This window comes from Acanthochromis polyacanthus, chromosome 6, assembly GCF_021347895.1.
Source record: "Acanthochromis polyacanthus isolate Apoly-LR-REF ecotype Palm Island chromosome 6, KAUST_Apoly_ChrSc, whole genome shotgun sequence".
Taxonomy (NCBI): Eukaryota; Metazoa; Chordata; class Actinopteri; family Pomacentridae; genus Acanthochromis; species Acanthochromis polyacanthus.
In genome coordinates, this window is record NC_067118.1 from 11,332,234 (window position 1) to 11,393,181 (window position 60,948).

The following is a 60,948-nucleotide window of genomic DNA, read 5'->3' on the forward strand; positions in this document are numbered from 1 at the left end:
TCAAGTTTTCACATATTGCAAATACTGGCAGATGATCACTCACATCTATCATAAAGATGCCACTTGTTATTTCACTGTGAATATTTGTGCATATATTGTCAATGGTTGTTGCACTATGGGAAGTGATCCTTGTTGGTTTCGTTATCATAGGACATAGGCCTGCACTTTTCATTATATTCTTAAAGTCAGTTGTAGCAGTAGTACTTCCAAGGTCTATATTGAAATCACCACAGATGATTACAGTTTTGTTTTTTACCATCTCAAACGTTTCTATTAACTTGTCAGTAAACAAGTCCGCACCAGGTCCCGGTGGCCTATATATACAACTAATCAACATGTTTTTACCTATATCATTAATTATTTCTATGGTTAACATTTCCATCAAGGTGTCAATTACAGTTTTACTTTCAATAACTTTACACTTCAACTTTTTATCTACATATTATGCAAGATATGTCTATTTGTTGATCCAAGACCTGGCGGTCAGGTCCTGTTCTCTTGAACCCTGTTCTGGTTACTTATTTTTTTTGGTCCATGAATCACTTTAAAGTAATTCTGTTGATCTTCATCTGCCACCTGACATTTGGACTTCCAATTCTTTACTTCTCCTACAGCACTCTCCAAATCCTTAAGAGAAGTTGAAGCCCTGCCTGTCTTCCACTTACACACATCATCTCCAAATCAAAATGTCTAAAATGTAAAAATATAGAATTACAGTTACGTCGTTTACCAATAATAGCAATAGGTGGTAGCCAGTGTCTCAATTAACCTCACTGACACCATTTTAACAAAAGTGCATTATCCAACAGTCTCGCACGAAAAAGAAAACATGAAAAATATACTTTAGACATCAAAAAACCCGTTTTGAGAACTAAAATGTTCTCACCTCTTACTCCATGTGCTCCTTGTCTTCACTGGGAGAGTAGAATGAATTCCTCCTCAAAAATATTTGGTCACATGACCAATTTTGTACATGTTTTCTAGAAACAAGGAATGTCTCAACTCATCCACTGGTTCATTTTACCTCACTGTCCCTTGTAATGAGATAATGTCATCAATAAACAAAATACGAAAGCTGAATTTCTTTGATTATGCATTTTACAAAATTGAAAAGTATGGAACCAACATTTTTCCAAATGTCAACTGTTACGGCGGGTACAGAGGCTCAAGGGCAGGAAATGAGAATGCAGACAAATGAACAGTTTTATAATGCTTTTATTTACAACACAAGAAAAAGACAAAAAAAACTGCAACAATTTACCGGAACGAGAAAAACTGGAAACGAATGTACAACCTAACAGGAACAGATCTAGATACCCTCTAGAGGGTAGGCGGACGAATTACAAGAACTGATAAAATAAAGCAAAGTTAACCTACGTATGGTAACACCGAGGCAGGAGAACAACCAAACAGGAATGACCAAAACAGATAACAAAATTCTAGACTTATAGCAATCCTGTACCAGAAACCTTAAGACTAAAGATTACCTCAAAACTGAGAATGACAGCAAACGAACCAGAAGAAATACAATATTTAACCAGATGTCTATACAGAATAGTGCGTGAAAAGCCAATGAGCTTAGAAAGTATCAGCAAACAAACTAGTTAACAATAGCAAGTCTGGTAGTACTAGGGCTTGAGAACTTCATTGACAGTGCTGGGGAGAGTGTCTTATTTGGGGGACCAGATTCCGACCAGTCTTGGGGAGGATGAGTTGTTCCCAGATGTTACGGTAGCCAGTGGTGGTGTGTTTGGCATCCGTGGAGGAAAGACCGGAGGGTTGCCGTCCAAGATGTTGAGAACGGCATCCTAAGTGGTGTGGCTGGTGTCACAGTAGCATGGCTGGCAGCAGGTGTGTTCTTTCAGGAGCACAGGGAATCCTTGGAGAACCGGAGAAACAGCAGAAGCCGAAAGGTAGGCGGTGGAAACAGCAGATCTGAGTGACACAAGCAGGCGGGAGTCAGTTCTAAACAGAGAAAACAGAATTACTGCAAGAACTAGAAGTTGACTCAGACTGAATAGTTCGCAGAACGAACTGGAGGTTGTTTCACAGTCCAGCGTCGAATCAGGGCCGTAGCCAGGATTTTGGAATAGGTGAGGTCCATGATGTGCTCGCAAAGCGCGCGCCGAAAATTTTTCAATGTTTTTTTTAAATATTTATTTTTATATTTTTTTTAGGCTACAAGTCACACAAGATGTTTGTTGTTTAAATATCTTTTAATGACGTGAAATCAGCATTTTCCAAACAAAAATGTATATTTTTTCAAAAAAAACAAATCAACTTTTTCCATCAAAGGCTAGCTGAATCCTCCTGTGACCAGAGGCATCCCACCATAGAAGGATATTCTCCCGGTTCACCTCCACTTTCTGATGCACATGCATCATCGCCAGGGCTGTCAGTCTGTCGTTGGACATGGTAGATCTAAGCCATGTCTTTAGTCTTCGCATGGCTGAGAATGACCTCTCACAGGCACAAGTCGTCACTGGCAAGGTTAAAAATATCTTCAACATATATTGTATGTTGTCTGATGAGCCAGGCGCTCATCAAAAACAAAAAAAGTGCCGGACGCGCTCTCCGCTGTGGATAAAAGTAATTAAACTCTTTGATCAGATGGTCTGACAGGCCGAACTAGTGCCGAATTATCTAAAAAAATATATTGTGGTCACCTTGGTGTAGATGGGCGGGGATGTGGTCTACAAAGTACTAATAATAAAAACACTAGTTTTTGAACGGGGTTTGGCCCGCTGCCAAGCGCGTCACAGGGCGCATTTGCGGGTACTTACCGTATGTGCATCAGCTGATCAAACAGCTTTTCACCGCAACACGCACACAGGCACAAACAGAACACAAAGCCCATGGATCTTTACCACAATTTACAATTTACAAGCACGTTTCACAGAGAGGTTTCAAGTTTTTATGAGTTTATGTTTTATTCAGTTGGGCATATTTGGCGAAAAAAAAAAAAAAACTCCGAAAAAATAGGTGAGGTCCGGACCTCGCTGACCTCATACCTGGCTACGGCCATGCGTCGAATGCAGAGTGGAATCTGGTTTTGGGGAGAAGCCGGAGTAGATGATTAGATGACTTTGACCTGCACACGATCTGCTGATTACCAATCAGCCACACCTGCTGCCAAGCCTCTTTGCCAACGCACACCTAGGAGAGAGAGAGAGACCAGGGCCAGAGGAGGGGAGAGCACTGCCGCCAATCACAGCCTCTGACTGTGGCTGTGACAGTCCATAAGTATTACCAGTACTGGAAAACGAAATAGAGACTATACAAACTGTAGATATTTTACTACTTGCAATTTTAATATGCTTTCATATTTGTCTCCTATCGGCTGAGTGTAAACACTGCCTGCAGTTCAACTGAAAAGTTCCTGAATTTTTGTCAATTATGGCTTCACGGTTGAAACTGAAAAGTGCAAAATTTTAGTTTTGCACAGAATCTGGATAGAGCAAATGACTTGTTTCTGGCCACTTTTTATTGAGACATTTAGAGGAAAGTAATTTTGATCAGTATTACAATTTTAAGCTTATACTTGTTTCAATTCCCTGACTAATGGTGGGTCACGAATGAGTAGTTCAAACCTACCGACTGGTTCTTGGGGTTCAGAGGGTTAATGTGCATTTCTCCATGCTTGATGAGCCCTCGACACATAAGCCCTCGGATTTTCCTCTGGCCCCAACAGCTCAATTAAAATATGATCAGGATGTATATTTGTTGAATTGTTCAATTATGTCTGACATACATGTATTCTGCCAAGGCTTGTATTCCAGATTCTTCCCTCTAACAACCACTGGACACATTATCTGATGCATATCCTTTCTTGAGCGTAATTCATATCCCACGGTGTCGGACTTTTGAGACTTTTTCCTTCCTTAAATTTTTCTCTGCTGTCTGCAGCTCCGGTGGAGTAGTGGTTAGCACTTTCACCTTGCAGCAAGAAGATCCCCGGTTCAAATCCCGGCCTGGGCCTGGGATCTTTCTGCATGGAGTTTGCATGTTCTCCCTGTGCATGTGTGGGTTTTCTCTGGGCACTCTGGCTTCCTCCCACAGTCCAAAAATATGCTGAGGTTAATTGATGACTCTAAATTGCCCGTAGGTGTGAGTGTGATTGTTTGTCTGTATATGTAGCTCTGTGACAGACTGGCGACCTGTCCAGAGTGTCCCCTGCCTTTGCCCGAATTATCTGAGATAGGCTCCAGCACCCCCCCCCGTGACCCTAATGAGGATGAAGCGGTGTATAGAGAATGGATGGATGTCTGCAGCTCCTGCAATTGGTTATCCAGTGCTTTCTGGCTTTCTAGACTGGTAGATCTATCCATGTCCACAAGAAATCTATCTAACAGTCCTCTCAACTTCTCTTAAAGCCCCATGTCTCTCACTTTCTAAATCTCCATCACTGTCTCCATCTTCGCTCTCATCAGTATCATCCTTTCCTAGACCAATTTTTCTCACTGACCTGTCTCCTCTTTTCTCTGCTTTAGCCAAAATCTGTCTAACTACTGGATCATATCCACCAACAGCCTCATCTGATTCACTCCAACTATCATCTCCCATGTCCATCCTTTGAAACCAGTGTCCACCCCAACTTTCCAGATGGGTCCTTTTCTTTTTACTTTTGGAGCTTGGGCACAATCTTTATAGTTGTTTAGCCTTTCCCATCTACATTATTCGCTCATCTTCATCTTTGACGTTATAGTTACCCTCCTGTGAAATCATTGGAGCTGTCGATAAAAATCAGTAAACTTCACCTCCTTCTCATAAGGTGGGGGCTTTTTCATTGAGGCCGTATGTGAGAAAGGTACATTAATCTTCTCCATTAGCTTCTCTGTTTCCTTTACATTCTTTACTATCTTCTCTGCACTCTGTTCCCTCTTTCTTTTGCAGCTTTTGACAACTTTTGCCCCTCAATTTCAAACAACTGCAGAATTCCAAGCTCCATCTGTCTCTTCTCCATACGCCTCTGTCCTTTCTTTCCTATCTTTTGACCTGCCTTATGCATCAACACCAGCACCTGCATTGTTTTAATCACATCTGGGTTAAGTGTCCCCTCCACTGGCCAAGGTTGTTCAATGTCAGGCCAATGCTTGTTCCATTTGTCTGACATCTTTGCAATACCTTCAACATGAGGATTATTCGTTTGCACTACATCAACAGGAGTAATTACTCTTGGAACTTTAGAGTCCATCGTTGACATTGTAATATCTATCCTTTTTCCTTGCATTGTAAATCACATCAAATTAAGTAAAAGGCTATTATAAAGCTCCATATTATCACAACCAATCCAGAAAAGCTAAATAAATTTACCAACCTCAAGGGAGATCACAGGCTTATCAAAATAAAGCACCGTCACATGGTCTATCCCCAGATGCTCAGATTACACCCGTTTATCTAAAAAAAAATGTCCAATTGTCTCAATGTTTAATCCCAAATTAGCCAGGATCACCAACATTCACAGCTCTCAACAGCATCTAAATCAAATGAACCTCTCCAAAAATGATTAATAATACTCAACTAACCAATTAAATGCTTTAGGTGGCCAGTCTTTTGCCAAGCCTTCCCTGTATACATATACAGGGAAGCTGTTTATATAAACAAGCGTACCTCAATCACCTCAGACTGCTCTGTCATAGCAGCATGAGATAAAAAGGAACACTATGGTCCTCTATGTGAATACTGACCGTGAATAAGTGTACACACATATATGTAAATACGGGTGTCTATCAAAAGAGTTTGTGGATAAAACTGTACTAGCCTTGATGAAGCAGGACACAGGAGCCATATGTGCTGTCATCCACCAGCCCCAAATTCATGAAGCACAGTCAGATATCTCATCTGCCTTTCAGACACCTTCCATCTTCTAAGTCTCCTCCTCAATTCTCATAGATCATAGTTAAACAGAGGAAAAGGAGAAAACAAAACAAATGTTTTATGATTACCATAAACAATACAATAAACTATTCATTGAATTTGCACATATTATTTGCCAACATTTAGGTCTCTTAAATCTTAAACAGCAGATGTCTTCCATCATGAGTTTCTCTTTAAGAGCAACTACTAACAGGCTCAAACAGATTCCTTACTTCTCATGCATTCTAAATTAATCATATTTCATTTATTCACAAACTGTATTGTCAGTTTTAGGGATCAAAAGAGTAAAAATGTTAATCTATTTTATTCGAATAACATTTCAAATCTTCTACTTTACAAGGAGAAAAGAAGGGAGGGGGGTTCCTCTCATAGAAGAGGAGCAAACTTATGGGCATCAAAATGGAACACTTCCCTGTCTCCACCTCTGAAGTTGAGCAAGGACTTCCAGTCTACCCTGACCATCAGAGAGCGAACATCTAGAGCCTCAGCTCCCCAAGAGTCAGATCAACCCAGTGTAAAAAACACACTCAAAGATCGCACGCAAATGTCAGCGCAATATCCTCCCAATTAACAGTTAAAATAGCAGAATTTGTCCTCTGACAGTTAAACCTACAGTATCTTCCCCTTTTTTCAAATAAGGCTATATGCTTCTCTAAACAGACAAATTCTCATCGAATGCAGTCACACACACAGAAATAGAAAGACACAGAGAGAGAAACTGCCCACTAATCAATCAGCCAATCAATTTGTGTGTAAAATCAGAAATTGTTTTCTCGTTCTAACAGACTTTATCAGGAGATTTTCTTTTTCTCTTACAGTTTATTTTCATGAGTGTTTACCCATGGTTGTGTAAACAGAATGTCCTCACTGGTCTCTCCACTCCTTCTCAGACTCAGTTCAAGTTCATATACTTTATCAAATTCACAAACGTCCTCTATGAGGCTCATTCAACACTGGAGAAACCAAAAAATGTCTCCGCTAAGTTACTAAATCTCCTATAACCAATCACAACCTATATATGATTATTTACAATTTTTTTACGAATGTTTAAGCACAATTCCTTTTAAAAAAGGGCTCGGAATTTCAAAACACGACACACAATTAACACAACAACACACACAATATGCAGAACACCTCAGATCCTGTGCAAAATGAAACACTCTTGTAAAAACAGTACACACATTTATAAAAACCATATTATATTACCATATGAAACATACATATTTCATAAGGCTTCATTCTGTTTGAACCAGTTACACACTGCTGTGTTTAACTTAAAACACTTTTAGCAATTTGCCGCTCAGTGACTAGATTACTGTAATTGAAGTACACAGAGAAACTGGAAATATACAACATGGCAAATTCACCAAACACAACACAAGATCAATGCTGCAGACTACTGAAAATATCATTTATTTCTTTTTATATAACCAAAATCAGTCAACATAGACAATCACAACAAAACATATCCCAACACTATAAGCCCACAAAATAGACAAATAAAAATACTGTACTACCAGTACAGGTTAAAAGTACTGCAAAGTAAAAGAAGAAAACAAAAAGAAATCTGAACAAAATAAATTAAATACTACACCTCTCTTTACCTAGCTGGATCTGGATAGAGAATTTCATCAACATCGCAGGCAATATCCTCATCAGCAAGACAACATGGGAAGAACCGTCTTGAATGATGGATCCATCCTTGCACAGCTGCAGTGTTGATTTGGTCACAAGCCTCTTCCATGGCCTGAATGAGGGGCAGCTGAGCCTGGGGCCAGAGATCATAAACCTTACACCGCCATGGTGAGAAAAATTCAGTGGGGTTTAGAAATGGAGAACATGATGGAAGGTACAGTACTATAAACTGTGGATGGTGTTGAAACCAGTTCTGAACCAGAGCAGAGCAGTGGAATGACACATTGTCCCAGATGACAATCTGTTGCATCTTGTACATTTAGTTAATTACTGTGAGGAGGCTGTACAATCGCAGTGTTTCCTCTACATTCATTCTTGAATCCCAGCCGCCGCTCCTTTTAAAAAAAAAAAATTTTTAATCGTCACAAATACACCACCATCACATGTCTCCATGTCCTGCACTGTGTCGGGTACTCACGAGTACTAAGGTGAACTACAGATGCTCAGGTGGTGGGGGGCGGGGCGGCTTGGGCAGGGAGCGCGCCCGGGCACTCAGGCACACTCCCTGAGAGCCTGCTGCCGCTGCTGCAAAAAATCGTAGAGGAAACACTGAATTGGTCCAAAAATGTGAGAATGTGATCTGTGTTGTAAGGGTCCATATTGGCATGGTTTTATAGTGCTCAAACCTGATTGGTGTGTCTACAATAAAGCAATCACATGTTTGCACACCTGATGTGTGTATTTAATTAACTGGTTCATGGGTGGGGTGATTTGTTGTCAGTCAGTGCTTTGGCATTGCAAGGAAGTGGCATCATGATATACTTCTGTGTCTGATGTATACAAGTGTGTTTAGTGTTTCACAAATCACTGTGTGTATTGTTCTGCAAAAAGTGCGAGGCTGACTTTGTGTTTATAGAGGTGAAAATCTGGTCCAATGTTTGCAGTGCTGAATCTCCGGTCCAGTGTTTTGCTCCTTGAGTGTAAGGTGTTGATAATTATGTAATTCTTTTCTTTTAAGTGTTCATGCAGTCATAAAAAACTGTAATACAAATACAGGAAATAATTTGAATAGGAAGACTTCCAGTCAGTTGAAAAGCCAATAAACTGACTTGAGGTTCACTCTCTGAATACCTCAGCTTCTGCCCATGTATAGGAGTAACATTAGTGGTCATGGTGATGTTGCTGGTACTTGGTGTGTGTGTGTGTGTGTGTGTGTGTGTGTGTGTGTGTGTGTGTGTGTGTGTGTGTGTGTGTGTGTGATGGGTTGGGGGGTTACCTCTCTGTCAGAACTCTTCTGTCACACTCGGTAATGATCAAAGCCCTCCCTGGGACCCCCCACTGCACACACTCACATAGCCAGTCAACTGGACAGAAATTGCTCAGCCATGCAGGCCACGCTCCACACGGCTCATACAGGATCTCGCACACAAACACACACTTACATGCACGCTGCTCTTCTCCCGTTCTTCCTTATTTTCTGTTTCTTTCTTTTGTCACCTATCTTTACATCTACACCTTCAGCTTCCACTTAAAAACTTCTCTGTTTAATGTATCGCCTCTTGCTGCCTCCCCTCTCTTCTCCTGAGTGTAACGGCGAGGCTCATCTCGCTGTTCCACTGCATCTTTTTCTTTGTGATTCTCGTGCTGGCTCACAGTGTTCTTCTTTAAATTCATCCCCACTCTGCTCACTTTGTTGTTAGAGTCACTGTTTGAGACTTTTAGTTCAGCCTGTTTGCGTTCCTGTTCATTGACTTTCATTGTTTCGCTCCCTCTAACTTTACTTTCTGGATCATTTTATTTAATGCTTGTGAACTCCTTTTTCACATCTTGTAGATTATTCTTAATGCTGCTCTTCTACTGCTTCTTTCCTCCCTGCAGAATGGCTCCTATTTTATTTATTTCTTCTTTAACATGTCAAGTTTTAAAGGCGTGCTCTACGAATTCAGTTCAAATGCTGCTACATTAAAATTAGCAATTACATGTAAATAATTACATAAAAGAAGTGCAATCAAGAAGTTCCGCCTACAAAAAGCAAAAACATTAATTTAAATTTGGTTGCCATCTCCTAGGAAGTGGCTTTGTTGTGCAGTGAAACACAGCTCCCAGGGTTCCTGCCACATCGGGAAAACTAACATGGAATCCCGCTCTGACCATGTAGAGCTGGAAATTTGCAATTTCACTATGGCCCTCAAATTTATGCAGAGAGCAAACATCAAACTTTGTGACAATAATCACTGTTAATAAGAGGTGGAGCTATAACTCCAACTTGGAGACCAAATAACAGTTTTCAGTGGATGGGTCTACTGTTTCCAAGGCTGAAGAACATGTATTAGGTCAACAGCATGACGAAGGGCATACATATTTTGTTCAACATTCACTAGAGACTGTTGAGTTCTACTGTAATATCCTATGAAGTCTGAAGGAGAGCATTCGGCACAAATGATCATGTTGCCTCCTTCAAAATAATCTTTCTGTGCAGTGATACACAGCTCCCAGTGCTCCTAGGACCACATTTGGACTCTAGTTCTTTAAGTGTGTGAAGCACCTTCCTCCACGGTGTCGAAATGATGACCCTTTAACTTGAATTTCATTTAAGGGAAGTGGACGAAGTCGCAGACAGCAAAAAAACACACAAAAACAACAACAACCTGATTTAAATTTGGTTGCTATCCACTTCAAGTAGCCTTTGTTCTCCTGCCACCACAACTAGAACGTTCTTTGAGAATCTTGTTCTGTAAGTGCGCTTTAAGAAGGAGTCGCAGGGAATTCAGATTGGCAACAATGACATTTACTTACAATTAATTTGTTACAGGAAGTGAAATCAAGAAGTTCTGAGGCTGTACTTGTCAACAGCAAAAACTGATTTAAATTTGACACTGCCTCCTTAAAATTAGTCTTCCTGTCTGGTGATACACCGCTTCTAGTGCTCTTGCAACATCTTGATGATTAAGAAAGTGCATCAAGAATACTGGACTTCCTCCATTGTGTCAAAACCCATAAATTTGAATCAACTTGAAAAGACTGGAGTCAGATCTGGCAAGTAGGGCAATTACTTTCAATTCAAGTCCCAAATTTGTATCTATGAAACGCAAATACCATATCGGATTTACATTTGGTTGCTACCTCCTTTAAAGCAATCTTGTTGTGCAGCGATACAGTGCTCCCAATGCTCCTGCAACATCTGGAATAGTTTCTGTGCATCAAGCACACAAACTGGACCTCCTCTATTGTGTCAAAACCCTTCAATTTGAATTTCATTTGGAGGAAGACAAAGACCGGAGTCAGATCTGGAAACTTACTTTCAATTCTTTGCATGTAGGACGGAAGTCAATCAAGAAGTCCCAAGATTGCCTCTATTAAAACCTGATTTAAATTTGATAGTTATCTCCTGAAAAGTAGTCTTCTTCTGCAGCCGTACACTGCTTCTAGTGCTCCTGCAACATCTGGAACAGTCTCTGTGAATTCCCTTTCTGTTAGTGTGTCAAGAACACTCGACTTTCAACACTGTGTCTAAACAACCCTTTAGCTCAAATTTAATTTTAGGAAAGAGGAAGAAGTCAGATTTGACAAGTAAACCAGTAAGGAGCAATAAAGGTGTTGGTGCCAGTGCATTTTTAATGCATATTGGTAAGATGACATGTGACCCAATTCAGGTCATTTGTGCTGAATGCTCTCCTTCAGACTCCTCAGGACGTTGCAGTAGAACTCAACAGTCTCCAATGATTGTCAAACCACAAGTATGCCATTCACATGCTGCTGACCTTGAACATGACCGGCTCTTCCACAAAAGTCTGCGGTTTGGTCTTTGGGTTGGAGTAATAGATCCACCTCTCGTTACCAGTGATGACTGTCAACATGGGGGATGGGTCAGTTTGAAAACAGAACTTGATGTTTCCGCACAAGTGTGAGGTTCACAGTGAAATTGCAAATTTGCATCTGAATGTGGTCAGAAGAAGACTTCCCGAAGAGCATTCCTAACATAGCAGGAGCACTAGGAGCTGTGTAACGCTGCACAAGAAGAGTTCCTCGAAGAAGATAGCAACCAAAAGGTACAATTTTTGCTTATTCATGGGCACAGTCTTGTAACTTCTTGATCATACATTGTATATTGTATTATGTAACACCTATGTGGTTTTATACGTGGCACATATCTACTAATTAAAGCAATAGAAACCTGCAGTTCAGGTTAGGCAACTCAACATATTTCCTGTGATATCGGTCAAAGAATAATATATTTGCATAAGAGCTTGCAGCCATTTTTTTAAGACAGTGAGTTGCATTTCTTCCTTTTTACTTCATATTTGTTTCTTTCTCTTAGTCTTAGTCTGTGTACTTATAATTTTGCTCTTTAATGCATTTTTTAAATTCTGGTTTTTAATTATTTGTTATCATTATTTTTCATGTATCGTTTTAAGACTGCTCTTAACTGTTATTAGTAATTGTAGCTCTTTTTTTTACTTGTATTCTGTTTGAGTATTATGCTATCCGTAAGTGCACTGCATTACTTTGCTGCTTCGTCTGACAAATGTGTGGTTGCAACTACACACCTCTAATTTCCCACAGGATTAAAAAAACATCTGTATAATCTAATCTAATAACTATATGTTCCTCCTTTTTCTTTAATCCTTCCACCCTTGTTACTTTTAGCTGCCCTTTTTCTCAATGATAGCTTTTATGTGGTTTGCCTTTTCTGTGTTTTTTAGCTTTTGGTGACTTGGCTCTATTTCATTCCGTCAAGAAGATACAAACTCAACCAACAACTAAACTGTTGTCCCTGTGATTACTGCCGTTAATTCAACCCCACCTTCACCTCATCGTGAACTAGTGATTCATGTTATGTCTCTTTCACTTTTAGAGGAGATCAGGCATTCTCCTCCTCATCCCACCTCCTCATCCCTCCTCCTCTGGGCCTGGGGACAGACCACAGAGCCAAGAGACAGGAAATAGAGCAGAGAGACGCGACAGCCCAGCACGAGACCAGAACCAAACCCACACTCTGGCACACACACATCTGCATTGATATAACAAAACCACCAGGAAGCCCCATTTGTTTTCTAACTTGTCGCCCCCAGAGATGCTTCTCTGTATTACTCACAACTGATTATTCCCCACAAGCCTGACATGCTGGGATATAGCCTCAAATAAGCCAAAAACGCTTTGAATCCCACGTCAGGAAGTAGTTTGACCTCTAACTTTACACCCCCTGTTCGCTGCGGAGCCACTGCGCATCGTTAATCTTTTCTATTTTCCAGTATCGCTTTTGAAATTCTACAAGCTCGTTGGAGTTAAATTTAGAATTACTCACTCGGCTTGAAGTGAGCTTAAACAAAGCATCTCAAACTGAAATATGCTTCGATGTATAGCATTAAATTTCATTGGTTCCTCAGTGTATTAATCAAACACCAGTAGGCGGCCGGTAATCTATTACAGGCACCATAATTTTGATATGCAGTATAACAGTGAGCATTAAAATTTATGACTTGCATGTATATTAGTTTAGTTTGAAGACTGCAAGTTAGAAGATGTAAAAAATCTCAGTGTGGAGATAGAAATAAATAACCCCTACCAGAACTTTGCAGCCGACTCCTTACCTCTGCTGTAGGCTACATCTCCAATAATGTGTTTTAATTACTCTGCCAAGGAGGCGGAGCCTAGGAGTTCTGTGATGACTGCCATTGGTTTGTCTGTCTGTCTGTCAGTTAGTGTGTTAGCAACATCATTCAAAAACAGACTAATGAATTTGGATGAATTTTTTAGGGAAGGTCAGAAATAACAGAAGGGCCAACTGATTAGATTTTGGCAGTGATGCACACCATATAGTCTTGATCCAGAGATTTCTAAAGATTCCTGTATCATTGCGAGATAGCGACATGGCATCACTGAAACTATGGCAACAAATGAACACTACATCAGCTGCCTGCCGACGATCACATGATTGCAATCCTACTACAAATCCACTGCTGCAGACTTATCAGGACTTATCCGTCTAAAATCATACAAGGAACAAGTGATTACATTGTGCGGGTCTTTCTGAGTCCCATCAATTCCCGCCACCCGCTACGTATGTAGGTCATGTGATTCGGTATCCGTACATAACGTACACATGCGTAACACATGCCTGTGCTCAGCACAAGGTAATTTTGTTTGTGGGAACATCTATACTAAATGGCCACATTCTATATGAAGAAATCATTGCACTATTCATGAAGAAATCATGGCACTATTCTATAGTGCCATGATTTCTGCCACATTTTTTTCAAGATTTCAGGCATCACAAATGATACAATTACTGAGCAGCCTTGGTGGAGTGCACTCTCTGAGAGCAGTACTTGTTTATAAATGCACAATTTCTGCTGCATTTACACCCAGTGTCCATACTACTCAGGTGTTTTAGAGCCCCTAAAATGGATAATTTGGAAATGCTGCTGACTCTGTTTTGTTTGAAAACTCCAGGTTGCATTTTAGTCTCAATGGGCAGAAATGGAGACTTTAGAAAATGGCAATGAAGACACCCATATTTTTTCTGATTGGGTTTTAAAGACATCGGGATTGACTACCAGTGGTTAATTTAACACGGGCAATGTTGTTTACCTTGCTGTCTATGCTAGCAGATGTTGCGTAGTTAAGGGAGTCCTTGGTCTTTATTTGCTTTTTGTGTTTTCTACAACTATGCAAGCAAACAAATACTTCATGTTTAAACCGGTACCAAAATGCCTCTTGTATATTTCAGGCTTTCAGGTGTGTTAGTATGCGTAGATATTAATGCTGAAATAGTGTTAAGAAGCTTATCTACAGATGAGACTTAAAATGGCATTACACACCATCTCAAAGTTGTATATCAGTCTTTTTCAATGAAGATAACACAGAATTAATCAGAAATGAGACTGTCCTCCTTGAAAAACAACCACATAGGTCGTCTGTACATGCCCTTATTATTAGTGTTACGTTTTGAAGTTAAGCGACCTCTAGCGGTTGAGTAAATATCGACACTCCGGTGTCTCAGCTGAAACGACACCATGAACAAACTTTGACCTAACACTAACCCTAACCATAACCATAACCATAACCCTAAACCCGTCTTGAGAAAGTGAGGGAAAAGCCATTTCGCGAGGGAAAAGCCGTTTCGCGAATTAAATCCCGTAATGCCTTCCTGTCTCCCGTAGGGGTGCTAACCTAAATAAGCTCTCATGGGTCATATTCAGGGGCACGGTACATACGACCTGTGTGGTCGTATGAGTTTGAGCGCTTGTTGTCAGAAATACAATCTAGACATTGTTAATGTGGTAAAGATTATTTTAGCTTGAGACGGCTGATTTTTAAAGGGATATCTAGATAGGGGTACAGAGGCTAATTTCCAGCAACCATCACTGTGTTGTAATGCTACATTGTGTTAGCTAATCATGTTGAAAGGCTAATTGATGATTAGAAAACTCTTGTGCAATTACGTGGGCACATGAACAAAAGTGTGAGTTTTCATGGAAAGCATGAAATTGTCTGGGTGACCTCAAACTTTTGACTGGTAGTGTGCAAAAATATTTTGAGTTGCAAAATTCTTGATTTTTGCAGCTAACAGGTGAAGAATTGGAACTTCTTGATTGCACCCCCTATATTATCACCTTCCTAAAAATAATGGCCTAAATCCTTTTTTTTTTTTTGACAAAAATGGCCGAAGTACTTTTTGGAGAAAAATGCTTTTACTGCCTATGTCAGGGGTGTCCAAACTTCTTGCAAAGACGGCCATATTTGGTGAGATGAAAATGTGTGGGGCAGACTATTCAGCTTGACATTCTTTGAACCATTAACATTAAATGCAAATGACGTGATAAAAAGGACACGTCAGACGACGCTCTGATGAATACAGCAGATGCCATCGAAACATGTCAGCAAGGTAAAACATCTTTTTTTACTGAATTGTCGGTTCAAAAGTAACGCTATCTTGGGAAAACCGTCTGTTGCCTGCTGGATGAGGTATGTCAGTTAGGGCCAAGAAATAATTTCAGACAGCCTGGTATGACAGACAGTCTGCCACTTGATGCTCTGGATGTCTGACAACACAATCCTGTCCCACAAAATGTCCATCAACTTCACCGAGTACTTCAGGAAGAGTGGAACAACTGTAAGTAAGACAGCACTGGCAGCAACATAAACTCTATGCATTGCAGATATGACATATAAGTTGACTATTTCTAAGTTACTGACTCTCAATCTGTCCGTTGTCATCTCCAAAATGTGCATATTTGCTTTGTATATATAGATTCTGGATTTGTTGCTTCAACAAAAATAAAAACCATGCAACAGCTATATGGCAACTGCAGGAGCTTCAGACTAGCTGTTGGTAACATCCTCAAGTATAAAAATCTGACTCCCCTAATATTTGGTTTTATGGTTTTGGTGTTTATATGACGAATATCACTGAAAATCAATTTTATTTTACTGGAGTGCAGATTTATGATTGTGTTGTACTGAATTGATTCAGTTTTTCACCGTTGGTTATCTCCGATGTTGGAATTTGGTTTATTATTCTGCCTTGAGACTCTGCCAACCCACCTGAAAGAACCTCATTAGTATTGGTTTCAGCTGAGACTTCTTGTCTGATGTCTGACGGTCTAAACGCTGTTTTCGGAGGCTTCTCCACGCTGACGAATTTTTGGAGGGAGAGACAGTGCTGTGTAGGTGATAACAGGATAAGCCTGGATTTTGACTCAACAAAAATACCTTCTTCTAAATGCATACAACTTATTTCTGTCTTGCTTGTTAATCGGGACAAAATGGAAACTGAGGACACAAATCTGTCAAAAGATGCTTCACAGGTGACACCCCTTAAAAAAATGTAGACCTGGATCACTAACCTCAGTCAGTGCACAGATTACACTATAGCTGGCTGGGGCTGACGGTGCACTGCATCCAGAACAAAGCAGACAGACAGAGAGGATAAAAGAGGAAGACAGAAACCCAGAGAGGATGATTAAAAAAAAAAAAGCCTGCTAGTCATCGGCTCTGTGGAGCTGAAATCCCCTCTCTCAGCTCTCTGGCTGGTGAACAAGCAGTGAGCCACAATGGCGAGCAGATTCCCCTGGATTTAGAGCACAAAGGGTGGGCAGTCGTCCACCCAATAACCCTCCAAAAACCCCCACCACCCGGCCGCATGCATCCCTTCTCTCGTCTCCACACACCCCGTCCACGCGGCCTTCAGTTCGATTTGTCTGCTGAATTGGTAGCCGGTGAATATATGTGTTAATGTATGTGTGCACCTAACAAATCCTGCAGATTTTAGCCCCAACTGTCACCATCCTGCCAAAAAGAATGTCATAGTTGTGGTAATTGGACTTTTGCTGCAGGTGTACAGACACACATCTTCGGTTTGGGTGTGAGGACAATTACAGTGCAGGAATCCCAATTCTCATGTTAACAATGAATCCTAACCCTAAATTGTGCTCAAATGAAATAACCTGAGTGTCTCTGTCAAGGATAGTGATGTACACACTCCTCAAGGTTTCCATTAGCTCCAAATGTGTGTTTCTAAAGTTTTAAACTGTGGCTTCAAGTTGTCCCGGAGCTCATTAAAAGTTACCTGCCCTCATCACACATGGACCCAGCAGAGGAGAGCCCGTGACCCATTTCTCGTCCCCACCTTTAGATTAAGAAATTCCTGGCTTTGGGTTTATTGCAGCCAGGTGTTTAGTGCTCTTGAGTTTGGCATAATCATGAGCTTGGTCTCAGACAATTAAACAATGAGACGATTAAGCTCAATTAATGACTAATGTCTAATGTCTCGGGCTGCCTGAAAGGTATGAAGACGGCAGCAGGTGGCCGAGTGAAGCTCGGCAATGGAGCGTCCACTTAGCCAAAATACAACTACCAACTGTGTGTGTGGGTCTAAATTTCCATGAGAGTGTGTCAGAACCAGAGTCTAATCACCAGGATTGGTGCCACTTGTGTTTGCCATGTCAGTGATAGTAATTGCAGCAGGATTTGGCTCCAGTGCTAATAGAAGTGTGATGATCAACCAGGCAGCCACTGGGACTGATCACCTCTTCAGAAATGGACATCAGAAGCCTTTTAATAAGACTCAGCAGTGTGGAGAATGAAGAAAAGAAAAAAAAAACAAGTATTTGTGGTTTTCATGTTATGTTTTTCTTCTGTAAAGGAAAGAGGTGCAGGAGTACAAAGGGTTTCCAAGGAGACAAAGACATGGATCCAGTATAAAGACAGAAGAGCTTTGATGAATGCAAAAGTGCCTTTATTCCTGTATAAATAACGACACTGAGTTAGAATCCACATTATTCTAACAGTGCTGCTCAACAGCCACTTAACCGGCTAAACCCCAAAACCCAGCGGCAGGTTTGAGAGACATGTTATCTTTAGAAAATGACAAAATAACACCATTTTTCAGAGTTCAAAATTGTAAAAACAGACAAAATTGTTAGATTTTCTACTCTCTGGTGTCCTCTAGCTTATCATGTGTAACATCAGAAAACTTAACTGAGCTTAAAATAAGGATATTTCAACAAAATAACTTCATTCTACACGCCTCATTTAGAAATTAGCAAAACATAAACTGTTTGCTCTGGTGAGATTGTGTAAAAATAAAAAAAAATACATTTCTTGGTGCAACTGAGCAGCCATGATAGACTCCACTGTGACAAACAGAAAAATTCAGAAAACTTAAGGTTTAACTGAAGGCAGTGTTTACACAGAGCAGATGGAAGAAAAGCAAGGAAACTAATTTTACAAATGTATGTAGAATCATCACGTTTATTTCCAGTATTGATGACACCTGTGGACACTTGGAAAAATGTTGTGAAATAAATAAACACAGAATTTCAAATTCATTTTTTTCCTCTTCTTTACGATTCATAACACAACAACTGCGTTTTGCTCCACAGATGCCAGATTCTGCTCAAGGTTTTTTCCTGTTAAAAGGGAGTTTTTCTTGCCACTGTCACCTTAGGGCTTGCTCTGGGGGCTCAGGCATATGGATTCTGTAAAGCGTCTTGAGACAATTTGAATTGTAATTGGCGCTATATAAATAAAATTGAATTGAACTGAATTGAATAGAAGACACTCCTGAGTTCTCTTTGCTTCTCGTCTTGGTTGTGTTGTTTCCGTAGAGGTGCAGGACTTTACATTTCAGTGAAAAATGAGCCTAAAGTGAGTGAAAATGTGACAGGAAAAAAAAGCCCACAAACTGCCAAAATAAGCCTCTTTGGCTGCACAGGATTAGAGGAAAACAACTGAAGTAGTGTTGTGTGGATCAGTCAGAGACACCTTGATCCATCCCCCAGATGGATTAGAATCACATACTTCACCTTTAATTTAAGTGGACTCCAATAATCTGTTTGTATGTGCTCTCAGTTTGCTGTTTTATGCAGCATTGCAGTTGCACAGATCATCCAGGACATCCAACCCGCAGGTATTTCAGTCTGAGTCGCACTTGTGGACTGACAGACACACTGGATATGGATGGACATCATGTTCCGAGTGACGTCTGAGGACATCTGAAACACCTGCAAGTACATTTTCCTGCCGTACACTTTTATCTTGATATGTTATAGACATGACACAGAACAAGTCCAAGAATAGTTGCACTGCTCAGTCTTTCCTGTGAGATTCTAAATATAAATATATCATTTTCATGCAGTGGCAAACATCCAATCAGTCCTCAACCCACAGGTTACCTCAGAAATGTCACACAATTTGTTACTACCGTAGTATTATCCATCAGAAAGTCGGAGGGTAAGCTGTTTATAGACATTTTTTACTGTCAATCTCAAGTTTCTTTCTTTTACAGCTGTTCTCTTCAAGGCTGTCTAAGCAGGAACGAGGCGCCCTGGCAGCTCATCCTCGACGGCGACAAGAGGATCAGCGGCTCAGCTGACCCAAAAAAGGTTAAAAATCTGATTTTCTGCTCTCTTGTAAATGTAACCAGTGACTCATATCAGACTGTCTTCAAAGCTGGCTCCCACTTCCAAACAGTTTCTGGGCAAATGACCAATGCCATCAAAGAAAAAAACCTTGATTCCCATGGCATGTTTATTGATCATAACACTGCTTTTGATATGTGCTGCTAGAAGGGGAGTGCTCCTCTGAATATCAATGAAGTCCCACTGACAGGCAGATAGAGTGAAAATATCATCAAGGGCCTATTCATATTTCATGTTTTTCTATTGCAGCCTATTCTATTCTGTTGTGTTCAATTCTGCCTGGCACTATTCATTTTCTGCTGTGTTTTTTCCCCTCTTTCTCTCTCACTCGCCTATTTCAATCTTTTCTCACTTCTCCTCCTCTCTGCACTCACCTCCTCTTATTCTCCCTGTTCTTTTTCAAAAGATCAAACACCTAAAGCAATGATCAAAAGACACATCCTTTCTCTCTTTCTCCTTCTCTGCGTGTTATTCTGGTCTTCCACTAATGATCATTTGCAACAGTAGGTGTGAAAGTAATATAAGCAAGCATACAGCCACGCCACCTCCTTTCTTTTTTTCTTCAGTTCATGACTCCACTTGTGTTCAATTGAGGCATTGAGAGGAAACAATAAACTGGGCTAGTCATATTTCTTTATAATACGTCTTCTAATGAGACGAACTGACTCTCTTATAGGGGCAGTTTGCAAGGTTACGACTCAAGAAAAAGCACAAGTAAGTACTCTGTTATGGGCATTTTTCTTTGCAGATGCTCAGAAATTAAAATTCTCATCTGTCCCAGATCGGCTGCTGCGTGTTTGATTACAGTTGTGAAATCTCAGCTATGCTTCATTGCTTTTGGCTGCATCATCTTCACATCCACATTCTCAATACAGCACAGCTCTTTGAACATTATGGCCGTCGTGTGGCCATTTTTTCTACAGTTGCCAGAGCTTGTGTTCCAACTAATAAGTTGTGTTCAAGCTCATATACTGGACGTTTATAGACTCGAACTAAAAATGTTTGAAAATTAGAAAATAACCAAAAAAATGTAATCAAATGCATTCAATAAATGTTATCTGCAAATATTCTTTTTCAATGCACAGAAAATGCACATCTTCACCATTTTTAGTTGGCCAAATCAAGTTACATTCACAAAAACAGTGCTGGGTAAAGCTACTGCTGTTGTTTTTCAATACATTTTAATGTCACAGGGAGGAATTTGTATTTGTATTGCAAGAAGAAGAAATTGCTATTAGGAGAAATTACTCGAAATGTTCAATCTACAATTCTAAATTGCATGAAGGTCTTTGTTGATAACAGCAACTTTGTTTTTAGCTGGTCGCACAAGTTGCACTTGAAATGTTTGTATTGCACATTTTTGAAATCGAAGTCATGGTGATATTGCCAGGAATGGAGGGCTTATTTTGATGGACAGAACCATCAGTCTTGACTCAACACAATTACTTTTGACCCAAAGCAAAATGGAGTTAAGTTAGTATTGGTAATCATGAAAAAATGTTTGAAAATAAGCATATATTAAAGAGGCAATTTATTGTAATCAAGTTATCCTTGGCAAGAATCTAATTGTTTTTAAAAGGTAATCTTAATGATTATGTGTAACTAAACATGCTTTAAACTGTAAATATTTGATGCCTCAAGTTGCTTGGCTTAACTTGTAAACCTACAACATGTTACTGTAATGGCAACTATGTTAGGTATCCTGGCTGATCAGCTCCAACCTTTGGTCTAGTTGGAGAAATATTCTTTTAGTGCCACTGTGAGGTTTTATTGTTGAGTTTTATGTCTCTACAACTTTGCCTACTCCAACTTCCATCGATTCTCTTCCATTTTTCTGAGGTCAGGTCATGTTGGCAGCAGGCTGAACAGGACATTCCACAACCCTCATTCCTAGTAGGGTTTTCCAGTTCATCTTAGGCGAACCCGAAGAGTTCCCAGGCCAGATGAGATACAGCACCCTCCATAATTATTGGCACCCCTGGTTAAGATAGATTGAAAGCTTTAACATAAATTCAGTTTTTATTGCAGAAGCATACTCTCACACTGAAAATGTCAGGCCGGCCACTGGCGGCTCCGCCTAGTGCCTCCTTCCCTCCCCTTTTCTCCTTGTCTCTAGGGGCCTTTTCCAAACCGCCCCCTACACACTATCCCTACACACTACCCCTCCGTTTGCATGTTCCCGCGGAGGGTCCTCCATATTAATGGCCGTCCCAAACCGCGTAGTGCGGAGGGAGAGTGGACTGTTCAGCCCTTAAATAGCGAGTCTGCATCGATGCTCACTCAACACAACACAATTTTTTCAGGAAGTGCAACGTCGAAATGGAGGAGGAAACAACATATTGATGTGAGTTCCACATGCGTCCATTATTTCTCCCACGCCTTTTTCACACTGACAGAACATCACAAAAACAGTGGTGAAAAAAGATAAAACAAAAGAAACAAATCTTCTTCTCTGCTGACGTTTGATTTAATTGTGCACCCCCTGACACCTTAAAATTTGAACACAACTGACAGAATTCATTTATTCATTCGTTTGTTGGATTTGAAATGCCAGATAATAGGATTGGAAAACATGTGGGATGACTTCGAATTATTTGAAGCAGAATGTAGCCCCTACATCATTGCCTGCTGAAGGACAACAGACTGTCGGGTGAGTCTGAAATCTCTCTTCAGGCAGGCTTCTGGATTGCTGTACAGCTGCAGGAGAGGCACAGCTGGATTAAGCTGTACATACAGCATGGTGCCTTCCTGGGAAGAGAAAAGACTATTGTTTTGTCTGGATATAGAAATATCAGTTTGATCAGTAACTCCATCTTCTCACATTTTGTCATCATCACGTAAATGACCTACAGTAAACCATTTCGTTACGTGAGCACAGGTTGTCATGATCAGTTGCAATCGTGGTAGACAGTTTATGCATCATGATAATTAGCTGACATGATGATAATTTGGTGATGCAGCCTATGTGCATATTTCATGTGATATTTCAGGTTTTGTGTAACTGACGGGAGTCGTATTTTACAGTGAAATGTATTCCCTCACGGAGTTTTGTAGCATCACATTATGTCACTTTTACGAAATACACAGATAACACTGCAATGCAACATTTACCTCTTGCTGATGCAGCAGTGCTAACAAACGAAGACCCTTTCGTCTTCTGGAAGCAGCAGCGATCCTTGTTAGTTGCAACCTGTGCCACAGCGCTACAGCCAGGCACAGTAGGCGTCTTTGTGGTACCATGGCGATGACGTCTTCCGTTTTCCGGTGAGGCGACAGGGCGTCCCATTCCTGACGATCGTATTTATACCCTCCCCCTTCAATTGAAGTGCCCTCCACAGCTGCGAGTGTGACTTCTTTTGGAGTGACACTCGGTAGTGGAGGGGGAGTGTGTAGGGGGCAGTTTGGAAAAGGCCCTAGGTGTTGCTCTGTGTGGCGGCAGCCCTCAGCTGTAGCTGGTTGTAATCAGCTGATTGGATTATTGACGCAGGTGATCCCAGCCAATCAGCGCCACTTCCTCTACCTACAAGAGCAGACGCCACACGCTCTCCTACGCTGGATCGTGACACAACCTGTAAACACTCTTGCACCTATAGTTTGAGTTTTCGCCTTCGCATGCCTCTAGTAACTCTGGTTTCTCTCTGCCACAGTTTTTGTTGTCTGTGCCTGCCGTCTGCCGACTGGGATTTCCTCAACCAACGATCCAAATTCCTCCAAGAACCACTGGAATACCACCTACCGTCTCCACCGGTCCATCCAGCACCCACAAGCCACCTCTTCCCCTCCCAGCGTCCCTCCCCTGGAGAGTCACCAGCTGGAGCCCGGTCTGAGCGTCTCTAAGTGTTAAGGACTTGCTATTGCGTTGTTTTGTTTTGTGAGAATTAGTGTAGTTAAGCTTCTGATGAGTTTAGTTCCAAGCCAGTTGGCTTCATTTTTTTGTTAGCTCGCCTTTGCCTTAGTCAATTAAGCGTCTGATGATTTTTAGTTCCAAGCCTGTTGGCTTCGCCTTTTGTTAACTTGCCTTTGCCTTAGTTGATTCGAGTATTTAATATTTTAGTTCATCTCTGCCTTTTTCCTTCATGGTTTTTTGTTCATGAATCCTCCTGCGTCTAGGAGCAGTAGAGCCTAGTCTTCTCAGTTGTTTGTTTGAGTTAGCTTTCCATCCACTAGCTGCTATTGTTAATACAAAGTTCTGGCAAATAAACCTTTTAAACTTAGTCCCTGGCGTTCTCGTTCATTCCCTGCATCCTGAGCTCCGGCCCTGAACCCTGACAGAAAATTGTTGAAAAATGCATTATAGGAGAAGATCAGGTGTCGTTTTGTTGGCAAAAGGGGGTTGTACAAAGTATTAACATCATGGGTGCTAATAATTGTGGCACACATGATTTGATGTAAAATAATTATTTCTTAATGTGTGATTTTTACCCCACTGAATAACTGCACTTGAATTAAAGGTTGGATTTTCCTCTTTTCATTGTGGTCCTATATTATTTAGAAAAAAAATGAATTTATTCGAAGCTAAAGAACATATTTTAACCAGGGGTGCCAATAATTAGGGAGGGTGCTGTATATAATTGCTCTATCAAGTTCTGGGTCCACCCCGGGGTCTCCTTCTGGTTGGACATGCCAGTAAACCACCCAAGTCACTTACCCCGGAGGCATCCTGATCAGATGTCCAAACAACCTCAGCTGGCTCCTTTCAAGGATCAGCAACTCTACTCCAAGCTCCCTCCAGATGTCTGAGCTCGCCTACCATGTCCCTATGGTGACTGAGCCCAGCCACCACAGGGATACGAAAGTCTCTTTCTTTTGGTCAACTCATGACCAAAAATAAGAGTTGGAATGTAGATCGACTGGTAAATCAAGATCTTTGTCTTCTGGTTCATCAAACTCTTCATTTTGACGGTTCACTGCAGTGCCGACATTACTGTCAATGCCTCACCAATCCACCTGTCCAGCTCATTTTCCATTGTTCTATCAATCATGAAAAACATCCCAAAATGCTTTATCTCCTAGGCTTGAGCCTGTATAACTCACCTCGAGCCCAGAGGAACCAATCCACCGTCTTCTGTCAGAGAACCACGGTTTCGAAATGTGAGGTTTTGACTCTTATCCCGGCTATCACTCCACTGTGTACTGCAGGTCCCTGTCACCGAAAGCTATGTGCTGGGATTTATTAACCTAATCAGGCAACACGATTAATTTTCATCCAGGGCTTCAGTTTGTAATCAAATACCCCCAAAACTACAAACAATCCTGTCAGCCTCAGCTGTACTTGTTGCCAGGATTCGTCACAATGAGGACTGTGAGGAAGGTAAACGTCAAACCAGCAAGGCTGCACATTGCCTGTCATGTTACATTGCATTTACTTTGACTCCTAACTCTCCCTACGTAAAGCCTCCACTTGCAGGAATGTGAAGTCTTTCCTTTGTTTTAATGTGTTTCCATCAGTTTTATGCAATGTCTCATTTTATAAGGTCGCTATTGAATTTCTTCTTTCCTTTCTTTTGCTAACTTCCCAGTTCCTCTTCAGTATCAGAAAAGCTGCACCCCACAAACACAGACACCTGACACCAGCATTTCAAATGCTTAAATTAGTGATCAGCCACTAGCCAAATGGCAGCTGTTATCACTGCAAACTGCCTGTTTGATATTAGGAATAATCACAGTGGACTGTTGCAGTGACTGAAGTCATATTTCTGCCACGTTTCACCTATTTGCACTTGATCTATAAAAGACAGCCTAGCTATTTGTTGCGATGAATCCAAGCAAAAGGCACTCCAACATGTCCATTACTGTTCTGAAGAGACATTTAAGATGTGAAAGAAATGGATTCTGTCTGCAACCTTTCAGTGATACAGAATTACACTCTCAATGCTGAATTCATCAATATTTCTGTTTATAACACCTGCTGAGAACCTGTCGAACATCTCCAAGTTTAATGTAAAATCTGTTAAACTTTGTACACCAATATACGGCAGAAATCATTGTATATTTAGTGTAGGAGTTATAAAATAGGAACTGGTTGCTGACATCACTTGACATTTAGAGCTGAGTGGCTGCGGTCAGCACGAGGAAACTCATGTAATTCTCTCTTCACATCTGCTGCTCTCATTTTAAAACTCCACTTTATGTAAGGATTTACTTTCCTTCGCTTTCTCTGCTGTTTTAAAAACTTTCCAGCAATAAAAAGAGATAAATTCCTACAAAATCCTGAATACATATATATTTTTTCTGTGGCACAATCACAGTTAAAGCTCAATGAGTAGGAATATCAGCCTTCAAAACCTAGAAGAGTCGACCTTTAACCTTGGTTCCTCCTTCATACAATCCATTCCCATCTCCCTCACTCTTCACACACGTGGATCAATAATACCATTTGCAATAATCCTGTTTGCTCTAACCCTCCTTGGTGAATGAGATAGATGGTTGTACTATATTAGGAATCCCACCTGAAGCACGCAAACATCCAGGAAGGCTGAATCCAGTCTCCTCATTATGGCTATTATGTAGCAAAAATGAGTGTCTCTATTTTTGGATATAGTACAACAACATGATCAGTCGTGACTTTATCCTTAAGACTATTTATTAGAGAAATGGGGAACTGTTTCTTCTGTTACATGCTCTTAAATGTTTTACGTTACATAATTAAGAGCAAAACATGTCAGATTCTTGACAGGGGTGAGTTGTTTGGTGTGAGTAAAGCTGCAACTGTGTCATCAGTTAAAGCAACAACACTTGAATGTATTAAGATTTCTAAAAGCTTAATCTCTGTTTACTTATTTTATGGAACATGTTCCATAAAATCCACAATCTTTAGGCTCTCTTTTACCTCCCCAGGTTATTTTACTGCTTAGGTCATCCCCTCTACTTGAACATCTTGTTTGACTTTAAACTCAACAAACCTCCTATTTTCTGGTGTTTCAAAAAATTATCTTGTAGACTGCGTACTCTATGAGCAGTCCTATGTTCAGATTTGTACGTTATCCTTGCACTTAGGAGGAAAAATTACTTTTGCATCAAACCTTTTGTTTAAGCTGCTACAATCAATATTGTTATGTAAAGTTTTCTCATGAAAAACAAAAGTTGTCTTTACTCTCGCCACAGTTCTAACATACATGTTGAATGTTTTTATTTCCTCCAAAAACTCTTTCAAAAGTATTTTTTCCCTGAAAGTCTGTCACTTGCATTGTTTACATCCATGTTTTCTAGCTTTGTCATTGTGCATTTGTATTTGTTGGTGCATCCTGTCTGGAATCCATTGATGGAAAGCTTGTACAAATGAAAGTAAATCCAAGCACTTACAGCGATAGCTTCACTTACAGCTCTTTTAATGATGAAGTATAAAGGTGTAGATGACTGAATCTCTTTGTGCAGTTTTTATTCTAAACAAGTACTGTACAGACTGTGGTCAGAAATTTTGGGCTTCATGTGGACATCTGGAGAGAGGTCCAGGCAGACCCTTGTAAATTTAGGTGGCTGATGACATTTATGCGATGTGTAGTCTTGTGGATGCAGCATAAATTGACCTTAACTGCTACCTGTAGGTCAGTTGTGTAGAATGGTTCATAGCTGACAGAGGTCAGAGACTCCACAGGTTACGATAAACAATCACTCGACTGCTTGCATTCGTGAAGGCTTTCATTGCTGGGCCCTTGAGCAAGGCCCTTAAGGTGCTCCATGGAGGGCGTTCTGGTAGGTCAAACGTAGTATGCTGAAAAATCCCAGGACGTTCTACTACAACTAGTTGCGTTTTTCCGTGTGCACCTGAGCTTTTCTGTCCATTCTGATCCACAATCCTCTCAAATTGTACACTCTTTCTTTTAACTTTCAGTCTGTGCAGGAGCTCAGTTTATGACTCGGAGCTACTGAGATGTTCAACCCGCAGAACTGACCTGGTTGACACACCAAGCTTCAGTCTGTCCCCTTACTGCATGTTGTGTTCCATTGAGAGTCTACAGGCTGCTCTTCAGTTGCAGATTTACAATCCTTTAATTGGTCTGCACATGCTAAAATATGAACAAAGTCTTTTCTAGTTCAGTCAGTTAGACATACGCAGCTTTAAGGGTAACTTCTTTGTCATTCTGAGGTCAAACACCTCAACAACTATTGGTTTCCTGCCTATACACCTTCAGAACTAGGTATCAACACAGCAACACACTATTTACAGATTCATATGTACTGGAACTGCTCATAAAGTACTTTCTGTTGCACAAAGTGGGACACACTACTAGTATTACTATATCTGTTGCAGTCTGTATTCAAATTTGAACAACATATCTTCAACTGTGCAGGGAATTGTGGGTTAGAATGAGCCAGAAAAGCATGCTGACGTTTAAACTGCAAAATATTAGGACATCCTGGTATTTTTGAGATATCTCATTTGACAAACTATTAATCACTCATGGTAGAATCTGTATTGGAATACAGCCACAGATTACAGCTCATTTCAAACTACAGAATGCAACGGATTTATGAGCAAGACGGTCCAAACTTGTGCTGCGTGTCAACGAAGTAACATGTCCTAGTTGTGTCTAACTTGCATGAAAGTGTGTCATTTGTAGGGCAGCTGCAGTAACGTAAAAAGTAAGCACTGACACCAAACAAAATTTTGCAAAAAGCTGCTCAACATTCATTCAGATTCTGATTTTTATTTTGGTGAAATTGTTTCAGAAAGACGTCATTCTGTCATTATTTTGGAGGATGTAGGTTGAGGTGCTGTTGAAATGTACTGCATTATACAGAGCGGAATTTCTATTATTTCGTCTTGCGTCACTGATAAAATATGGGGTGGATGAAATATTTAAATTTGCCAGGCATTTGCTCCTCATCTGCTGGACATGCAAATAAGAAGCTATTTACTGTCAACTTGAAAGAAAATGATTGAGCGTCAATATCATGCTAACAGCTTATTTCTAGAGCAAAATCTAGACCTACGATTGTATTTCATCGGCTGGAGAACTTATCTGAACTCCAGAAATTATTATTTATTATTCATTTGTCATAGAAAAGCAATTAGGACATCTTTTCATCTTCGGAGTCAAACCAAAAACACCAAGCGAGACGTCTAAAACTATTCAACCTGCTCAACTTCATGAATTTTTTTCCCACCCAGAATCCCACCTGTGTGCCACTGCAAAGCATTTTTAAACAAACTTTCCACGTATTGCTTCAGCCACCTCTCCATCTTCTTTATTACGCCATCCATCCTTCCCTCTCTGCATTTTTCATTCCTGGTTTATTGAACCGTAGTAAAGCAGGCAGCTCAGAACAAACCCATCTGACTTTAATGGCCTCAAGAGAAGGAAATGAGCCTTAATAGTGGTTTCCTTTTTAATTTTATAATCAGGAAAAGGAAAGTAGAAGACACTTTAGCCAGTGTTTTCTGCCTGTTTTGTTTCTTCTGGGTGTACTCTTTTGGTATTTTCTCACCTCTGTATCATTTCTTTCATGTCTTTGCCTTATCTTTCATGTCCTCTGTCACCTCCTTGCACCTCTCCTCTGGCATTTTCTCACTCTCAGCTTCATTTTTTGTCATCTTTTTCACTTCTTCTTCATTTCAGCTCTCCTCAACTCCGACCTCCTCTCCCTTTCTTTACCCATTTTCTCATCCATTCTGTTGCATGCTACTGGGACATACTAAGTGAGGTAACTTCCACTGTGCAGAGGACTGTGGTCAGAAGTGACCAGAAAAGCATGTCCACTTCCATACTGTGAAATACTACCAGCTGTCATAGGACACCCTGCTGTTTAGGCCATATCTCATTTGACAAACAATTCAGTTCGATTGAATTTTATTTATATAGCGCCAATTACAGGTAAAATTGTCTCAAGACGCTTTACAGAACCCATATGTCTGAACCCCCAGAGCAAGCCCTAAGGTGACAGTGATAAGAAAAAAAACCTTTTAACAGGGAAGAAACCTTGAGCAGAACCCGGCTCTTTATGTAGGGGGACCCATCTGCCTGCTGGCCAGCGGGCTGAGAGGGACAGAAGAGGTAGAGAGGTAGAAGGGTAGAGGGGGAGAGAGGGGGAGGGATGGGAGAAGAGAAAGGTGGGGAACAAGGAACATATAACACACAGTTGGATACATGCATGATAAGACAGATGATACAAAGTACAAGCTAATGCTGAAACTGATTCATAAGTTTACTGTTATGCTGTAAGGCTCTGGCAATAAATATACTACATATATGTAGCTGGTAGTAAAATTAAAACAGCGTGTAGATGAGCATATCAACTACAGTGAGGGGCGATGCCGAGTATTCGAACACGCAAAATCTGCATCAGTAGTGGTAGTATTTTATTTTGTACTACAGACCCAAACAGCTATAAGAACAAGACTTCCTTCTCATTTCTTTACCTATTTTTTCATCCATTGTGTTGCAATTGGGACATACAACTTTATCTGTGTCGTAATTTCAACAACATATGTGAGGTATCTTCCACTGTGCAGAGGATTCTGGGTCAGAAGAAGCCATGAAAGCAGGTCGGCTTCCAAACTGCAAAATGCAACCAGTTTTTTTTAATTATTATTTTTGACATATGTTATTTGACAAATTCGAACATGCTAAATCTGTATCCCGGTAGTATCTGTACTGGAATTACAATTTATTTTGCACTACAGACGGAAATATGAACAAGACCTCCTTCTCCTTTCTTTACCCGTTATTTCATCCATCGTGTCTTCAACTCACTCCCACCTTCACCTCCTTCCTCCTCCTCCTCTTTCGCCCGGCATGACGTGGGACCAGATCAAGGAACTGTGTTGCCGGGAGTAACAGGGATTGAGAGCGACGCGTTGGAATGCAACTCCAGCCGAGCTCCTGAGAACAGGAGGAGGAGGAAGGTGGAGGAAGGGGGGATTGAGAGCAAGTATTTCCACTTTATCTTTGTACACTGTTTCCCCTCTTATTCCTCTCACCTCCTCCAGTTCTTTCTCTTGCACTGTTTTTTGTTTTCACCTTCGTCTTGTCCTTCTATCTCCAATTCTTCACCTGCATCTCACCTCACACTGCTTCATTCTTTCCCTTCTTCTTTTTTAAAAAAAATACCTCCACTCTAGAGTTTCTGTTTTATCAGGACTGTATTTTGTCTGGCAGTGTAAATGCCCCTGCTAGAGAAAACAGGGAGGAAGAGAGAGAGAGAGAGAGAGAGAGAGAGGAGGGCCAACACATGGAGATGCAGATGGAAACACATTTACACATTCACACACTGTCTCTACTTTATCAGCAGAATGAAAGTGCTTTCTGGCGGTATTTGAATGAGACAGAAAAAAACCTATTCAGCCCCTCATGCCCGGCTCTTTTATTAACACTGCGTGTCACTGAGGCGACATAAGCCTCCCCTCCATCCTCACCCTCCTCCCTGTCTGTCCTCCCCCCTCTCTCCCCTCTATAACCAGAGGGAGGTCTCCTGTTCAGGTATGATGATGATGATGCCCCCTCCTCGCTTTTTTTTCTCTACCTCTTCTTTTTTTATTTTTTGATGGCTCCTCCTCACTCGTGGTGCTTTTGTTACCTCACTCATTCCTCCCCCCTCTCCTGTCCTTTTCCACCACATCTCCCTCCCTCCGTCCATCCCTCCCTCCCTGCTCCCCTCTCACTTTTTTCCTCGCCCCTCACTCTGCTGTCTGTTTTTCGCCTCCGCCGCTGAATGGGAAATACGCACAGATGCGTAAAGGGGCGGTCAAACTCCAACATACCCGCTGGTGGCAGCGCCAGCATCACTTAATCTACGGTGTCTTTTTGGAGGAGAGCATGGTATAACGAGCTACTACTGTTATATTTTTTATGATGATTTTTGGATGAAATCTTCAGGCCCCGAGCAGCCCACCTGTTTGAAGCCCTGGATCTGGTTCTTCTTCTTTTCTTTTTTTTTCGGTCGGAGGGCGCAGCAGCAACCCGGACGCAGGGAAGGGAAACGTGGGGAGTCAGAGGAGGTGTCCTGGCTTGGATGCATGGATGCTCGCTTCTTCTTCTTCTTTATATATATATATATATATATATATATATATATATATATATAATTTTTAGCTTTTCACCCCCTCGAGCTGCTGCTGCTGCTCGTCAGTGGCGATCCAGAAATAGCAGCAGCTCGTCTGGAGGTTGCGTGAGGAAGCGTCTGCGAGCAGATTTATTTACGGTAGTTGTGTTTTGAGCTGAGATTCTTTATTTTCTGTCCATCTCGTCGCCTACATTTTCGAGTTGTTTTTTCCCAGCTTTGATGCTACTTAGTCTGCCGGAGTCGCACTAATTAGCGGCCTGATTGACAGCTCGGTAATTGGATTTATTTCATATCCGCTCCTTCAAGTTGTGAAGCCTGTTAAAGCGCGACAGGAACGGTTTCTCAGGCTTTATGTCGTTAGAAAGCAATATCAACATACCTACTCCAGACTTGTAGGGATTTGTGTGTGTGTGTGTGTGCGTGTGTGTGTGTGTGTGTGTGTGTTTTCCTCGGGGGGGCGGGGGGGGGGGGGCACTCTAATTTAAATGCAGCTTCTTGCCAAATTCTTATTCCTGGCTTTAGAGCTTCAGAGGCCCAGCAGACAGAAAATCTCAAGTCAAACCAAACCTTCACTGCAACAAATGTGTCTGTTATTGAGTCTGTAATCAGCTTTAATCTCTTTTAACTGCCATTTGTTTTAGGAATGTGCAAGAAAAAGAAGAAGCTCTCTACACTGCTCAAAGTAGCAGCTTCTAAACTGGTGTAAAAAAAAAAGAGACTGAAACACTTGTTCATCTGGATGTTTACATCTCAGGAGGACAGCAGGTGCCAGCAGCGCTCTTTGGTGGACCGTGATCAGAGCGAATGACTTCAAGGATTTAAATCTTATCCTAAAGGCTAGATTTACACTGATAAGCAATGTCTTGTTTTAATGTTTATCGGCTTTGTGACGTGATCTGGTCCCATCTTGTAACTTGTTTTTTAAAAAGCACATCACACATGCACCGCACATCAGAAAACGTGTGAGTTTGTGTGAAGAGTTTCAAAATTTTTAAGAAGTGGACCCCTGAACTTGCTGATGCATGTTTCCAAGAAGCAAACATTATCAAAAATGATCGCGTATGAAAGCATTTTGTAACATTTTGTCTGTACCTGTGTTATCAGCTCACTTGTGCACATAGATGAGTATTAATTTAATTCTTCCTCTTTTTCTTTCTTTTTCCCAGCAGGAACAGGTATGTGGATTACAGATTACATTTGTGATGTTGTCTTTTCAGAATGTGATTTTCTGCCAAAAGTGGTGCACTTTCGGTCAGTTAGATGTTGTTGATAGATCCTATGGATGCATATAGGGAAGGAAAAGTAACCTAATATCAAAAAAGTGTCTTTCTTGAAGTGCACCATCTAAAATATGTCAGTGTTTGAGGGCAACTCGGTCAGGATTCTTCATTTTATGAGAAAATATCTCCATACACTGAGGATCTGAACCAAGAGCTGCACAGCTGGAAATCCAGCTGCCTTGGAGACAACGCTGTGGGGAGAAAATACTCTGTGTTTTATGGAACCTGTTGCCACAACTCTACACATCTTTGACGAGGCTCCATGTGCTCCACAGTCCAGCTTACACTCTGTTTATCTTCTGATCAGTCCTTCCCCTAGTGTGATGCTGTGGTGTTCATCTCCCACCAGCTGGTCTTCCTCTCTGGGTGTCCATGTCCTTCACCTGCTGTTATCCTGTCTTCCAGTTCTGGGATCTGTCCTCTAACTCTGTGTTTGTTTGTGTGTGTCTATGTGTGTGTCGTTGCTCTTAAAATCCAGTCTTCCCACTGCCCAGTGCACTGTATGGCTTTTTATTCCTATCTGACTGTACTGATGGTTCATATAGGGATGGAAGCCATGCAGTGCGCTGGGAGCACTGCGCACTGGACCATGGACTGAAGCCCTGTCACCACACACACACACCTATACACACATACTACACACAACTGTATGTATAAGCACACTCTCAGAAGCCAATAAATGCATGCACACGTCCAGGAGAGCGTGAAGCGGGAAGCTGTCACACACTCCTCCAGAAATATGGATACACATGCGCTCCACACTTCAGCATGCATTCTTTTATGCGTATGCATGCAGCCGGTGTGCATATTAACAACCCACCCCCCACCCCCACCTGTTGTCAGCATCATAAATCATATTATTCTTTTTTTGGTCTGATTATTACTTCATCTCAACATATTACTCCACAACTACTGATTCAGTAGTTGAACAAAAGTCACATACGAAGAAAAAATGACTTCAAAAGGTGTCTTATATTAGAATTTGGCCCTTTTGTTGAGAAAAAAAGAGCTGAATCAGTTGCCTAATGTTGGAATTGCATCCTATATGACACAGTTTTTCAAACCATATATATATTAACCTGAAATATGCTTAATTCGTACATCACATTTAATTTAAGCTACATCAAAGCTATGTTATTATGCAGATGAAACTGATTTCCGACGTAGCGAAAACCGCCAATTAAGATGCTGGTAGGAGGCTGCAGAACTGGCACCTGGCACCATCCTGACCAGGTTGGCAGGAATGGCAGACATATTTGATAATCACTAAATCAGATGAAACATTTACAAAGTCTGGCGGCCCTTTAATGCCAGCTGTCTTTTAATACTGTGGCTCAAGAGACTGGAGTTTCTCTACAGCTGAACTCGTTATGTATGCTTGTGGCTAAATGCTTGGAATATAAAAATAAACAGTCCACGCTGGTGCCAGATGGTTGTGTAGCGATGCAACACGACTTTGTTTTATGGAGTCCCATGAATGTAGATCTTAATATGTCGCTATGAATGACAACTGTTGGAATGACACTTTAATAAGAGGTGCTGGAATGGAGACAAAGGCCTCTTCAGTGGCTTCACCTGAGCCTTTCACCTGTGATTTGTTGAGGTCTAAAACTTTAAATGTAGCAGAGCATCGCCCCCTATTGTCCAAATATGATACTACATGTGCGTAAAGCGAAGCAACAGGGACATTAATAAAATTTTGTCAGCTCTGTAGAGATTTTGAGGTGTTTAGCCCCATAAGGCCCACAACTGTAGAATTATGTACCTACCATATATTGCCAAAGTATTCATTCACCCATCCAAATAATCAGAATCAGGTGTTCCAGTCACTTCCAAGGCCACAGGTGTATAAAATCAAGCACCTAGGCATGCACACTGCTTTTACAAACATTTGTGAAAGAATGGCTCGCTCTCAGGAGCTCAGTGAATTCCAGCGTGGAACTGTGATAGGATGCCACCTGTGCAACAAATCCAGTGGTGACATTTCCTCGCTCCTAAATATTCCACAGTCAACTGTCAGCTGTATTATAAGAAAGTGGAAGTGTGTGGGAACGACAGCAACTCAGCCACCAAGTGGTAGGCCATGTACACTAATGGAGCAGGGTCAGCGGATGCTGAGGCACATAGTACCAAGAGGTGGCCAACTTTCTGCAGAGTCAATCGCAACAGACCTTCAAACTTCATGTGGTCTTCAGATTAGCTCAAGAACAGTGCGCAGAGAGTTTCATGGAATGGGTTTCCATGGCCGAGCAGCTGCATCCAAGCCATACATCACCAAGTGCAATGCAAAGCGTTGGATGCAGTGGTGTAAAGCCCGCCGCCACTGGACTCTAGAGCAGTGGAGACACGTTCTCTGGAGTGATGAATTGTACTTCTCCATCTGGCAATCTGATGGATGAGTCTGGGTTTGGTGGTTACCAGGAGAACCATACTTGTCGGACTGCATTGTGCCAAGTGTAAAGTTTGGTGGAGGGGGGATTATGGTGTGGGGTTGTTTTTCAGGAGCTGGGCTTGGCTCCTTAGTTCCAGTGACAGGAACTCTGAATTCTTCAGCATACCAAGACATTTTGGACAATTCCATGCTCCCAACTTTGTGGGAAGAGTTTGGAGCTGGCCCCTTCCTCTTCCAACATGACTGTGCACCAGTGCACAAAGTAAGGTCCATAAAGACATGGATGGCAGAGTCTGGTGTGGATGAACTTGACTGGCCTGCACAGAGTCCTGACCTCAACCCGATAGAACACCTTTGGGATGAATTGTGCAGTTCAAAATAGGTTACTTCTCCTCATACACAGTGTTTTTAGTTATAATCACTTCTTTTAATCATTACTTCTTAGCATAATCATATTACTCATTTTATTGTAAACTTTTAATCTTTTTATTTCATGAAAATCATCATTTCAGAATATATATCAGCCCATGAAAATCATCCTTTACTCAAGCGTAATCATATGGTTAACTTAAATAGTTTCCCTTTTAACTTTCTATTGCCCTGCTTAAAACCTTTATTTAGGTAGCGGTTGCTCCTGGGCTCTCAAAGAACTAGGTCATATCAGAAATATATTCATATTCATATTCGTATCATTTTGTTGTAACAATAACAAGGCATGTCTTATCTTATCTTGGTTGTCAAAATAGCATTGTACATGTAGACTTCTCACATGTCCACATACAGCAAAGCTACAAATAAAAATATGAAAATGTGTTTTTTCTTTTAAAATTTTTACTTTTTACCAAAATTGAGTATATAATAAATGATTTCTGGTTCCAGTAAATGAAAGTTTTTCTGTAGCAGTTTGTGAAACTGTGACTGTATCAGTTAAAAAAAACACATTTAATGGATGAATCTGTTCTATTTGCTTGCTCCATTTTGCAGAAACAGGCTTCACAAATTTTGGGGCATACATTGGTGGATGTTTGTGGCTTTGTCCAGGTGTGCATGTTGTGTATGGGCAGAGTTGAGTGGTCTGGAGAAATTGCAAGCATTCCCTTTAGTTTGATAAGTGGAGAGCATAATAGGCAGGCAGACAGTATTTAGTTACTTCAGTAGAAAGGTCAAATAGGATGAAGGTTAATTCACATTGAAGATATTTGGCTTGGAAAATGTTATTTTTCTTCCATTTCAGAATACCGCCAGCACAAAGAGGTGTGCAGAATGTGACTGGTGCCATCCAGCAGGGAGTGATACTGGTGTTTTTCAGAGGAAAACAAGATGTTTTGTGGACAAGTGAATATGTCTGAACACTGGGACTAAAACAACATTTGGTTATTTTTAAATACAAGTTTGTCCAGTTTTTAAATTAATAAATTACTATTAGGGCTGAATAATACGCAGAAACAACATCATTTTGGGATTATTTTGACAAGTCTTATGATATGAGTCACAATTTCACTGCAAATGGATGTTTTGCATTTCTTTCTACTGAAAACCAAACATGTTCCCTTAGAGTGCCTATAAAAATGACCCCTTATTGAACTTTTCCCCTTCTAATGCTTTTCAACACTGAACACTGAGCTTTCTGGCCATCAAACAAGAGGCTTTGGAAAAGAGATTTTTAATCTCAAGGGATTTCCTGGTAAAATAAAGGTTAAAAAATACCGAACACTGCAAACCATCACAAACACACCCTCCTTACTGTGAAGCATAGTGGTGGCAGCACCATGATACAGGGTTGCTTCTCAGCAGAAGGGCCTAAAGTGTTCGTAAAGGTAGACGGTGACCTTAATGTCACACAAAATAATAATAAACCTCAATCCAAATGAGATTTTGTGGCTTTTTACTCATGATGATCCATGCAATGTGACCTCAAGTGTGCTTGAAGGAGGTGAATTGAAATATAAACTTATTTTATATTTTTAATGAATTGACTGTACTGTGTAGATTTTTTTCCTTTACTTTGACATGAAAGAGTGTTTTTTGGGGGTAACTTTTTGTCAGAGAAAACAAAATTATATTGACTACAATTTCATATATGAAAAACAGTAAAAGGGGAAACTTTAAAGGGAGATTAATGCTTTTTATAGACTCAAGAATATGATTTGTAGCATTTCTGTAGCACCACAATGCTTAATTTAATTTTGTGTGTTGTGACAGATTTACTTTAATCAATAATCGACCTGTCCAGGGTGTTCCCTGCCTTCGCCCGAGTCAGCTGAGATACGCTCCAGCACCCCCCGCGACCCGAGTGAGGATAAAGCGGTGTATAGAGGATGGATGGATGGAATAATCAATAATATAATATAATATAAAACAACGACGACGACGACGACGACGACAACAACAACAACAATAATAATAATAATAATAAACAGTTTGGCCTTTCGGTACTGCTGAAATTTGAGTGGCGAAGAAGAAGAAGCAAAAAGCGGAAGTGTCGTCAGAGCCCGGCCTCCAAACAGAGAGCTGCTACGTCTATTATGAAAACTCCAGAGAGAAATGTTGGGTAACCGGTGCTTCCAGGCCCTTATACAACACCACATGGACAGATAAGGAATCGAGCCTCCTCTAGACATCCTTACAAACAGTTTTTGATTTTAAGAAGTTTCCCAGAAAACATGGCGAAGCGCAGACAGAGCCAAGAAACAGCGGCCGATAAAAGGAAACCGAAGCAGGAGCTGAAGGCGAAGAGCAACGCAGCAAAACGGAGAGCGAAGAAGAAAGATGCAGGTAGGAAATATCACAACAAATCTGATTGGAGATTTATTTATTATGAATGTAAAATCTCATCTGTCTCAACGAACAGACAGTCAAATCAATGTTAAATCTGCACACAACAGTAGCTGAGTCAAATTGCTTTCTAACAGATAGACAAGATTAGCATTACGAATAAACATAGCTTTGCATATTAAGGGTAAGTGTTATTTATGGTATGAATTTACCTAATTAATTTAATTTGAAGGGGGTTAAAACCCTACAAAAACGATTTACATAGTTGCTCCGCTGCAGTAATGCTGCAGGTGCCATGAGGGCAGATTTTTCTTCTGTGGACTTTGCACACTGAACTTTTTATTTCCCATTGTTCTTTGATTTGCGCTATCTTATCGTATTCTAAATCTTGTGTGTTTAGTAATAGATTAACTGCTGCAGCACTGCAATTTCCCTGCAGGGATCAAGAATCTATCTATTGATCTATCTATCTAAAAGGTTACTATATTTATTTCAGTTTTTCCTTTATGCCTTATGGAAATTGCAATTTACCTCCTGAGCTCTTATGTCAAACTCGAAAATCTTCCCAGTGAAAGGGCAGAAGCACAGTTTACAATGTTGTACTAAATTTTCAGATCTTGTTGCTTCAAAATACAGTATTTTGGCTCATTAAAATTGTACAGCTATGCATAATTAGATTTTTTGTACACATTAACATTATGGTACCATAAATAATAATAAAAAAGTTGAACCTTGTTTCCAACCTTTTTTTAAATGTACCATTTTATTTTGCAAATGTTTATCTTTTTTCAAATTATTTCTTTCCCCAAGCTACATTTACCATTTAGCAATTGCTAAATACAGCATGCTAAAATATTATGTTCGTAAAATTATGACTGATTTACAGAGCAGACAGACATTATATTGACAGTGAAGGCTCCACATTACCAGATGACTGTAACATCAGCCATTCTGTTTGGAAAAACTTCTGCTTGATTACATTTGATAAGTCCCTGCGTGTAAGTATGCTGTTTTAGTGAAATGGTAACATGGAAAAATGTCACGCCGCAATAGGATTCCAACAATATTTTTTTCTTTTTTCAACCTTAATATCTTGTGTTTGTTTTTGTCTGTCCTTAGTGGTTAAAAATGCAAAAGATGTCAATATTTTTGACTTGTAGCTGTTTGGCACAAAAAGACACTGCACGAACCTCCAGTGTGCAAGTGCAAGGATGGATGCTATGCATGGTTACTGGTGCGGATCTGCAGGCTGTGATCACATCTGTGCTCCACTTCTTAAAAACACAAACCTACTTTGTGAATAGCTCCTGTTTCTTTTCTTTTTTAAACACAGGTTGCATCATTCTCAGCCATTAGTAACATGTCATATTTGTGTGTACTAATCCTGCAGCTCTATTTGTTTTTCAGACTTGTCTCACTTTGCTGTTTTGTCTTAAGTATTTTTCTGTGCTCATGTCTCGGTTTTAAATGCACATTTGCACAACTCAAATGTTCTCTTTGTAGTCTACCTATTGTATGAGCAGTGCGCTTTGTCTTTTTATTCCTTTTTATGTTTTGCCACAAATGATGCCTCAACTGTGGATATAATTCACATAAGTATCCTTTTCCTCTCCGGAAACTCATTTATTTGTTTTGAACAATTTGCCTCTCAAAAAACAAGCTCACAATATAAATGCAGTGCTGTCAGCCTCACAAAGAAAGGCAAATCTAGTTGTTCTTTTGTTTATCGTGACTATGCTTCTCTGTTGCATTAACATGGTTGAAGTTCATAGATAGCAGCTGTAAATTACAAGGATTTTAACTATCTGTCAGAAAAGTAAAATGCTGTCTTAATTATAAGTCAAACACAGCAGCTTTAAAAGGAAATTTCTTTCTGTGTGGCTTTCTAGATAATGTCATTGCAGAGAAAGAGGAAAAGCTTGAGAGGAAGGTCAAACCTAAACGACGGTTGTCTTCAAAGCAAGCACTGGGACAAACCTCGTCTTCCAAATCCAGCACTAGCTCTGCTGTCAAAACCAGTAAATACTTCCAGTCACCAGTGAAGGAGGAGATTGATAGTGAGGAGGACTTTGACATGGAGACGTCACCGCCACCACCGATGTTTAAAAAGAGTGCCAAGAAGCCTGAGAAAGAAGAAGAGGAAGAGGAGGAGGAGGAGGAGGAGGAGGAGGAGGAGGAGGAGGAGGAGGAGGAGGAGGATGACTGGGAGGAAGTGGAAGGCATGTGAGAGATTTGTAAAATGCTTTTTATTTTTGTATGCTACAGTGAGAAAGTTGGTGAAACATGATTTTCAGAAAGGCTGTAGCTTGTTGAGAGTACGATGGTAAACAAAAATGAAAACTTTGTATGTTTGTGTCGATCAGAACTGGCTGAACCGCTGGGACCAGCTGAACCCCCTGAACCCGTCCTTCCCTCTCAGCCAGTAGAAATAGAGATCGAGACCCCAGAAGTCAGAAAGAGGTCAGTAAATATGTGTTAGAATTTATACTAGTTGAATATATAGATGTGACAGATCATTTTCAGCAGTATTTATGTCTATAATTTCTCATTTTCTATTTACAAAATGATTATTGTAAGGAAAATCAGTTTTAGAATTAAAAAAGTATAAAAACAATATTAAAGTATGAGGACAGGACAAACAGTTATACAGTAAAATCCACATAATATGTAATGGAGGATGTTTTTTGTAACTGATATGACTGATTAAATAAATAAATTACTGTAAATCCATGCATGAAATAGCATCTTTTTCTGTGGGGATCCTCAAAATATTTTAATTAATTCAGTTTTAGAGATTTCAAGAGCAGATTTTATGATTTTAAGTTATTTCTGTTTCAGCAAAACCTTTTTCCATCTCGTCTATGTGTGTAATACAGAAAAATAAACAAATAATTGAATATCCTGGTTTTCATGTTCTGTCCTGCAACTACAGTGGTAAAAGTGAAATTCGCATCAAAACTGATGCAAGAATTAAATTTACAATCTGATTGTTTACGCAGCAGCCACAGCAGCTGTGTTATCAGTCCATTCTATAATGTTAATTTTCTATAATATTTGTCTCTCTGTTTAACCTTAATAATCCTTATTTCTGATTTTCCAGGCAGAAGAGGCAGGCAGAGTTTGAGACCTACCTGAGGCGGATGATGAACCGATACAAGAAGGACGTGTGGATAGACACACACAAGGTGAAAACACACGTCTTTTCCTGTGTGATGCTTTTCAGTCGTACGTCTGATTTGTCAGTACTGTGGGATTTTGGCTCTTTTCTAACCTCTGATTGGTCTCTCAGGTCCACCTCATGTGCCTGATAGCCAGCGGGATGTTTCGCAACAGACTGTGCAGTGAACCGGACCTGCTGGCTATCACTTTGTCCCTGCTGCCATCCCAATACAGCAATGTTGAAAAGGGACGCGTTGACCTGAGCTACCTCTCTCTGCTGCTCAAATGGTGTGTGAATGTAAACTGTGTAGTGGTGCCTGACGTTACTTATCTCAAAATAAACAAATTAGTGACATTTTTCGTGAGAGACAGTGAAAGTGCCCTTAAATTTGACCTGAAGCAACTGAAACTTCACATCTAATCAATAGCAAGTTCATAGCAACCACAGAGAGGCTAGTGGCTTCAATCCAGACTTTAATAATAATGCTAATATTATTCATTTATACACCTTTTTACAGAGTTTACCAAGTGCAGGCCAAAAAGAAATATACTCAGGAAGACAATAGTCAAGCCAAAAAGAAAGGAAAAAGACCAGAAAAGCAAAACTGGAGGAGAGTTAAACACAGTAAAAGTTTTCCACAATATAGATGGATACAACAAACACCAATGGAAAGAGAAATAACATAATAAAAGCCCCAAATATGCAGTATTAAATTAAAGAAAAAGCACAAGTAGAATAAAAGAAAGTACAAATTAAAAGCATAAAAACAAGATTAGAAACAGAAGAGAATAGGAATACTGTACTGATCCCCAAACAGTAATTCTATAATGATCACTAAATAAAATTAAAAATGAAAATCTTTTAAAAATATTTACAATCTTTTTAAAAAAATTGAAGTCTATGTAAAAAAAAAAAAACTAATAAAAAATTGATACAATGTAACATTTTGTGAAAAATACTAATAATAATATATATATATATTTTAAAAAGGTAAAAAAGGAAATGCGTTTAAAAAAGGGAGTATAAAGAATAGAATAGATAAATATAATAGACAACACCACATCTAAGCCTGTGAACTGTCTCATATGTAACCTTTCTGATTTATAGCTTATGGCTGGGCCCTGACAGCTTTAAAAGTAATAAAATCAATAAATGCATGCAATAAAATCTTAAATACCTCTTCTAAAATGGGCAGGGACACAGTAAAGAGAACCCAGGTTTGGGGTGATGTGATATTGTCTGATGGTTTAATCATCTAATCAAACATTTTGCCTTGGCCTAATCAGCACCGTATCGTTTCCTTGTTAATTTCTTTGTGCCTACCAGGTTCAGACAGACTTTCACCCTGAACGCCAGTCTTCCCAATGAGGAGCGTCTGGACCTCCGGGTCCTCCTGGAGAGGCGGCTAGCCAGCTTCTCAGCCAGAAACCACCAGGAGTTGACTCATGTTGGTATTTTGGCCAAAGACTGGTTTATTTTACTGAAAGGGAAAACAGACTTTCGTTACATGTCCAGAAGAAACATAAATAATTACATAACTGTGTGTTTTGTGTTTCCTTCAGCTTTTCCTGTTGATCCTGAGGTCTCTGCAGCTCTTCTGCCGTTTGGTTTTGTCTTTGCAGCCGATTCCTCTCAAACCTCCATCAGCCAAGGTACAGACAGTTTGTTATTCATCCCTGTAGAGACTGCTGATGTCATTACAGGAGCTATGCTAGGAAAATAGCTGTATTTTAATATAAAGAGAATTGCAGGAGTCACAAATAAAAAATCAACATCAAGTAAGGCGGTAGACAACTAAAAACTGTAAGGAAACACTCTGATTACCTAATTTACTGTCAGATCTCTATACTTTTACTGCAAAACAAAATCTTGTACCTCTATAGAAACAGCACAACCGTGGCTAGAAGGATAGAGAACTCAAAAAATCCAAAAGCTCTGCTGCCATAAACCATAAAAAAGGAAAAATTAAAGTGGTTTCCTTTGACCATTTATTTTAGAAAATTTTAAAAAGCGAATCAGTATGTTCTGTATTATTCTAAGTGACCACATTTGACTCTAATACTGAAAAAGAATTGTGGCTCTGCATGCTGTAAATATTTTACTGCTTACATTTTTTTCTTAAATGAATCAGAAATTCAGTCTAGATATTGTTCATATGGTAAATGACTGTTCTAGCTGGAAACGGCTGATTTTTAATGGAATATCTCCATAGGGGTACAGAGGAACATTTCCAGCAACCATCACTCCTGTGTTCTAATGCTACATTGTGTTAGCTAATGGTATAGAAAGGCTAATTGATGATTAAAAAACCCTTGTGTAACTACGTTAGCACATGAATAAAAGTGTGGATTTTTATGGAAAATGTGAAATTGTCTGGGTGACCCCAAACTTTTGAACGGGAGTGTATTTGTTAACCGTTTTAGTAGGAGGCTACGTGCATCTATATAGTCAAATCAGAAACCCAATGTGGGCTGTGATTATGTGAGTAAGTTCACAGGACATCAGGTGAAGTGCTCTTTTTTCTGCGTCTGTCCCATTCTCTATCTTTTCCTCTGAACGAGGATGAACTAAACTAATTATAAATCATAATACAGTTAATTGAATTCAAACACTGTGGGTTTGGGTTGGCTATTATCAAAGGAAAGCTCAATGCAGAAAGATGGTACTGGCAGCAGCAGCTAAGCCAGCAGTGTTAACAAACATGCTGCAGCTGACAGCACAGGTGTGTTCGTCAGTGTGACAGGAGGCTAAACCTCGTTAATCTGCTTAACCTGAAATGACCAATTAAGGTGAGAGCATAGAGGAAATTCCTAAAGTGCTTTATCTTCAAAGGGATTGTTTTAATGTTTGTGCAGTAATTAGACAAAATCAAGATACTTTGTAGTTTTATATGTCTGATTATTCCTTTTAAGGAAACATGCCACTGTGGAAGTTATGTAATTGAAATTGGAGATAATACATATGAAACTGATTTCAAAACCATAGTGTTCAACTATTCAGAAAATTACATCTATCTGTCTGTCTGTCTGTCTATCTCAATCTGACATCTGCAATTTCCTTTGAGATTAATAAAATTTTATCTTATGTCTCCTGTCTGTCTGTCTATTGTATTTATTTGTAATTTTTAAAAGGTTAATAGATCTGTTTCACCACTTTCCACCCCCTGAGCTTTTGTGTCAAACTGCAAAAACATTTGTAGCGCAATTTCCAACGTTCTGCCAAATTTTTACATATTGTTGCTTTTACATACAGTATTTCTGCTCAGTAAAATAATGCAACTATGTATTATTTGATTATTATTTTTTGGTGCCATAATTTAAAATAAAGAAATAACTCAAACTGAAATTGTTTAATAAAAGTTGGAAAAACTTGGAATCAACATGTGTAACATTTTTCAAAGTGCCCACAGTTGTTTGCTAATACAGGGGAAGAATGGTGACTCTGGACGAGATATTTCACTGTTTACATTTTGGAATGCAGTTCAACCAAAAAGCTTCAGAATTTTTGTCCTGTGACTGTTGATTGCAGCTAAGTCACAAATTCTGTCTCGTTTGCGGAGCACAGAATTTTTAGGATTTTTTTTCTACAGAATATGATTCGAGCAAATGCTATAATTTTGGCACATTTTTAAATTAGTCATGTTGAATAAAAGAATTTAGATGAAATCTCATTATTTTAAGCTTGCATTTGATTATTTTTCTCGACTGAATTGCACGTGGCAGATCAAAGACGGTTGAAAAGTCTAATATTCTCTGTTTTTGCAGTTTCTGGCTCTGATAAATGGTGTAATTTTGGCATTTTTTTAAAAGACAACATGCCTTTCAAGCCCATCGGCAGGTTTTGAGGTTCAAGTTAAGGTCTTCCATTTTTACAGATAAAATCATTTTGAATATATCTGTCATTTCTTTAGGGCAAAGCGGCTGTAACGTCTCCCCCAAAAAAGAGCCAGGAAATGTCAAAGAGTACCTCCCCAAAGGTCTCTCCTGGCACCAAAAGACCAGCTGAAGGGGGGAAAATCAAAGCAGGAAAGAAAGCCAAGAGAAAAGAAAAGGAGGATGAGGAAGAAGAGAAGTCTGTGTCATCAGGAGGGCAGAAGCCTAAGAACTCAAAACGCCGCAGAGTCGCCTCTAAGGTCAACTACAAGGAGGAGAGCAACAGTGACAGGGATGGTGATGAGGAGGAGAGGCTCAGCGATGAAGAATTTCAAGCAACCAGCGAGGAAGACAGTGAGGATTCAGAGAGAGGGGCTAAATCTACAAAGGCGAAGAAGATGAAAAGGAAGAGTGAGGTTAAAGGGAAAAACAGCAAAGACACTGTAGTTCCAAAGAGAAAGAGTGGAGAAGGGAAAAAACAGATAAAAGATGAGCAGGAGGATGATGATGATGATGATGATGAAGGAATAGTGAGCAACGGAACAAAGAAAAGAAATGGGAAAAAGAAGGAAGGGCCTGGAGTGGATGAGTGGTTGGAGGTGTATCTGGAGAAAACGTCATCCTGGGTTTGTGTACATGTGGAGAAAGGTGTTGGGATGCCTCACCTCTGCTCTCAGAATGCAACAGCTCCAGTGACATATGTGGTGTCAGTGGACGGGGACGGCTTCCTGAAGGACTTGGGGAGGAAGTACGACCCCACCTGGATGACATCATCCAGGAAGAGGCGGATTGATGATGAGTGGTGGGAGGAAACGCTGGAGCCTTTCTTAGGACCTGAAGATGAGAGGGACATTAAAGAGGAGAAGGAGGTGAGTCCAGGATTTACTTTATAGATATACAGTACTGTTCAAAAGTGTGCGTTCACCCAGACAATTTCATGTTTTTTTTATGAAAACTCACACTTGAATTGAGTTATAATTGGTCTATAATAGTTAAAGTTGCTCTGAAGGAGTTACAGTTGCTCTATATTAGTTAAAGTTGCTCTTTATTAATTATAGTTGTTCTAAATGAATTGAAATTGCTCCATATTAGTTAAAATTGCTCTAAATGAATTAAAGTTGCTCTATATTAGCTAATGATGCCCTATTTTAGCTAAAGTTGTTATTATTAGTTAAAGTTGCTCTTTATTAAAGTTGCTCTGCATTAGCTAAAGTTGCCCTATTTTAGCTAAAGTTGATATTAGTCGTTAAAGTTGCTCAATATTATTTTAACTTGCTCTAAAATGAGTTAAAGTTGCTCCATAGTAGTTAAAGTTGCTCTAAACGAATTAAAGTTGCTCTATATTAGTTAAAGTTGCTCTGTATTAGCAAAATTTGCCCTATTTTAGCTAAAATTGATAGTATTAATTAAAGTTACTCCATATTAAAGTTGCTCTAAAATTAGTTAAAATATCTCCATTTTATTTAAAGTTGCTCTGATTGAGTTGAAGTACCAAAATTTGGGGTCACCCAGGCGATGTCGTGTTTTCCATGAAAACTCACACTTTTATTCATTTGCTAACATAATTGCACAGCGGTTTTCTAATCATCAATGAGCCTTTCAACACCATTAGCTAACACAGGAGTGATGGTTGCTGAAAATTTTCTTCTGTACCCCTGTAGAGATATTCCAATAAAAATCAACCGTTTCTACCCGGAATAGTCATTTACCACATTAACAATGTCTATACTAGATTGCTGATTCATTTAATGCTATCTTCAATAAATTATATATATATAAAAAAAGCTTTTCCATCCAAAATAAGGACATTTTATCGTGACCCCAAACTTTTGAATGGTAGTATACATTTTACCTCTACCAATTGTTGTCATGATACTGAAATTATGCTTTTGGTCCTATTATATTTAACTTCTGAAAGGAAGGATACAACTGCAAAAACTAGAAATGTCAGGAAAAATATTGGAAAATGTCCGACGGTTAAACCCTTGTAAGTAGGAGCAGGGCTTTAGTGCACTTTTTGATCATCCTTTTTCACTCATTCTGCAACATTTAAGTTGATCATTTAGAAGCTGTGTTGTTAATCTGCGTAAGTGCTGAATTTTTAGTAGCTGGCAAGTTGGTGTTAGATACTGTTTGCCACATTGGTAAGTTAGCTAAAAAATAAAGTCAAAATAAACAGTTATCTTTGCCTTTAACTGGCTCGTCAAACCTTGATAGTGAAAAAAGTGGATTGTGGCAACATGCAGTGTACTAGTTTGATTTATACTTAAGGGCAAGATGTAACTATCTGTCACATTTGTCATCGCTCTCTCAATCCTTTGAACAATTCTGTGGCTGAAATGCTCTGCCAAGGTAGACACTGTTTGCTACTAAGCTCTTAGATCTTTAACAGACAGGCTTTGTAGTGTCTGTGGACTTTCTTTATTCACCAGGAAAGCTAAAGTTTCTTGTGAAAGAAGTAAAAAGCAGCTTCTTCGTGCACTATGCCTGCAGAAATTGGAAGCTGCACATACATACTGTCCCGCTGTTGCAAGTTAGTGGTCGCAGTAGTATCAATTTTAATTACACAGTGTTACAAATGACAAATATGTCTCTAGTATCAGTGACATGAGCTTCAACTGATTCTTTTTCCTTTTTCTGAGTCTGTTTAATGCTTATTTCCCAAATTCAAGTATAAGCAGGGCATTGTGAACAGATCTACCATCCCTGTATATGAGATTCTACTTTTTTGTATACTTTTTTGATAATTTAATCCTGTCTTCATAGCTAAGTAGTCACTGTATAAATTTTGTCTTACGTCAGTAACAGTGGGCAAAAATGCCTCCTGAAGTATCCCACCCAAGTCTAATCCAAAGCATGCAAAGAAATGACTTTCTTTCCCACACTGTGTTTTTCCCATTTCGCCCACCCAGCTCCAGAATAAGCTCCTGAACAAACCCCTACCGATCTCTATAGGGGAGTATAAGAACCACCCGCTGTATGCCTTAAAGAGACACTTGCTGAAGTATGAAGCCATCTATCCTCCCACTGCCACCACACTGGGATACTGCAGAGGAGAGCCAGTATACTCACGGTCAGTGGTGATGCATTTTCATTTATTCTCTTACATGTCATGCTTTCTTATAGTCTAATTTCTTAATCTAGTTTGTTTCCACTGTAAATGAGAAAGTTGCAAGTCTTGGATTTCTGGTCAAGTTTTGACTCAGTTTAATGGCTTGATTTGGAAGTTTGAATGTCTTGACAACCTTCAAAATCTAATAATCCTTTAAACATACACACGTGGACAAAATTGTTGGTACCCCTCAGTTAAAGAAGGAAAAACCCACAATTCTCACTGAAATCACTTGAAACTCACAAAAGTAACAATAAATAAAAATGTATTGAAAATTAAATAATCAAAATCAGCCATCACTTTTGAATTGTTGATTAACATAATTATTTAAAAAAACAAACTAATGAAATAGGGCTGGACAAAAATGATGGTACCCATAACTTAATATTTTGTTGCACAACCTTTTGAGGCAATCACTGCAATTAAACGATTTCTGTATTTGTCAATGAGCGTTCTGCAGCTGTCAACAGGTATTTTGGCCCACTCCTCATGAGCAAACAGCTCCAGTTGTCTCAGGTTTGATGGGTGTCTTCTCCAAATGGCATGTTTCAGCTCCTTCCACATATGTTCAATGGGATTCAGATCTGGGCTCATAGAAGTCCACTTTAGAATAGTCCAACGCTTTTCTCTCAGCCATTCTTGGGTGTTTTTGGCTGTGTGTTTTGGATCGTTGTCCTGTTGGAAGACCCATGACCTGCGACTGAGACCAAGCTTTCTGACACTAGGCAGCACATTTCTCTCCAGAATGCCTTGATAGTCTTCAGATTTCATCGTACCTTGCACACTTTCAAGACACCCTGTGCCAGATGCAGCAAAGCAGCCCCAAAACATTACTGAGCCTCCTCCATGTTTCACCGTAGGGACAGTGTTCTTTTCTTCGTATGCTTGGTTTTTGAGTCTATGAACATAGAGTTGATGTGCCTTACCAAAAAGCTCCAGTTTGGTCTCATCTGTCCAAAGGACATTCTCCCAGAAGCTTTGTGGCTTGTCAACATGCATTTTTGCAAATTCCAGTCTCGCTTTTTTATGAGTTTTTTTCAGCAGTGGTGTCCTCCTTGGTCGTCTCCCATGAAGTCCACTTTGGCTCAAACAACGACGAATGGTGCGATCTGACACTGATGTACCTTGGCCTTGGAGTTCACCTTTAATTTCTTTGGAGGTTGCTCTGGGCTCTTTGGATACAATTCCAACGATCCGTCTCTTCAATTTGTCATCAATTTTCCTCTTGCGGCCACGTCCAGGGAGGTTGGCTACTGTCCCGTGGGTCTTGAACTTCTGAATAATATGAGCCACTGTTGTCACAGGAACTTCAAGCTGTTTAGAGATGGTCTTATAGCCTTTACCTTTAAGATGTTTGTCTATAATTTTTTTTCGGATGTCCTGGGACAATTCTCTCCTTCGCTTTCTGTTGTCCATGTTCAGTGTGGTACACACCTTTTCACCAAACAGCAGGGTGACTACTTGTCTCCCTTTAAATAGGCAGACTGACTGATTATGAGTTTGGAAACACCTGTGATGTCAATTAAATGACACACCTGAGTTAATCATGTCACTCTGGTCAAATAGTTTTCAATCTTTTATAGAGGTACCATCATTTTTGTCCAGGCCTGTTTCATTAGTTTTTTTTTTAAATAATTATGTTAATCAACAATTCAAAAGTAATGGCTGTTTTTGATTATTTAATTTTCAATAAATTTTTATTTATTGTTACTTTTGTGAGTTTCAAGTGATTTCAGTGAGAAATGTGGGTTTTTCCTTCTTTAACTGAGGGGTACCAACAATTTTGTCCACGTGTGTAAGCCAGTTGTTCTATAGAAGTGTTTAGGTTACTTCTCTATTTGGAACATTTGGAATGACAGCACTTAATTTATGAGGTATTCACAAATGTGTGGTAAGGAGAGCTTGTTTACACTATTATGTGAAATAGATGTTTAAAAAAACCCTCTGTACTCTTGTAAAAACAGGAATACCCTTGTTCGTGTTTGAAAGCAACATTAACACACAACTAAACTAAGTTTTTGGGAGCATCAGTGTCCACTAGGAGATGCTGTACATGGCTGAAGCTTGTGTTTTTAATAGTTTTGATCTTGAGAACTGTTGTCCACATTGAAGATACACTATATTGCCAAAAGTATTCGCTCAACCATCCAAATAATCAGAATCAGGTGTTCCAGTCACTTCCAAGGCCACAGGTGTATAAAATCAAGCACCTAGGCATGCACACTGCTTTTACAAACATTTGTGAAAGAATGGCTCGCTCTCAGGAGCTCAGTGAATTCCAGCGTGGAACTGTGATAAGATGCCATCTGTGCAACAAATCCAGTGGTGACATTTCCTCGCTCCTAAATATTCCACAGTCAGCTGTCAGCTGTATTATAAGAAAGTGGAAGTGTTTGGGAACGACAGCAACTCAGCCACCAAGTGGTCGGCCACGTAAACTGACGGAACGGGGTCAGCGGATCCTGAGGCGCATAGTGCGAAGAGGTGGCCAACTTTCTGCAGAGTCAATCACTACAGACCTTCAAAGTTCATGTGGCCTTCAGATTAGTTCAAGAACAGTGCGCAGACAGTTTCATGGAATAAGTTCCATGGCCGAGCAGCTGCATCTAAACCATACATCACCAAGTGCAATGCAAAGCGTTGGATGCAGTGGTGTAAAGCCCGCCACCACTGGACTCTAGAGCAGTGGAGACACGTTCTCTGGAGTGACCAATCTCACTTTTCCATCTGGCAATCTGATGGACGAGTCTGGGTTTGACGGTTGCCAGGAAAACGATACTTGTCGGACTGCATTGTGCCAAGTGTAAAGTTTGGTGGAGGGGGATTATGGTGTGGGGTTGTTTTTCAGGAGCTGGGCTTGGCCCCTTATTTCCAGTGAAAGGAACTCTGAATGCTTCAGCATACCGAGACATTTTGGACAATTCCATGTTCCCAACTTTGTGGGAAGAGTTTGGAGCTGGCCCCTTCCTCTTCCAATATGACTGTGCACCAGTGCACAAAGCAAGGTCCATAAAGACATGGATGACAGAGTCTGGTGTGGATGAGCTTGACTGGCCTCCACAGAGTCCTGACCTCAACCCGATAGAACACCTTTGGGATGAATTAGAACGGAGACTGAGAGCCAGGCCTCCTGGTCCAACATCAGTGTGTGACCTCACAAATGCGCTTGTGGAAGAATGGTGAAAAATTCCCATAAACACACTCCTAAACCTTGTGGACAGCCTTCCCAGAAGAGTTGAAGCTGTTAAAGCTGCGAAGAGTGGGCCGATGTCATATTGAACCCCATGCATTAGGAATGGGATGTCACTTACATTCATATGTGAGTCAAGGCAGGTGAGTGAATACTTTTGGCAATATAGTGTACTTCTTTAAATACCAGCAAAAGTGTTAAATTCTACATTGAACTCAATATGTAAGTGAGTTAAATGTGAATTTTAGTATGAAAATTGCATTATCATTATTTCTGTCATGTTTACATGTTTTTATATGTAGGGATTGTGTGCACACTCTCCACTCCAGAGACACTTGGCTGAAAGAAGCACGAACCGTCCGACTGGGCGAGGAGCCATACAAGGTGAGAGGATATATTTTTCATTTATATTGTTTTTTGTTCGTCTTTTCTCCTCTTGTAGTTTATTTCTGTGTTTGTATGTGTCTCTATTGTTTCTTTTCCTGTTTGATTTAGTCCCACTAAAGCCTCTGGCCAGACCAGTTGATTAGTATTTATTTGCATGACTGGTGTTTCCGAGAAAGAGGAGCATATGTAGGAAGGCTTAACCTCAAAATAAAATCTGAGAAAGTGGTCACAGTCTTCCTATTGAAATGTAGTCAGTCAGCCCATGGATGTTGATATAACCAGTAAGGTTATGATAAAATGAACCACAGCTCTTCAATGATAGTTCCCTCCAAACACTGACAAAGACGGTTTTAGCTTTAAAAATGACATTGCGAAATCATTTTGATTTGAAGGAAATCCACTGGAATGAAAGTCCAAAATGCAAAACAGCTTAAGATGCTGAAATTATTCCAGTTAAAAAAGAAACCTGCATGTAGTTACAGAAATGTCATGGGTTATTTAAAATTTCACCTAAAGGCGTGCTGATTGATATATTCTCTCACCAGATATGCTGGAGAATTTGAAAATCATCATCCGCATTTTTGGACATATTATTGAGATTGAATACCTGATTTTGCTAATTTATTATATTTAAAATACTTTGTTGACAGCTATGTTGTTGTCAGTGTCTTAAAAATGACAAATGTGTTTGTGTGTTGATGCCAGCTGTACCATAATATCCGGAGGAATTTGTGGCTGTTTGTTGAGTGCAGATGCATCGAATACTTCAAGGAGTAGTGATGTTATTAAATTAAAATTGTTTAGTCTTAATTGTATCAATGAACTGAGAATATTGACAAAGTGACTGGCAGCAAATACTATATTCGAATGACCTTGCATTTCATTTTTTCAGCTACCGAGCTAATGTGGCATGCACAAGCATGAAGAAAAAAAAAAGATGTGACCCCCAAATGTGTTTTATGTATGTTTGTGTAAAATATTTGTTGTCACATCATTCTGTGTTTCCCGGTAAGATGGTGAAGGGCTTCTCTAATCGCTCCCGTAAGGCCAGGATGATGGCTGAGCTGAAGGAGGAGAATGACCTGCCTCTGTTTGGAGAATGGCAAACTGAAGAGTACCAGCCGCCGATAGCTGTGGATGGGAAGGTACGAGGTGAAACGGTCAAATATAAAGATGCAGATGACAAATTGCAGCATTAATTTGCTAAAAAAAACAGTCCCTTCTTACTATTACTCTCACATATCTAACATATACAAGTAAGAATTTTGGCCATTATATCAATATTTAGATTTTCCTACTCTTTAAAAGTTAGCATTAGCACTTATCCCAAAAATCCAGCGTCAGTAACGTTGTACTTGTATATCAAGCCAGATGCAAACCAGACCGAGAGCACATTTAAAGCTATAAAAACCCCAAAGTATTGATGTTGCTTGTTAGTCAAACTAGTTAGTTAATTATTTAGTTAGTTTTATTTCATTCACTGACAAAAGAAAAAAGCAATTCAGTACAATACATAAACAAAATTTTCCAACTTTTGAATGGCAGGGAGCAGAGAGAAGAATAAGCTTATGTAATTTGCAACTTAATAATAAACACTCAGTTTACAATGAGCATCCAAAACAAACAACAAGCACAATGACTATAATGTCTGAGAGGCCTGCACTGCCACTCTCAGTCATATCAGAGTTTTCTGTCATGACAAACGCTATGAAACTCTCAATTCATTTCTTGGTATTTGAATAATATGCTGGTTTTAATTCAATTTTAAAATCTTGTTTGTGATTTTGATTCTATTGATTCCTGGTCTTGATTGTTCCACGAATTCACCCCCTTTACAGAAATGCAACGGTCCATTAATTTTGTCCTAAATCTTGGTTTTATGACGATTTCTGTTCCTTTTAAGTAATACTTTCTTTTAGTTTTTGCAAATCTATTCTAGATGTTGACTGGTAAGGTTTCTTTATATACTTTATACATACCGTAAAACGGGGCTATAAGGGACAGTGGGGTAATAAGGGACATTTTTCCGGAAAATGTTTTAAATGTAATTCTGCGGTTTTTATGTTGAGCAGGATGCGGTTTTGTGTTGTTTTTATCAATTATCCATGAATTCTTAAAGAAATCTAGGTAAAAACCGCAGAATTTCATTTAAAACATTTTCCGGAAAAATGTCCCTTATTACCCCGCTGTCCCTTATAACCCCCTTTTTACGGTAATTTGCAGAATTGAACGAGCTAAACCCAAATGTGTTCAATTTGCAGTGATATTAAAAGTCAACAACCATTATCAGAACTGCAACTGATCTATTCTCCATCAGTCAACTGATGTAACTTATCATCATATTTCGTTATTGTTTACCTGTTGCCTTTGTATGTTCCCCTCAGGTTCCTCGTAATGACTACGGTAACGTCTACCTCTTCAAACCCTGCATGTTGCCAGTCGGCTGTGTTCACGTCCAGCTGCCCAACCTACACCGTGTGGCCAGAAAGTTGAACCTTGATGCCGCACCTGCAGTCACAGGATTTGACTTCCATGGAGGATATTCACATGCCGTGTAAGACAACACTGAAAAATGTAAACACAGTCGATTAGATGAATATGTTCCATCTTAGGCTCAGGTTTAACAGCTGCATTTCATAATTAGAAATATTCTGTGGCTTTCAAAGTGGACAAGATGGGACCCAAAGTTGTGAGACTGTTAATGACGTGCTAGCAGTAACTGTCATAAATCAGGATGTCAGGTGAATATGCACATGTTTTTGTGACCATATGGTAGATGCACATTTGCAATTTCTCTATGGACCTTAAAGGAGCAAAGAAGACAATTACATTTGGTCATTTGGATCCAACACTTCATGTGGCGGACCATCTCTGGTGACAGAGTCTGCAGGTACCACCAAGGAAAGAAACCGCAGTTTTCACAGTTTAACTTTTAAGCTCTAGTTTCAGGAGCATGGTTGTCATTTTCTTCAACATTCATTTATTTATTTATTATTCATTTCATTTGATCAGGGAGCATGCAATTATCATAGAACACATAGAACTGATGCATTACATACAGAGTGTGTAGCATTGAGCTAATTTTCAACTCCCGTCCCTGGTTGGGCTTTTAAGTAAAAGTAGTCAAAGGTCCAACAACACAAATAAAAACATTACAGACAGCATTAAAAACCTATAACCCCCACCACCCACACACACACACACACACACACACAAACACACACACAATGGCACAATCCACAGTCAGTCAGACCTTATAGATGTCATAGGTGGGTACATTCTTATTTTTCTTTCAGCCAATACTTTTGCAGCAAAAGTTTTTCAATCTGCTACCCTATTAATTTCATTAGGTAATGTGTTCCAGATGTAACAGCCTTTGATTGAAAAGGCTGTCTGTCCAAATGTAGTTCTGCGGTAAGCTATTTTGCAGTTGTTGTTGGTGGAGCTTCTGGTGACCCTGCTGCCATCTTATTATTATAATTAATTATTATTAATTATTTTTTAAGCATGACAATGGTGCCACCGATTTTTTTTATCCATAATTTTCAAGGCTTGATTGTATAATAAACCTATGTGCTTTATTGTAAATAGGCTGCTTGAGTCCAAACTGTCAGACAGTATGAGATATGGGAGAAGATCAGAGCATGCATGTACAGTAGGGCTGCTTAGTCAGGAATATAATTTCTGATTAACTTAAAGCAGTTCAGATTTTTTTTTTTAACTGTTTTTGATATCTTCTTTATGTGGAGATTAAATTTAAGTTGAGGGTGTAGTACGACTCCAAGATATTTGAATTCTGTCACTAAAATGATTTCTTGATTTTGTATATTAACTTTAAAGCATTGTTGGTTTGATTTCCTAACTGAGAAGCACATAGACAGTGTTTTTTCCAGGTTTAATACAAGGTGATTTTGAACAAGCCACCCTTGGACCTTAACCATACAGGAAGACAGGACGTCTGCAGCCTGTACTGGTGTCTTAGCGGTCGTATATAGAACTGCATCATCTGCACAAAGTTGACATGTTGCAGTAGAGCAGTTTAATGGCAGGTTGGTGTTGAAAAGGCAGAACCGTAAGGGACCAAGAATGGACCCTTGTGGAATGCCCATGTGGGTATTTAAAAATGTGGATGTGTCCTGGTGAACTTTGACACATTGTTCTCTATTCTGCAAATATGATTTAAACCAATCTATTGTCTCAGAGGAAAAGCCTAAAGAAACCAATTTGGATAAAGCAAAGTATGATTAACAGTATCAAATGCCTTTTTGAGGTAAGAAAAATAGCTCCCACAACATTACCCCCATCCAACCAGTACAATGACAACATTTTTCCAGTCAGATGGAAATTTACAGGATCTAATACAGAGATTAATGAGATGAGTCAGTGGTCTTATTAATATTTTGGAGTAAGTTTTGAGAAAAGTAGTATTCATGTTATAAATATCAGTTTTAGAGTTAGATCATTTATTTATCATCTTAGCAACTAATTCCTCATTTACCTCATTAATGCAAAATAAACCTGTAGAAATGATTGCTTTGCCCTGGTATAAAACATTTGGCCGGTCAAAGTTTTTTGTTAATTTTTCCACAGACTCTACAGAATATGAGTTACATGCATTTCCCAAGGAGGCATTGTTAGTGATCGACTCGCCCTTGATTATAAGCTCCTTTACTCCTTTCTGATTGGTTTTTCTGTTGGTTAGGTTGTTTAAGTGCTTCCATAGAGAAGTGTGATCACCCCTTGCATTATTTATTAGTTTACTGTACTAAGAAACTTTACATTTGCATAGTTCCTGTTCCACTTTATTTCTCAAGGTTTTGTACACTAAGTGATTAGTTTGAAGTTTAGAGGTTAATGACTTCTTAAGAGCAGAGTCTTGCATCTTCATCAGTGTTCTTATTTCTAGCCATGGTAAGTTAGTCCTTTTTGCTGTACATCTGATTTGCTTAGTGAATTTTTCTATAGATTTTCTGATTGTTGTAGTTATAGAAATGCAACACTCATCCATGCGGTTGCACACCAAGAATTAATCCCTCAGAGTCGGACTACCAAACAGAGTTCAGCTGTAATGTCCTGAAGTGTTTGAGAGAGGCGATTCAGCACAAATAATCTCAACTGTGATGTTTTGGCTTGTAGGTACTTCAGTGCTTAGTGCACCTCAAAACAATGTGGCGATTACACTGGTTTTGTTGTTGTTGTTTTTTTAATCTACAACACCCGATCACTTCTTCCTACCACCTCACTAGACAGTTCTGGTTCCACATAACTTCCTCCTCTTTTAAAATGTGGAATTCTAGTTAAAAGTTGCCAACTTTGAAACAATTTAAGATATTCCACACTCATCACATATGGTGTTTGACATATACTAAAATTCAAAAGTTTGGGGTCACTGCTCTTATTTTTGAAAGAAAAACATTTTTTTCAATCAAGATAACATTAAATAATAAAAAAAATACAATCTAGACATTGGTAATGTGGCATATGACTATTCTAGCTGGAAACGGCTGATTTTTAATGGAATATCTACATGGGGTAAAGAAGTCCATTTCTAGCAACCATCACTCCTGTGTTCTAATGCTACATTGTGTTAGCTAATGGTGGTGAAGGGCTAATTTATGATTAGAAAACCCTCGTGCAATTATGTTAGCACATGAATAAAAGTGAGTTTTCATGGTAAACATAAAATTGTTTGGGTGACCCCAAACATTTGAACGGTAGTGTAAAATCCTGGTCTTGCAATTGCTAGTGTGAAGTCACGTGACATTTTGACTAATGTCGTTACTGCTCGCTTCATTCACAGTCCCAGAACTTTTTGATTAATCCTTGTGTAAGTGCAACTTAAGTTTGTACAGAAGATGCTTTGCTCTAAAATTAGTCTATTTGGTGCCTTAGACACCAGTATTCATTGTATTCCTTTTTCTTTGATTCAGTTTTATTCAGAACTGGGGTTTTTAACTAGCCTAGCCGCGCTAGACAACCCACGGCAACAAATTTAATTCTCTGCCGGGGGGGGGGGGGGTCTAGTTACCCTCTGTAAGCCTCAAGGTTGGATGCTCCTAAAACTGGCCGACGAATCACCATGAAGTGTAGAGTCAGAAGGCGGGCATAACTAAGTGACGACAGAGGCGTGACGATTCTGACAGAAACAACCGGAAACAACTAGCCTAGCCGCGCTAGACAACCCATGGCAACAAATTTAATTCTCTGCCAGGGTCAACTACAATCATTGAGCTCCATCAGCACCGACTCTGAATAATCTTTCTGTTAACATGTCTGTAATATACTTGACCTTCACCCATTGACTGTATAAATAAGGCTTCACCGAAAACTCCCGCATCCTCTGATTTCCGGCGCTCTAGGAACTACGTCAGCCTATTCGTTGCGCTGATTGGTTGTATACCTACCCAATTGCTGCAGAGTGATTTGAAAGACAACCTTTTAGCCCGCCTCCTTCCCTGTCGAAAGTTCCTAGACCCTTGCGTCTTCAGACATGGGTCTAGCGCAGCTAGACTAATTTTTAACTGCTGTAAGGTCAAAACATTTTATGTAAATCATTGTTTCCAATAATGACTTGCCCTCATGTACTTTCATCAGTGTCTGTCTGCAAAGTCTGAGATATATATATATATATATCTATATATATATATATATATATATATATATATATATATATATATATATATATATATATATATATATATAGTTTTACTGGCTTTTATTGCTCATCAATTGCTTTCCAAATGTAACTTGTTTCAATGAGGCAGTTTTCATGTCATTACTTGATTTGGGGTAAAACTACTGCTTTAGAAGTATTTACATGGTGAGTTTTGAATATTTAAAATCCTCTGTCAAACATTTAAACCTGCACACTGTGAAATCTTCTCAGGACATTAGTAATTTCCTCCACTACTGAAGGAACAAAGAGAATAAATACAGTTGTTGTGGAAAATGTTGTTTTGTGTGTGTTTCAGGACTGATGGCTACATCGTGTGTGAGGAACACGAGGAGGTTCTCCGAGCAGCCTGGGTGGAAGAACAGGAACTTAAGAAACAGAAGGAGAAAGAGGTCTGGGTGATTTTTAAACATTTTCAGCCTGTTACGGAATTATTTATTGATTAGAATTCCATTGCTTTCCATGGTTATGACTGATTTTGCTGTGACAGTTCAAGTTTAAGCAAATCCCACATCTGCTTTTCTTTTCTTTCACGTTCCAGAAAAAAGAAAAGAGGGTGATCTCCAACTGGACTCTGCTGGTGAAGGGACTCCTGATCAGAGAAAGGCTTAAACAGCGCTACGGCAAGAAGACCCACGGATTGGGGACCCTCGCTCACGGAGACGACACTGTCGGGTTTTCGTCTGATGAAGATCTGGTTGAGGATGGAAGCAGTGGAGCTAAAACAGCGTCTGAGACTCTTGCAATGTCCTGGCCTCAAAACAGACAAGCAGAAGGAGACGGCGGGAGCGACAGCGGACTGAAAAAGAAGACCACGAAACGAGAGAAGAGGGGTCAGCAGCAGCATTTATTCCCTTTTGAGAAATTGTGAGGTTAGAGATTAAAAGTATGCTGTTTTCATGCAGGTTTTGATAAAACTCATGTTGATAACCCCAAGTGCTTGACTGACTGCCAACAACACTACAAACAATACGGGCTAATACAACAGTTGATCAGAAGGTGAATGCAACATGTGCGACCAGTAACTGGCATGTGTCAGGATGTTACATGACACTGTGCTTTCAACATCTGGACCTGTTACACATGTTGTTAAGGCTACTAGTAGGTGTGTATGTGCGATTTCTCCATAAGCTAGAGACTTTGGCAAAGAACAAACGTCCCATTTTGTGTCGGTCTGCAGTGGAGATGATCAAACTTTTATGTCAAGCCTGGTGACGAGAGCCAGGTCTGCAGCTGCCATCAAGAGAAGAAACAGCAGTTTTAAGAGTGGAGAAGCTCACAGTTTCCAAAACCAGACATGGTGCATCAGGTCTGGAGCACCAGGAGCATGCTCGTTGGTTTCTTCAACATTCATGTGATTGTACATCGGGGAATTATTCCTCCAGGGTCGGACCGTTAAGTCAGAGTTTTAATGTAACATCATTAGGGACAACATTCAGTGCAAGTGATTATGACTGTGATATATCCTGCAATGCTACATGCAATGTTGTTGTTGTCCACAACGAAAAAATTATAGCTCCCGTGTGCCTTCTCTGTCGTCCCAAAAGTGTAATTGGAGTTGATGGTTCATGTTGACACAACTGAAGAGGTTCATTGTAGATCATGCTTGATTTGTCTAATTGTTGTGGGACTTCCAGAGACTGATTCAAGCCTTGCCGAAGCACCGTATTGCTGCACAAAGAGACTACTTCATTTAGAAATGCAGACAATTTTAAATCAGGTGCAGTTTTAGATTTTTCTTGGCACCCTCTCGCAACTTTTTGATCAACTCTCATATTGCTTGTCGTGACTGAAAACAAACAAAAGCTTTTCAACATTTCAAAGCTGCTACCACAGTCTTTTCAAGGTGCAGCACTGTTTTTTTCAATGCATCACATTCCACAGTTTCCTCAACCTTGCAAGTGCATCAACAACTGCACCAAGCACAACCAAACGGAGCATAGACATTGCTGCAGACTAGACTCCTCTCCATGTGACCTGACTGCCTAAAAGCGAGAAACGCATATTTTTGTTTTCATTTTCATCAGAAAAAATATTAAGTCTTCCTCTTTTTTTATTGTTTGTCTTCTACACTGCTGGAGGTTCACTTCTTCCTGCTGTTTTCTGTATCGTATGTCACGTTCAGTGTCTTATATGTGTTCGAACACTGTATTTCAAATGATAACTTTTTTATATGGGATGTATTTTTGTAATAAATGTAGAAGTGAGTCAAACAAGAACCAGTCAGAATGAGTGCTGTCATTTTTTTCTTTATTGGATGTTTTTTTCCTGTCAAAATGATCAAGACTAGAATACAGAAAACGAAGAGCAAATGTGAGGTCATATGAATGTCTCTGAGAAATTGTTTTTTCAAAATTTCTCAGCCTCTCAGTAAAACGTCTCATCAGGGCAATTATTCTATTTTCGTTTGGACTTTTCCTTATCTTTTGACCATATAAGGATTCGACTTGTGCTGATCTCAGGGACACAAGTACAGAGATAACCAGGAGGTCAGTGTTTGCAGGAATCCAGGGATGCATAAAAGGGACGATGTAATTTTTTCATTTTGATTTGCACCTGGCTACACAGTGCCTCAGTAGTCAGCACTGTTTAGCTAGAAGGTTAGCTAGAAGATCCATGGTTCACATCCTGTCCTGGGATCTTTCTGCATGGAGTTTGCATGTTCTCC

At 39.8% G+C, this 60,948-nt stretch overlaps 1 protein-coding gene and 1 long non-coding RNA gene across 3 annotated transcripts; one reads left to right on the forward strand and one right to left on the reverse strand.

The window, feature by feature from the left end:
• Positions 1-29,265: 29,265 nt before the first annotated feature.
• On the reverse strand, positions 29,266-30,541 carry LOC127534394 (uncharacterized). Its single transcript, XR_007942506.1, has 3 exons — positions 30,358-30,541; positions 30,099-30,259; positions 29,266-29,413 (listed from the first exon to the last, which is right to left on the reverse strand). It is a non-coding gene; the product is annotated as an uncharacterized LOC127534394 (long non-coding RNA).
• Positions 30,542-37,580: 7,039 nt separating this feature from the next.
• xpc (xeroderma pigmentosum, complementation group C) lies at positions 37,581-60,499 on the forward strand. 2 transcript variants are annotated; one of them, XM_051949358.1, is made up of 15 exons: positions 37,581-37,886; positions 39,776-40,029; positions 40,069-40,105; positions 40,250-40,346; positions 40,987-41,071; positions 41,176-41,333; positions 42,373-42,493; positions 42,609-42,698; positions 44,957-45,787; positions 47,831-47,991; positions 51,523-51,604; positions 52,621-52,752; positions 53,992-54,161; positions 58,579-58,672; positions 58,822-60,499. In XM_051949358.1, the coding sequence occupies exons 1-15, from the start codon at positions 37,775-37,777 to the stop codon at positions 59,149-59,151; spliced, it is 2,754 nt and encodes a 917-aa protein (XP_051805318.1). In that variant the 5' UTR covers positions 37,581-37,774; the 3' UTR covers positions 59,152-60,499. The 2 variants fall into 2 exon arrangements, with proteins under 2 accessions (XP_051805318.1, XP_022062008.2); XM_022206316.2 differs by having other exon boundaries at positions 39,776-40,105.
• The last annotated feature ends 449 nt before the right edge of the window (positions 60,500-60,948 follow it).

Coding starts and splice junctions, on each gene's coding strand:
- xpc (XM_022206316.2), top strand. CDS start 37,775: ATGGCGAAGCGCAGACAGAGCCAAGAAACAGCGGCCGATAAAAGGAAA. Junction 51,605..52,620: donor TGGGCGAGGAGCCATACAAG/GTGAGAGGATAT, acceptor TTTCCCGGTAAG/ATGGTGAAGGGCTTCTCTAA. Junction 52,753..53,991: donor CGATAGCTGTGGATGGGAAG/GTACGAGGTGAA, acceptor TGTTCCCCTCAG/GTTCCTCGTAATGACTACGG.